The sequence below is a fragment of the Herpailurus yagouaroundi genome, unplaced genomic scaffold (genome assembly GCF_014898765.1).
Source record: "Herpailurus yagouaroundi ecotype Mexico unplaced genomic scaffold, PumYag 29, whole genome shotgun sequence".
Classification (NCBI taxonomy): domain Eukaryota; kingdom Metazoa; phylum Chordata; class Mammalia; order Carnivora; family Felidae; genus Herpailurus; species Herpailurus yagouaroundi.
The window spans coordinates 72469701-72541789 of record NW_024412377.1 but is presented as its reverse complement, the minus strand read 5'-3'; positions in this window follow the sequence as shown (position 1 = coordinate 72541789).

The following is a 72089-nucleotide window of genomic DNA, read 5'->3' as shown; positions in this document are numbered from 1 at the left end:
CAGGACTGGAGAGCAAAGATCACTCCCCAATGGCCCAGAAAGCTGACATCTAATCTGTGAGGGAAAGAGAGATATGATATAGCTTTATATGGTTTGACTAGTAAATTACCTATAAAGCACTAAGGAGCCTCACCAGAACCCTTTTCTACAGAAGGAAAAGCCCTGATCATAATCTCAAACTTTGTTAAGTCATTGGTGAACTAAATCTGCAACAAGGCCTATAAACAGTTTAACTACATTTCAGATTGACTTACCCTCCAGTTCTAGCAGCCTGAAAGAAAATGCCATACAATATTTCCTGGAGGTCAATACTGTATAATTCAGTCCCTATTATTATTTAATACAAAATGTCTGGCAGAAAAAAAAATTGCAAGTCACATGAAATAGTAACAACAACAATAACAGCAAAAATTGACTAATAGTCAAAAAAAGAAATAGTTGATAGAAGAAACATAAATGGCTTGATGATACAATTCTAGATGATATCAAGTTATATGATAAAGAAACTAACATATTGTCTTAGTCCACTTGGGCTTCTACAAGAAAAATACCATAAACTGATACCTTACAAACAACAGAAATCTAATTCTCATAGTTCTGAATTCTGGAAAATCTAAGATAAAAGCACCAGAAGATTCAGTGTCTGGTGCAAGCCCACTTCCTAGTTCATAGTTGGCAGCTTCTTGCTGTCACCTCAGACAAGGCAGAGGGAACAGACAAGGGAGGCCTGTTGGAGTCTCTTTTATAAGGGCACTATTCATGAGGGCTATGACCTCTCTCCCCCCAAAGCCTACACTTCCAAATACCCTTATATTGACATAGGTTTCAAGTTAGGAATTTTAGGAGATACACACATTCATACCATAGCTAGTATCTATTGGAAATGGTGAATAACATCCAAGGCAAAATATTGAGAATATACAAAAGGGTCAAATGGAATTATATAAATTAAAAAAAAAATCAGTGGTCAAAAATGAATTCACCTGTTGGATTTAACAACAGATTGAGTACGGCAGAATAATGAATCAATACACTTCAATATTGATCAATAGAATATATCCAAAATTAAAAAAAAAGAATAAAAACAAGAGATAAGAGAATATGTGATCTGTGGAGAAATATCAAATGGAGAGGAGAGAGAAAATGGATTAGAAGAAATATGTCAGAATAAATGGCTGATGACTTTTAAAAAGTAATTGAAATAAATCAACCCACAAATCCAAGAATCTCATTAAACACCTCAAGTTGGATAAATTAAAAAAAAAAATACTAGGCACATCATCACATCAGATTGCTAAAAACTAAAGATGAAATGCAAATCTTAAAAACAGTTAGAGGGAAAGAAGGCACATTAAAGATAGCAGAAGGGATCCTTCTCAGACACATCAATACAGTAATACAATACAATAATACAATAAAATCTTCATAGTGGTGAAAGAAAATAAAATATGAACCTAGGAGTCTATACTTGGTGAAAATATCTCCCCATATAAAGGTAAAATAAAGACATTTTGAAACTAACAAAAAAAATAACATAATTTGTCCCCAGGAAACCTGTACTATTATAAGTTCTCTGGCCTAAAGGAAAAAGATAGTAAGTGAAATTCTGGATATCCTTAAGAAAGGATCTTTATTCCTTAAGAAAGGAATGAAGATCAGTAGAAAGGGTAAATATATAGTAATATACACATACATGTAAAACACATATATGTAATATTATATATATATATACATATAAAGATATTTAAATTTCTTTGAAAGACTATGAACTATTACAACTAAAAAATAATACTTTATAATAATGTATTGTGGGTTTTGCAGCATATGTAACAAAGGAAGGGTTTATACTGTTGTAAAATCCCTACATTGTGAAATAGTATAATAGTATTTGGAGGGAAGCTTAAAACTACATCACTAGAGAAACACTAATAACACAAAGTGGAAAAACTAAAAAGTCAATAGAGGAGATAAAATTGAAAACCAAGAAAATAATAGCTTCATGTGAAAAGGTCAAGAAAGGAAACACAAGGACAGAAGATCATGTGGGAGAAACATAAAATACATAGCATGTCAAAAAAAAAAACCAATAGTGATTAATGTAATGGACTAAACACAAATCAGAAATTCTCATACTGGTAAAAAAGACCCAATGGACTCCTACGTGGCTCAGTCTGTTGCACCTCCATCTCTTGATATCAGCTCAAGTCATGATCTCATGGTCATGAGATCAAGCCCCATCTTGGGCTCCATGCTCAGCGTGGAGCCTGCTTGAACTTCTCTCTCCTGCTTTCTCTGCCCCTCCCCCACTCCTGTGTTCGTGTGTGTGCACGCACGCGTGTGTGTGCACGTGTGTTCTCTAAATAAATAAATAAATAAATAAATAAATGACAAATAACAAAACCCAACACACTTTAAATATAAAGACAGAGTATAATGAACAATCAGAAGAAAGATACACCAATTTCCAGTTTCAGTTCTAAAAAAGAAAGAGCTCAGAAATTTTCACTCCCATTCTTACCAAAAAAAAGCTAGACAAACTGAAAATCAGTTGTTTTTCTTGGACTCCTCAGTGCACTAAGATCACAGGGCAAAATATGGAGACTCAAGATCTGCTTACCTGGACAGAAATGCTAGAGCCATAATACACTATGGGAACTTTTAGATGGTAATTTTGAATAATTGCTAGAGATTATGTGTGGGGGATTAAAGTAGTATAAAATAAATACCCAGGAGTTCGTACCAATATAAATGAATGACTGACTAAATGTTTAAACAAGAGAGAAGAGATAAATCTTCCATCCAGGAAATTCTACATCATTTATACTGTGCTGTTACAGGAGGTGTGAGTGCTAAGTGTGGGCTACACATAACGACTTACCTCCAAAACGCACAGATGGAAAGCATGGAGAGTGGAGAAAAAGAGGAACTTTGTGAGTGGAGAAACCTGATAATACCTCATCATACAGGTGATAAAGGTCAAAATCAATAGGATAAATTATGTTGATAGCATGTATTTTTGATATAACATAATAAAAATGACACATTTCACCTTAGTTTTCATGCCAAAAACCTAAAACCACAGCCTAATCTTGAGAAAATCTTCAGGCAAATATCAGCTGAGGAACAGTCTAAAAAATACTAACCAGTAATCCTCAGAACCACCAATGTCATTAAAACAAGAAAAGTCTGAGAAACTGTCAACAACCAAGAAGAGCCTCAGCAGACATGACCACTAAATCCAATGTGGTTTCTTGACCAGCATTCAGTAACAGAAAAGGGATATTAAGGAAAAACTTTAAAAAAAAAAACTGAAAAAAGTAGGGGCATCTGGGTGGCTCAGTCAATTTAAGAGTCCAGCCCTTGATTTCGGCTCAGGTCTTGGTCAGGGTTCATGAGATGGAGCCCAGCCTGGGGCTCTGCGCTGACAGCACAGAGCCTGTTTGAGATACTCTCTCGGTCTCCCTCTGTTTCTGCCTCTCTCCATCTCACTCTCTCTCTAAAAATAAACGTTTTTTAAAAATTGAAAAAATATGGACTTTAGTTAATAGTAATGTATCAATATGGATTCATTAACTATAATAGATGTACTCCTACTTGTAAAAGATGATAATAGGGGAAACTAGATAAGGGTTATATAGTAACGCTCTATACTGTCTTCCCAATTTGTACGTCCAAAACTATTCTAAAATAAAAATTGTATTTAAACAAAGCAAACAAAAAAACTGAGGAGACGAAACCGTGGCTTGTAATGTTCTGACCAAGTTGAAGGAGGCATGGCTGTTGGGAGAAAGAGGATTAAATTCACAAACCAAAATAATAAAGAAAATGGTTGGGGTGAAGCCCATAGAAACATTTTCCTTCAGTTTCCCAAAATAAAGGTGATGTAAGAACTATCTTTAGTTTTATATTAGAGGTTTTAATCAAGAGTGAAGTCAGGAGAAGAATGGTTGGCATTTACACTGTATATGAAAGGTTGTCAAATCAAACTAAAACATGAAAAATTTCTTCCCATGAGTTGTCTAAACTTCAGAAAGCTGGGACTCTCGACGGTGCCTAGCAAACCAGCTAAGATGTCTGTGGAGGGCGGGTGGCCTGCACAGGAATACACATCATGAGTGGGGAGGGGCTATTGCAGAGTGCGGAAGTACCTGGTGGGAAGGATCATTAACCCAAGAGGCCAGCCTCAGGAGGAGAATATCCTAAGCCTTTTGGCACGTTGCGAAGAGAAGTCTTTCTTAAACTGAATTATCTTCTTTTTTCAAACAGGGGACGTATTCTTTGTATCCTCACTGAGGGTACATAAGCACCCCAAGATCAAACTCTATTGCAAGGATAAACCACAACCAAAATGTAGGAAAAGCAAAGCCACTTTCAGTACTCCAGTATAATAAAATAGAATTTTAAAAAAAGAAGATATACCATGAACACTCTGAACTCACGAAAAATGGCATGAGATCATTCCCAAAAGTATCCTCACAACAAAGAGTATGTTAGAAATAAAGTGGAATGTTTCCTAATGGTAAAAGAATAAAAAAAAAAAAAAGATCAGTTCACTAAGAGGACATTAAAATTCTAGATTGTATGCCCCTAATATTTGAGAAAATTATATTTTCTAGAAAATACAATATATACAGAACTTTAGAATAAATATTTGAAAAAAGTTTAAAAATATAGGAAGAAATAGACAAATCCACAAACATATTGATATTCCTCTTTCAGTATTTGGTAGAATAAGAGACAGAAAACATTAGTAAAGACGATGAGGGTTTGAGCAACACTATCACCCAACTTACAATCTACATTTAAAGAACATGACATCCAGCAAGTACAAAATATGCTTTCTTTTCAAGTGCAAGTAGAAGAGGATATATATCCTCTCTCTATATATCCTCTCAAACTGGTCTATAAAATAAGTCTCAATAAATATCAAAGAACTGAAATAAAACTGAGTATGTTATTTGACTACAATAAGTTGAATTAGAAATTAATAAGAATAGTTTGTTTAAGAAAAAAAAAACACCAAATGTAAGAGAGAAAGAGAGAGAGAGAAGGGAAGCAGGGGAGAGAGGGAGGAAAAGACTACAAGGCAAATTAGAAAGTTTCTCTAGATGGATGATAATAAAACAAATATTATCAAAACCTCTTGTATGGAGCTAAAGCAGTGCTCAGAGGGAAATATATGGATTTAGATACTCATAATTTTATTTTCTTCTTTTAACATCTTTCTAAAATACAAAGAGGAAAAGAGGAAAGAGAAGAGAAAGGAGTTATCTTTCTTTTCAGTAAGTGATGAATCACTAGACTCTATTCCTGAAATCATTATTATACTATATATTAACTAACTTGGATTTAAATTTTAAAATAATAATAATAATAAAAATAATAATAATAAGGAGATATCTTTTTTCTCAGCAAAATTATTAGATTTTGCTGGGCGTGTGTGTATCTTCCTCCTTTTTGTGTCAGTAAATGGGATATGGTCATAACTGATGTTATATTTAGTATTTTATAAAAAATTGCAAACAATTATAAAAATAAGAAACTAATGAACATCCAGTGTTTATTTTACCCATGTACTCACAAACTACCTTTAGAAAAATCTTAACACAAGTCCATATTCATTTATTTTATTTTTCAAAGATATAAAAAGTACAACTATCATCAAAGAATGTTGTGTAAGCCTCTCCAATTTCTGCCCCAGGCAGATTTAATTAGTATTGGCCTTTATTATGTTCATTCGTATTTGCTTTTTATTGCATATATATATATATATATATATATATATATATATATGTCCATTAGTATTTCAAAATTTGGGGTTTTAAACTTCCTTGAACTGGTCTTAGTATGTCACTTTGGAGTTTGACCCTTTTTTGCTCAAAATACTGTTTTTGAGATGTAGCATATTCACAAATATAGATACATATATGTTTCTTTCAAGAATATACCTGGGTCATAAATTATGTTAATATTCATCTTTATTTAAACTTGCCAAAGAATAATCCTTTGTTTCTTTACTACTGTTCAGAAGGCATGAATGTCTCAAATACCTATTTCTGATCTCGAGACTGCTCTCACCAGAACATTTCCATTTTGATGGATTTGAAATAATTATTTTATTGTGGCATTAATTTGCAATTTCGTGATTACTAATGTGTTTGGCATTTTCCATTTTGTTGGCCATTCTCATTTCCTTTTCTGTAAATACGTTATGCATATCTCTTGTCATTTTTTTCCTATTAGATACTGTGCATTCTTTTATTGATTTGCTGACATTTGTATATTCTCCAAACACTTCCTGATTATATAGCTTGGGATTATTTTCTTCTAGTGTGAAGCTTACCTTTTTTGTGTATTTTTTAAAATATAAATGTTTGATGTCAATAAATATTCCTATGTCTGGAGGGCTTTGGCTTCTTTCTAAGAAGTATATTCCTAAACTAAGGTCTTAATGATATATTTTCTTCTCAAAGTCTTAAGGATTTGCTTTTGACATTTACTTTATTCCACCAGACATTTTATCTTTTTGTTTAAGGAAGGGATCCAAATTATGTTCTTCTTATGTTAATAATCAGTTTTTCCACCACCACTTACTAAATAGTCCATCTTTTTTACTCATTTGCAGTACTATTTCTGTAATACAGTAATATATGTGCAAATTTTTTCTCCACCCTATTGATCTATTTATCAACCCCTGTCTCTATCACTTCACCCTATATTAATTACTAAGCCTGAAAGTGAAGCTTGATTTCTGATAAGAATTATCTTTCATACAATGTTCTTCAAAATTGTCTTATTTGTTTTTTGCCTTCCAGAGAACTTTTAGGATCAGTTTGAAAGGTTCTAAAAAGCAGTTTTGGTTTTGAACAGAAATAAAATTTATGGATTAATTGTGGGAAGAATGTATATTTTCAGGCTATTGATTGGCCTTCCTGTATATTTTTAAAATTTTTTTTGGTATTTATTTTTGAGAGAGAGAAGGAGAGAGAAACGGAACATGAGTGGGGGAGGGGCAGAGAGAGAGACACACACATAGAATTCAAAGCTCGCTCCAGGCTCCGAGCTGTCAACACAGAGACCAACGTGGGACTCGAACCCACAAACTGACATCATGACCTGAGCCCAAGTTGGAAGCTTAACTGACTGAGCCACCCAGGCACCGCTCCTTTATAATTGTTTTATATTTAGATCTCCCTATATATTCTTAACTAGTTTCAAACAGTTGGTTACATCATTTTAGGTTTATTTCTTCATATCTTACAATTTGTTGTTATATGGAGTATTTTCTATTATATTTTAGATAGATTATTTGTTTTGTATAAAAATGCTATCGATTTTTTACATTGACCCTTGTGTTCAACAACCTTGCTAAATTGTCTTTTTGGTTCTAATATTTTCTATGTAGAATTGAGGAAGGGTTTGGTGTACATATTTTCTCCAAAAATAAGAACAATTTGGTTGGTTATTTTCCAATCTCTATGTCTTTTATCTATGATTTATCCAAAAATGCCCTGAGTTGTAGTAGAGGGTGTGTCAAAATTATGAGGTCATTGTGCTATCTTAATTATAACTTCCTTGATGTTTGGTCCAAGTAAAGAAGAGGGCCCAGTGTGGCAGGCTGTACATCAAAAGAATAATGGAATGCTTTAGGAACAAATTTACAAATTTCTTCTTTTTTAAGTTTATTTATTTATTTTGAGAGAGAGAGCAGGAGGAGCAGGGAGACAGAGAGAATCCCAAGCAGTCTCTGCACTGTCAGTATGGAGCCTGATGCAAGGCTTGACCTTGAAACTATGAGATCATGACCTGAGCTGAAATCAAAAGTCAGACATTTATTCACCTAAACCATCAGAGCGCCCCACAAATTTCTTATTTTTTTAATGTTGATTTATTTTTGACAGAGAGTGTTATGTGAGCAGGGTCAGGGCAGAGGTAGAGAGAGACAGAGGATCTGAAGCAGGCTCTGCACTGACAGCAGTGAGCCAGGTGTGGGGCTTGAACTCATGAACTGTGAGATAAAATGACCTGAGCCAAAGCTGGATGCTTAACTGACTGAGCTACCCAGGTGCCCCATAAATTTCTTATTTTTAATTTAGACCTTAGTTATCTTTGAAAATTTTCTCAAGATAAGAGGAGAATGCTGAAAATGGGTTTCTGTACTTCTTGGTGTTCTCCCTTAAGAGATGAAATTATCATAGGAGGACTTAACTCATTAAGAAGTGATTTTATCGATCTTAAGAATCTATATAATAATACATCATAATATATAGCAGAAGATAATAGAGGACCCAAATCTAAATGACATTTCTTTAGACTTACATAATCAGCCCACTTGGTTAGTTTTCTTCTTTAATTAGTGTCCAATTTTAAAATTCATACTTTCACCTTCTCTTGAAAATCAGAGATGAGGCAACATTCCAGATGGCAATATTCTAGTGGATTTAAATACTGCTTCCTCTCGAAATAGGGCATACATTCTCCTGTGTGCCATAATCCAAAGTACTGCTTTTGGCTTCTTTTATGCTGAGACAAAATGTCACTTGCCAATTTTCATCCCAGTTTCTGCTTTTATTTTTCCTCTCTTTTCACTGTAAGAGTTAAGATCTTCCCACATTTGTGCTACTCCCTATCTGCTATAGGCATTTGAGTGTTCTAACCTTCTTGTGGGCTTTTCTTATGTAAAGTATTTTCCAACTACCAAACCTCCCCCTTCATGAACATGGAGAGTCTAATTCATTGGCAATAAATTCCTTTTTGGAATCCACCCGGTTCTGATGAAACATAACCTCCATCTCTCCAACAATATACATTTCCCCCAGATTCCCTCCTTCCTATATTCTTAGCCTCTACTTAACTCTGGTTTAATCAGTTTCTCGTGTAACTACGTCTTTAGTGAGTTCTGCTTCTATGCAGCTGACCTTTCCAGAAATACTGAATATGCTTTTGCCTGTCTGCCCTGGTTATTAGTGGTGACCTGGCAGATTCAGTTCATTCAAACAGCAGCTACAGTGTAACACTAAGCTGCCTAAGGGCTTATGGACCTGCTCCTCTGGACCTGGAATCTCTGCTGTTCCTCCCAGGTTGTCTTGTAGAATGTGAAGCCATGGGGACTGCACCCATGAGGTAGCTTTTCTCTTGAGGTTATGCAGTCTGACTGTTATATATTTCATACAAGGGAATTTTCTCATACATTCCACATTCACCTGAAATTTCATTTCATTTCATTATTCCTTTCAAAAGTATTCAGTATTTACTGTCTCCATTTGTTATTTATATTTAGACTATTATCGTTTTCTTACTTTGTTGTTCCTCAGAACTTACAAAAAATCTTCAGCACCTTTAATCTTCCTTTATAAATTGTTTCTTCTATCCTTTTTGTCATGTTCTTATCAATCTTACCCATTGCTTCTCTCAGAAGTTCTTATATGCGCACACAGCTCTTAGATAATGAGGTGCCAAAGCTGATCATAGTGACCCAGCATCATTCTGGACAGCCATTCAGAGAGGGCCCTTCTCATCCCAACTCTGGGATGTGGGGCCCTTCACATTCCCTTCCAAGTAATAATGGGAGTGTTTCTCCTCTGTGTCTCTACATTATTTTACTTTAAATCATTTACTAAACATGTCTCATATTAGATAGCTTTCTTCCTTCCTTTTTCATTCAATTATATCTTCTGACATTTATTAGTCAATAGTAAAAATGTTTTTATTCTGTCTTTTCATATCTCCTCACATGCTGACTAAGATTTATGTATTTTATGTCATTCACTTACTATAAATGCATTTGCTGGTATTATATGGTCTTGTGTGGCATGTCAAGCAACTAACAAATCATATTTTGTTAAGTTTTTAGCTCAAGATCAGACTATGACAAATAATCTTTCTATAAGATCATAAACATTATAAAGAAAAAGATTCAGGAGGACCTAAAATGTCGGTGCACCCAAGTAGCTCAGTCAGCTGAGCATCCTACTTTTGATTTTGGCTCAGCTTGGGATCCTAGAGTCATGGGATCGAGGCCCACACTCAGCATGCTTGAGATTTTCTCTCTCCCTCTCCCCTCTCCTCTGCTAGAGCTCTTTCTTTCCCTCTCTAAAATTTAAAAACAAAAACAAAAAACCTAAACTGTGAATGTATATATCCTTAAATACTTTTTTACATGTTAAATGGTCAGTTTCAGTTTTGCATCTCTTGGGACTTATTCAAACATTTTAAAAACTGAAATGAATAGTAACTAACTTTAAAAAAAAAAGTTTGGGTAATTAAATCTTAAATGTATAACATATTGGTATAATTTAAATCACATATTCTGTTCTTAAATAACATTCTAGTTAAAAACATCTCCTCCATTATAAATATTCTATAACAGTATATGAGAATTTGTGAGCTCCTCTTAGGTTTATCACACCTTAATACAATCTTTAAAATATTCCTTTTGAATTCTGAAATATTTTAACACCAAATAAAGCTAAAGCAATGTTGACAAGTTTGCAATAACTAAATGGATTATAACTGATTTTCCTATTAAAAATCTAAATCAGTCTACTTAGATTATTTTCATCTGTAATGTAAATACTTTTTAACTTATTATCGTGATTAGCGGTTATCTCAGAGGTCATCTCTGCCTCTGTGATATGCTCCATTATTCAGTTTTTGGTGCTGATCCAGCTGTATTACAGGGACAAAAGCAGAGAATTTCCATGCTGCCCCACCATCTTGGCCCCTCCTAAACTAATTATCCATTATTCGGGTTTTAATATGTAATTTCCCCTTCCTGAGACCTAGAAAATATTTTCAAGGAATCCACAAAAATATTATAGTTAATTTTAATAAATTATTGAGCAGGTCAAATTATTTCATATAAAATCATGTTAAGAAGAAAGGACATCTGTGAAGAAGGATAATGGTGGCTTGGTTTAGGTAGGAGACCAGATCTGAAATACATAATGGAAGAAATGCAGAAGTAATAAGTACAATCTCTCTGTTACTCCTTTCTTCCCAGGTTAAATGGCAAAGGGCACTGTCACCAACACATAAAGTAATTTTGTAGGACAAGAAGAAGGGACCAAACCAGCATGTGTCTTTTTCTATACCTGTTATTTGCTGTCTCGGACTATTCCATGTTTTCCCAGACACAAACTTCCTACTTCCTCAACCCCAGTGTGACAGGCCCATTTGTTATCGGTGACCTGAGTGAACATCCAGTCTGGGTCAGAGATTTTCCACTTAAGGAACTATACACATTCTACAGGCGCATCAGATGAAACGTTTTTCTTTTCTGCAAGAGAATGGGGAAGTGTTTGTTACCAAGGATCACAACCGAATTAATAGAAAACTATTCTTCTTTTCCTTTGAAAAGAGCATGAAATTCAAACTGTATAACGTGATAAGATTAATTGGTTATTTTATTGGCTAATATTAAATTTAAGTGGCTAATAAAAAAGTTTACATTATCAATTGGTAAATAACATTTTTTGAAGTCAACTTGGAATTATTTCCACACTCCACCATATAATCTTCTGTGTTTAAGTCCCTTCATCTGAAAATGGAAATAGTTACATTTAATACCCTAAGGTTGTTTTGAAAATTAAAGGTGACAATGCTTATAAAGTGCTTAACACAGTGTCTACAGCACTGTAATCTTTCAATACATGTTAACTCATTATTTTTGTTATTATTATCTCAGAGTTGTTTTTATATAATCACCAAAGGGCATTTTAGGGTTGCACTGTGATATGTTAGCTATTTGGTTTTTTCCTGGGTAGATTATTTCATGTATAATAGTGGTGAGTGTTAACTAACCGTAGGTAAAGATTAGTTACAAATAGGAAAACAAGGTAGTCATATTTCACAATTATTAGTGCCATACCAAAATAGAGCTCACCATGAACATAGAGGTTCTTAATAAATGTTGCAGGCTTCCTGGATCAAAAGGAATCAAAATAATAGTTAGAGACTATTGGGTAGCTAACTCTGAAATCAAAAACAGTAAGAAGTATCCATGATCCACATTCCAAGAATGCTTCAAGCAAAGTAAACATTGAATGAAATTAAAAGAATTAATGAATTTTGTAAAATGGGACTACATATACTAACCAAGGAAGATGTTAGAAAATGACATCGTTACATCGTGTGAGCATACTGAAGTTCTCCAAACAATGACTAATGGTAATGTGTTTACCAAGCATTAGTCACTTTGGATGAAAAAAGTCTGTTAAATTCTCATAGTTACAATGTTTTAAATGTAATTACTGTTTTTTAGTGAACTATTTTAGAACTTTATTGCAATTTTCAATGTCACAAGAAGAAATTGCGTGGACTGTGGCTTTTAGACCGATAGTGCAAAAGGATAGAATATTCTCAATTTATTAATTTTTAAAGGAACTATAGTTTACTTGAGGTCTGGATAAAAAGAAGACATTCTGCCTAATAGCAATATATCCCATGATCATAAAGAGAGACCTCACATTTATTATGCTAATTTGTAACAATTGATGAAGGGATCGGATGTAATATACTTGTCTCTTGAGACAAGTATAACAATAGGAAATTTGATCATGCCATATTTGCAGGAAGAACAGAAAGTTAGGATAGGTAAAAAGGTAATATGAGAGGTAATTTGATTTGGTGAACTCCAAATGACTTTGGAGACTGCTCATGAAATTTTGATGAGTGGACACAGCTAGATTGGAAGAGCCAAAGATCAAACTTCATACTTCTGGCTGTGTCTGTTTCTTTGTCCTTTCCTTTTGCCATCCAAGGATGCATTCAGTCTCTGAGAAAGAAAATTCTCATTGAAGGGAAATAATATATTAAATAGCATAATGCCACTGTTTGTAAGCTCACATGTAACAATTTTAATTTGTTATTAATCTATGTGTAGAAAAGAGATACTCATTATCTCTTTATATTATACTAAACAAATCATAATTTCTATGAAGTCTAAAAGTTGGGTGAGGATAAATAATATGAAGTATAGAGATACTTCTTTAAAAAACAAATTAAAAGGTTAAATGAATGATAACTGGAGAACATAATATGATGGCAGACAAAGATGAGCCTTTTCAAAACTCATAGAAGCAAAGTACTTCAATTATTTGAGAAAGAAGTTCATGCTTAAAGAAGTAATACATAAAATATTACTTTATGCAATCAAAATATTCAATCATTCCCATCTGCCTCCAGGACTAAATCCAAATTCTTTACATTGATCTAAATTTACCTATTTCTTAACATTTCCCTACTCAAACAGTTTATTCAAGGAAAACTGTTTAATGTATTATCCCTGAAAATATTCTTGTGTGTGTCCTGAGTTTAGTATTTGCTCACACTTTATGTCTTTTTTTAAATGCCCTTCATTTTTTTCCATGATCAGCTAAAATCTGTCTGTCTTCACGATACAGGTCAAGACTCATTTCATCTTTAAAGCTTCTCCTATCACTTCATCCCGTGGAAGGCTATCCCTCTTTTAGTTTCCCCTGGCATTTGTCAAGATCTATATTATTAGCCTGGAACTCGCTCTAGGATTAGAACCCTGGAGATCTTGCCTTTGAAACCCTTATATTAAGTACTAGGCTTTGCAGAGATGAATGTGCGATAATCACTTTTTTAGGTAAGGATGCTGCTGATGAAATGAAATGTGATCAAATTTTACATCCAGATATACTGTTTGCAGGGCATTCTACAAGGAATTGTTCCTTGACAAGCCTAGAGTTACCTATATAGGAGTTATCTTTCTATCACTCTAAATCCTACTGTAAGAGGTAGGCTATGGTTCTTCAGAAGATTGAAAGATACAATCTTAGAAAATGTTAAATATTGTAGATCTACTTATAAAGCAGCTAAGAAGTGATTATTATGTACTAGGCATCAAGATAGGTACCATTTGGGAAAAAACAATCAGTGACTGTAGAATATTTCTCTATGCTATGTCTTCAAAATGGCTTTGTCCTTATTTACTTTTGTCCTATTTTTTATGTTAATAATCCTACAAATAGAGAATAAACAGACTAAAAGAATACATTAGGTTTTCTGACAATGATTTAATCTATGTCCTTTAGTGGCTGCATCTACCTTTATCTCTAAAGGGATATATATTAAATATTACATTAATATCATTAATATTATTATATAATTATATATTATATTATTATATAATAATATTATTAATAAAGAGAAGGGTTAAATAATCAGCATACTTTGTATTATACATGAAGTGAATAATTTCCCATCAAGTCAGTTAAGAAACCAACAAAATAATAGGCATGAAATCATTAAATAAGAACTGAACCGGCTGCAGTGGGCGTAGGGGTAAATAAATGACCAAAGAAAATATTTAAATGGTATTCAATGAAAAGATTTTTTGTTTATTTATTTGTTTTATAGCCAACAGCAAGTGCCATTTTCAGATGACAGGAAGAAGGCCACTTGTTTTGCCACATGGAATTTTAAATCCTTCCATCACTGAGCCCAGGTCTGCAGCATAAAATAGCACACAAATGCAAGGGGAACAGAACAGACAAAAAAAGTCTTATGAAAAAAGAAAAAAGGACTCCCCTAGTTGGCCAGAATGCATTTAGTCACAGGGCTTTGAAAGTCAAATGTCCAAAATAAAAATCAAATTCTGTGTGAAATAAGGTACAGTTATTCCCATGCAATTAAAAACAAATACCTTAAATAATTATGCTTTTGGAGTTAGGGTTACAAGAGATTATGACAAGAAAACAACCCAAAGCTTCCAGCTCAGAATTTTTTCAATGTTTAAGTGGACACATTTTAAATGAAGTAAGCCTTCTGATTATTCAAGTTACATATATACTAAAAATACGTTGTCTGAACAAAGCATTTATTATTAGCATAAACTTATGAAGTCACTGTAGCTACCATTCAGCAAAAGGGTAATTTTTCGGATGATTGTTCAGCAGTTCATGAATTCCTGGAAAGGCAAGAGAATTAGATTAGCAGCTATGCAGCCAGGAATAAAACCCAGATCACACTAGGATAACTCCAGTACCTACTGCCCCCTCATAGCACACCCTCTGATGCAGGGCAGTGTTCACCTCATTTATAACCCACCACCAATTCCTTTTTTCAGAATTTATAGGTATGTGTGCGTGCAATGTGTGCTGTGTAGATACCTTTATATACCTATATATAATCTGTACATCCACATATACTATCAAGTTCATGTAGATCTCCTTCAATAGGGTGGGTTTAGTTGTTCCTCAGTACAGCCTTTGATGGTTTGCATAAAGTCCTGAAGTAGGAGAACACTCCAGATATCATATATCTATATATAGAAATAGAGATAGATGATAGATGATAGAGATAGATGATAGATTGATACATCTCTCTCTATCTCTGTATCTATATATATTGATATATAGATATATCGATATATCCATCTCTACATCTCTCCCTATCTCTGCCTCTATCTCTGTCTCTATCTGTATCTATCTATAGTGGGTAAAATGGGGAGAGCAAGTTTATTTGTGGTTTATTTACATCGTATGAGAAGCACTTTGGAATCTTTCATTGCACCACACCCAGAAGGTATTGGATAGAAGTTGGCAGGAGGCCAGTCGGGCACACGCAGATGTACAGGGCCTGTGGAGGCAGTCCTCTTCTTTCCCTTCATTCTACCAACTTGGACAAAAACCATCTTGCCATATGTAGAAGAATATTTTCAGAGGTTAAAAGGAGAGGGAAAAAAACTGAATTAAGGATATCACATGCCAGCAATCACAAAACTTGAATTCTCAAAAGGATTAAAGGACCCAGGAGAGCTAACGTTCTTTAACATTCATGAAACATACCCCTGAGATTAAATGTTGATTTCTCAGGAAAAAAGCATTAACTAAATTCTGATTCAACAAAATGTTTTCCTCCAATTTAAATTTAATTCTATACAGAAAAGCTTTCTTGTTTTGCACCCAAAAAAGATTTATTTATAGACATTCTCTTTTGCAACTATGCAAGTGCTAGAAATTATAAGTGATGGTATGCCTTTCTCCATTCTTATTCCTTTCTAGTATTCCTTTGTCTCCAGTAATTCTTCCTTCCTGTGATATTACTCTCTCAAAAGAAAAAAGATGGGGAACCTGGGTGGTTGAGTCAGTTAAGCGTGAGACTTCTGCTCAGGTCATGATCTTGCAGTTCACGAGTTCCAGCCCCCATGTCAGGCTCTGTGCTGACAGCTCAGACCCTGGAGCCTGCTTCGGGTTTCGTGTCTCCCTCTCTCTCTGCCTCTCCCTCACTCGTGCTGTCTCTCCCTCTCTCTCAAAAATAAACAATGGAAAAAAAAAAAAGGAAACAAAGAATTTACTAGGATAGAAAACTGTTATTTCATTCTTTTTTATTTTTGCTTTTATTATCAAAACCTGTTTAAATTTACTGTTAAATTTAAATCTACCTATTTAAATTTCTTCCTGTAAGAAGAAAGATGATTGTAACATTTTTCAGATTAAGTTGGCTATTATATTATAAACATCAAAAAATCTGCAGTTTAACAAATCCAGTCAATGAGCTATCGAAGTCTTAAGTTTTTCTGGTGACATTAGACACTGACAATATTCAACTGAGACAGCTCTCTGGTACATCAAAGAATAAGGGTGGTCTCCATTATTTCAAGTACTACACAACATATTTGTTTCAAAATGTTTTTCAGAGGGGCGCCTGGGTGGCGCAGTCGGTTAAGCGTCCGACTTCAGCCAGGTCACGATCTCGCGGTCCGTGAGTTCGAGCCCCGCGTCAGGCTCTGGGCTGAGGGCTCGGCGCCTGGAGCCTGTTTCCGATTCTGTGTCTCCCTCTCTCTCTGCCCCTCCCCCGTTCATGCTCTGTCTCTCTGTCCCAAAAATAAATAAACGTTGAAAAAAAAATTTAAAAAAAAAAAAAAATGTTTTTCAGAGATTACAGTTTTATTAAATGGAGATGATCATTTGGATAATGAAAAACATCTTAAGTAAAGAAATTATAATGAAAGATGTACATCTGTTATTAACTTCTTGGCCTCAGTGTGATTTTTAATCTGGTCTGAAAAACAGAGGCTATTCGACTTACAGATATTGATGAAGGAACAAAACCTCCCTCTCAGCTAAAGTTTTGTTCATATGGATATTGATATCTTTGAGGTAAAAAGATCTGGTGAATTCCTCCTGGTCTTTCTTGGCCAACAATAACAATACCTAGTAAGTAACAAGATACAGCTGGCCCCCAGGTATGTCTGACTCAGGTTTCCACCATAGAACATGATGGTTGTTACCCAATTGTGCTATTTTATTATAAGCACTTTCTCTTCTCAAAAAAAAAAAAATGTCAAAAATATGGCAATCATAATATGCCCTTCTGTCATTTAGGCAGGGGAAGAATTGTTTCCTTATGAATTCTTGATTTGAATATTTTGTCTGTGAGCCTCCAGAGGGCTCTCTGAGTTACAAGGTGGTCTGGCAGTCTTCTCAGATATGACCGTTTTCTTCCTGGGTGCTATTTTCTCTTCTTCCAAACACTGATACGGGGCAACAGGGTTAACCATAAGTGTAGAAAACCAGTCCATCAGCCCCCAGCCAAATTCAGATTAAGGTGGTGACATAGAGAAGAATATACTATTTTTAAGACAACATAATTCTTTTCTCTACAAGTTTAAGGTCACAAACATAGTATGTCTTATTTCTAAAGAAATGAGAAAACCGGGGCGCCTAGGTGGCTCAGTCGGTTGGGCGTCCGACTTCGGCTCAGGTCATGATCTCGCGGTCCGGGAGTTCGAGCCCCGCGTCGGGCTCTGGGCTGACAGCTCAGAGCCTGGAGCCTGTTTCGGATTCTGTGTCTCCCTCTCTCTCAGACCCTCTCCCACTCATGCTCTGTCTCTCTCTGTCCCAAAAATAAATAAACGTTGAAAAAAAATTTTTTTAAAAAATGATGATAAGCAAGTGCCAGTGGGATGAAGTAACTATCAGAGACCACCTACAGAGTACAAGTGAGCCCCCACCCAATAGATAAGGACTTAAATCTAAGTGACCTGCCCAAAAAGAGCAAGTAGATTTCTAGTCAGGCACAAATTTAACATATACATATTCTACGTATTATATATACAGCAACATACATAAGAAAAACTTCATATGATTGAACTAGAGGATATGACAGAAAGTAAGGTAAATTTAGGATGAAAGCCTGAGCAAGTAGAGCAAATGAAAAAGATGAATTCCCCTAAAGTCTCTCAAGCCCCAGGTTCCAAAACAATTCTCATGTAAGAACTTAATGTAAAAATTTTCTACATGCCAGTAACACAATAATGCATTTGTAGTAAGTTCCAAAAAAGGGGGGGTGGAGGAAACAAAAAAAAAGATAATGCCCAGTTGCCCACCAAGGATCTGAAGTCATACTTAATTAGGATGGGCCCTAATCCTGTAAGATTGGTGTACTATATAAAGACACAAGGCTCAGACACACAGAGAGAATCCATGTGACAGAGGAGACGAGGGTTGGAGTCATGGACCTACAAGCCAAGTATTACCAAGGATTGCCAGCCACACAAAAAGCCAAGAGAAAGGCATGGAACATATTCTCTCCTAGAGCCCTCAAAGAGAACATAGCCCTGCTGACCTCTTGACTTCTGATTTGATGGGTTGCTTCCAGAAAAGTGAGAAAATAAATTTCTGTTTTAAATAAACCGGATATACCAAAATAAATTTCTGATTTAAAGCCACCCAATTTGTGGTACCTTATTACAACAGCTCTGGGAAACTAATGCAGGGAAGATACTCCCAGTGATTCCATCCAGAAAGTATCTTCTCTTCAGAAATGTTTGCATAGTTCTGAAATTCTCTAATGGAAATAGAAGGAAATAAAATGTAACATCTGTGAGTGGCACAATCTTACATCAGGGGAAAGCTAACATGTGTTCACTTTGAATATCAGAAGAGAAATGGCTAGTGCAGAAGAAACACTAGTGATAACCGTGAAAGCATTTTAATTAACATATCATTTGATGCAAACAAAAGAACATATGTGTTATTCCAAAGCATAAAACTATAACAAATATGCTTGAACCACCACAGAACCCAGGAAGAGTGGTAGGAGATGAGGAAGGGAGCACAATAGCCAGATTATGCGGGATTTTGTAGCCCCACATTGAGGACATAATCTTTCACTTGAGAAAAAAAGAGGAGCCATCCTAGGATTTGATGTAACTTAGATTTTAAAGCTGAACACTATGCAAGGGCCATGACATAAATATCTCTTCTATACCCAAAGCTCGGGTGCAGTTCTGTGTTTCCACGTTGAATGGCCAAATGATAGATGAGCCCTTTTATGCGACATTGTTGCCTTCACAAAAATGTTCAGGATAAGAGAGCTGAAAGGCCAGCCTGCCACTCACTTAAGTAAAGTATAATCCTTATAGGAAGGCAGCATTATATACTGACTGAGACCACAGACTCTGGAAGCAAGCTGCCTGGATATAAAACCCTGTTCGCCATATACAAGTTTCAAATCATCAGTTTCCTCATTTAAAAATTCCTACTCCCGGGGCGCCTGGGTGGCGCAGTCGGTTAAGCGTCCGACTTCAGCCAGGTCACGATCTCGCGGTCCGTGAGCTCGAGCCCCGCGTCGGGCTCTGGGCTGATGGCTCAGAGCCTGGAGCCTGTTTCCGATTCTGTGTCTCCCTCTCTCTCTGCCCCTCCCCCGTTCATGCTCTGTCTCTCTCTGTCCCCAAAAAATAAATAAACGTTAAAAAAAAAAAATCCCTACTCCCTAGGACAGGGGGAGGTGATGTAAATACTAAATGTGAAATTGTATCAAAAGCCATGGTATCATCTTGGAACAGAATAAGAATTCACTTGTAGTCATATGATATATCATAGGATAGTTGTAAGGATTTAATGAGATAATCCAAGTAAGCACACATAGTAAGCACTCCATAATATATGTATCTGTGTGTCATTATTATTGCTGTTGGCAAAACCAACTTTCAAAATACATTATTAAACATTGTGCATTTTCAGGCAATAATTTAATAGACTCCATTGTAGTTAGCATGCAGAATGAAAATGACAATTACAACAATTACAATTTCCATTTTAATCCAACGCAGTTCAACAGAAGATTAGATACTTGTATGAACACTAATAATGTTTGCAGAAAATTCATGACAAAAGAAATTGCAGGCATCTAGAAAAAGGGTCAGAGGAAGAACATAAGACGGAACCTTTCACAGTTATTGATATCATTCTTTTAAAATGTACACAAAATGTTTTCTTTGAGTCATCAGACATTTTTCCTGCGACACACTGTTTACATCATATTTATGGATGAAGATATTTTACGAAGATCATATAAAAGGAGATAAAATTGTCCTTTTGATCCCTACCCCACCTTAATCATACCTCATGCTCAAGAATCAAATAAACCCCAAATGGAATATTAGCCATAGTCATTTTGCAAGTCAACTAACAAATATTTAATTGGTTTCTTGAAAAGATATATAGTAGGCTTTAGTGGAGTTTTATCACATTATGACAAATTCTGAAATAGATTGGCATCTGGGTAAATTGAAATTTCAATATAGATAATATTTTTCCCTATAATCACTTTGCAATGAGCAACCTACCATTTTATCTTTCTTTACCTAGAAGTTCTAGAGATTTTGCCCTTTAATTTAATGTCTAAATTGATTCCATTCTCTTCCCACAACTAATGACCACATTTGGTTCATTTTCAATAAAACTTAATGACTAAATTAAAAAGGTTAATCAGGTTTAAATAAAGATGAGGGTGACATTTCTTCCATATTTGTCTGGCTCCCAACCTGCTTTCTGCTAACTTTGAATTCTGCCTTCTGTGAAAATTATGCCCTCTAAAAACACGTGTTGTGAAAAAGGCCATATGGGGCAAAATTGAGTTTTGGCATCCAAAATGTAAGAATATTTTAAAATAAAAACATTATAACAAATGAGGTAGCCATTTAATTAACATTTTAGGTAGGGGTCATTGCTTTTCATTTGGATGAAGAGAAACCAAAAAGAAAACCCCAGGAGAAAATATAACATCAGAATACTTTACTAAACACTAAAAAAATGGGCATGAGACAGTAACATGAGGTCTAAACTGAATCCCATTGAAGGCTGTAATTAGCCCATGCTTTCGTATTTTGTACAATACAATGAAGCACTATTTTACCCAATATATCTTAATTAAAAGCAAAAACACAATACAACACAAAGCTACCATCAAAGAGGCGTTATTGGCACTCACATAATACAGAAGATGGGGAAGGATTTTGTTTTCTTTGTTTGGCAAGAAAATTGGAACTAGGCATTCTATTTTCCACACAGCTCTCAATATAGAAGCGTTTGTGTACCAAAAATTGCATTTGCACTGTAAATTATATGGATGAAAGCCACAGAGAAAGAGATAGTTTGTTGTTTTATAATTCAATAGTAGTAATGCTTGGATTTCTTTTCTTTCTTTTTCACAAAGAAAATAATTATTGAAAGCTTGGTTTCTACCACAATGTGTTAGTTGAATATTCTAATGTACATGTTTTATATTCCCTTTTCACTAGGATGCATTAATTATGCCGTGGCATTAAAATATACACACAAAATAATTTTCTTGTCACCTCAATTTTAAATTTTCAATATCAAAGAAACCAGAACTATCCACTGTGGTCTGTTCTTTATAATTTGCTAAGATGAGGGAAGAAAAACAATGAAGTAAATTCTAGCCTTTAACAATTATGAATAAATTCTCTCCCAGAACCCAGTTATCTCTATACCGAATATAAGCACGAATGTAAGCAATGAATATAAGTTGATTTATATGGCATAAAATACCCGTGATGTGACCATTTATGAAGAGATTTTAACGAACGTAAGTGAACCAGTTGAAGATTAAAAATGAAAACAGAATTCTCAATATTCTCTATGGAGAAAGATAACCCAAATACCAGTCAACCATAAGACAGACCATATGGAGTATTTGAAGTTCAAACATCTTTTATTTTACATGTGATATCTAAGATGTTATTTCTATCAAATTCCTCAAGGGTTTATAAACTGCAATGCCTTACCAACTGGGGAACAAAATGCACAATGATATACCAGCTGACTATTTCCACACAGTGCTGAATGAATTTCTCTGACTTACCATAAACCTTAAACTCAAATATGAGAGCTGGTCATTCTAACTGCCCTTGAAAAGTGAGAAGCAGGAGAAAGGTCAAGAAAGTACAGCCTATCATTAATATAATCTAGATGTATTAATTACAGATGAAGAATCAGTTGAACTTACTTTCTCCAAGCCAAATAGATAATACGAAAGGGAAGACCAGAACCCAGAACACCTATTTCCCAAGCTCTTTTCTTTGATACCAACGTTACAAAGATTAAATGCTATTTTTCTATTTATTTATTTATTTATTTATTTATTTATTTATGTTTACTTTAGAGAGAGAGAGAGAGAGCTTGGGGGTCAGGGGGAGTGGCAGAGAGAGAGAAAGAAAGAGAGAAAATCTTAAGCAGGCTCCATGCTCAATGCAGAGCTGGACACCAGGCTTGATCCAACCACCCTGGGATCATGATCTGAGCGAAAATCAACCAACAGAGCTATCCAACTCTACACAAAATAAGCCAAATGACCAAAACAATCTGGAAGTTGTGAAGTAGGATTCAAGTGCCTATCCCGAACTTCTATACCATCCTTGTGATAAATGTACCATGTGTTGCCCCATGGCATAGTGGAAGAAAAAATCCTACAAATGTGCCAAGGAGAACAGAAAGTAATGGTCTTCAGTGAACAGTTCAGAACTTCATCTGTGTCTACTGGAAGAATTGTGGCAACTAACCTAAAACTGTGGAAAGTGAAGGTCTTTAATGAGATGGAATAAGAAGTTTAGATGGATTAAGAAGTTTAGGAAAACTATGAAACTAAGGTTTGCTGGAGAGTGCCTGAATCTAGGTCATATGTAAATCTTGATTTTAGCAATAATAGATTAAATCGTCAAAGTGTTGGGTCTGATAAATGTGGCTGAAATAACAGGATGGATATTCACATATAAATCCATTAGTACAACGCTTAGTTATGTCATAAATACCTAATCAGTGAATATTAGATATCTTTATCACAGTGTAGCAGAATGCATTTGTGAAGATACATTCTTCATTAGATTCAAATGTTGATGAGAAAAACTGTATCCACGGCAGAGCAGCGCCTGCTAAAGATCAGTGGGAAATAAGTTGGGTTGAAAAAGTTAAAGGAGAAACAAAATGGGGAGATAAGTCAAAGGCTCAAGTCTAAAGACATGGTACATAAAACTACGTAACACCGTGAAGTAGTCTCCAGCGGTGTGCTTACGTAAACAAATGTCCCCCTAATCTGTAGGAGGAAAAGAAAAGAGAGTGGTGGAGAGGAGAAAGACTGTTCTGCTTCTCCATCCCTTCTAGCTCCCCTGTGTGTTTAGACTTATTAATGAATCCATCAGGAAAAGGTCATCTGTAGAGGCAGAAAAGTGGAAACGTTCTGCTCTAATGATTTATACTGCATAGTTTCCTTACTGGAGTTTTTAAGGGCAAAGTCTTCCCGAGTCAGTGTTAAGTTTGTTTCACTTTGAAGCCATTAATAACCTATTACATATTATTTTTTTCAATTAAATGAAGCATCTGCTTTTTGGTTTTCATAACAGGAAATATATTTAAAGAACTCAATTGTGCAAACTACAACTGAATGAATTTCATAGCAATATGTTTGTGGCCCTCTTAAATCCAAATTTCCAGTTTACCAAATTTCAGAATTATTGGCCAATTTTTGTATAGGAAATCTTAAAGATAGGGATGTGCCATCTTTGTATTCTTTTGCTGCCCGAAGTCTAACAAGGTGACTGGTATATAGTAGGTACTTCAAATATATAAGGAATAAATATATGTGTAAACATGGAAATAAATGTTAACATGACAGAACCTTAAAGGATTAGATTTTATCTCAAAATGATTTTATTTTTTTATGTCGTGATTTAAAAGCCAGTGGTTCCTCTTTTATCATATACTTCACATACTTTTTCTCTCTCCATTTGCTCTGGTATCTAGGATTGCCTAAAAATAGTAATAGTTGGCCTGTGGAGGGCATGAGAGACTTCGCCAATGCGAACCTGCCCAGCACTGGTGCCCAGGTCACCGCTTTTTGGATGGGGAGTCTTGACTGGTGACTTTTACTTCAGCCCTCCCAGTGTGGCAACAACTGGCGTTGCTCTGCTGTGCTCCATCATGTTCTCCTCAAGATGCATCCCGACTTATCTCAACCCTGGCCCACTGAAGAATACAGTGTCTTCATTAACTGGCTTAGGAAGTGTCACAAAAATTATAGCATTTAGGAAATTTTTGGTCATTGCAATGATCCTGATCAGGAGAGGAGACAATGCTTGAATAGTGAAGACACAGAAAAGAAGACCAAGAGCAGGGAGTATAACAATGCATGCGAAAAAGACGTGTGTTTTGTTTTGTTTTGTTGTAAGTGAACTCCACACCCAAAATGAGGCTGGAACATACCACCCTGAGATGCAGAGTCGCATGCTCTTGGGACTGAGTCAACCAGGTGCCTCTGAAAAGGAGTTTTCATACTGCAGAGGAATCTGAAAAACAAATTACAGGCATACCTTGGGAAAAAAATAGTGATAGTTGGCTTTGTTATGAATGCTATGATACCTCCAAAATTCAGTCTGGAGAATAAAAATATATCCACCCTAAGTGATCTAGTCACCTTTATATGTATTTGGAAAAAACTTGGTAGGTAGTAACTTTTTCCCCCAAATTCTAACTCAGAGAAATCCCTGCCTTTTTCCTATATACATACGGGACTCCTCCAGATCCCAGACATAGTAAAACAGACATTCTGGGACTTGAGTTCTAACTTGAGTAACTAGAGAATTTGAATTCTGTAGAATAAAATACAAAAAAAGTCTTGCATCTGTATATGTTGTGCCTCACATTCCTTAAGTAACTTGATTTGATTCCAGTTGAGATTGTGGAGGGTTCAAACAGGGCTTTCATGTTTGCTTGTTTTTAACCGCAGAACACCCCTGTATTCTAAGAAATTTGACAAATGAGTGCAGGACAGCAAGTCAATGCAGACTGGACACTGTCTTTAGAAAACCTCTGTGCAGATCTGTCACCACCTTGGCTGCTAAAACATTCAAGCACTGTAGAAACAGTGAGGAACCTAAATGAAATGGTAAATAATTGTCCTGTCATCTGAGCACAGATACGTGTTTGGAATCAGTATGCTTCCTGTCTTAGTCTGGTGAGATTGCTGTAACAAATTACCATAGACCAGGTGGTTTAAGCAACAAAAAATTATTTTCCTACAGCCCTAGAGTCTGGAAAGTCAAAGAACAGGGTGCCAGCCTGGTCAGATGGTGGTGCACGCTCTCTTCTTGGCTTGCAGACAGCCATCTTCTCATTGTGTTCTCACATGGGAGAGGAGAGATCTCTCTCTTTTCCTCTTCTTATAAGGCCACCAACCTCATCTGATTATGACCTGGCCCTTAATTACCACCTAAAGATTCTCACTCTAAATGTAGTCATATTAGGGGCTGGGATTCAACATAAGAATTTCAGGGAACATAATTCAATCCAAAGCACTTCCCTTAACCAATTTCAGTTGCAAAGACCATGTGGGATAAATGAATGAATATAGACTGAAAAACGGCAAGGCCAGAGTCCGTTTGAGAATTAGCAAAGTCACTTAAATTGAAATTGTGTTGTACCTTGAGCCATTGTTTTTGCAATATTACAGATCTGACAATGGCAGATATTGGAAAAATGTGACCTAGTAGATGTTCTTGGTTTGATACAAAATTGTTGAAATAAATCAACAGGTATTTTCCCCGATTTTAAGTAAGCTTTAATGTAATTTTCAAGTTACCCCTTCTGGGCGATTCTGAGCGTCTGAAAATAGCCATGATATTTTTCCCATTATAATTTCCTTGTCCTACATGTGAGTGTGCCCCAATCCCTTTCTTCAACATGCTGATTGCTGCCCTTAATGCTGCTATTCTATAGCACTAATATGATGCTCACTTCAGTTAGAAGCTTTCTGCATATCTTGCTTTCATTTCCTGTTCTATTTGCTATAAACATAGTTATTTCCATTCTGTTGCTTTCAGTCACATATGGCATTTTGAAACAGTTAAATAAAGAGATTATCAATATTAGATCTATCTCAGCTGTAAAACCTACATTTATAGAGAAATATGATCTATTCAATTTCATTTCTGAAAGCCCAGCATCCAAGCGATGGTCATAAATTCACATGATTACCCTAAGCATTAGATTTTGCATTTGGATCACTATTTAACTGGAAAAAGAAATCAAACATTCATGCAAGCAAGGAAGCAGCTCTCTATTAATGACATGTGCAAGGAAACTGAAAAATATAAATGATTCTGACCAAGATCATCAATAAAACTTGACACTCAAACAAAATGACTCCATAGTATCTCCTTTGGGGACAGAGAGCATGAGAAGAATATTAATATTTTGCCAAATTCAACATTTTTCAGGAAATCACTTTCTGTGTTATGAATTTGTCAGGAAAATTGTAAAATAGTAAAAATGATATATACTATTATCTGTAAAAATGCAAAGTACATATTGACCAATATTTAATTGAAGACTTCCTGAAAGAGCTTCAATAACATCAATTATTTTAAGCACAATATTATTATAATCAAGTCCGATTCAGAGCCTAAGGAATGATGTACGTAAAACAGTCACTTTAACAAATAAAACTTTTTAAAAAATCATAATCTTAATGGTTGCAGATTATAAACAAGTTCATTTAGAACATTCCTGCAGTGAAAAGGAATGATGCTTGCAGATCTGAAAAAATACATATGACAAATTAACATGGCATTTACTTTTTGTTATGATCTGGAAAGAATTCTGAAAATTATTATTTCACTGAAAAACAAATGCATTTGTTTTTCTTCCTTCAGCCCCTCTCCTGAAAATAATAGTCCAACTTAAACATGAAAGCAAAAGGGAGTCATCGAAGGGAGTTCCTTTCCTGACACTCCAACTTCTCCATGGTTGTTCCGATAGTATATCCCTTAGAATTGTTTGGGGACTAAGACATATAGATGTTATAATTGAAAACCAAACAGGGGCTAATGTCCACCATGGGGGAGATAATTAGAAAAATCATGTATTGGGCTACTGTTGTGAATGATAATCAAGTAGAGCTCTATCATTTGATTACAAGCCTCATTCAGTAGAGCCCACGTGTTCTTGGGCATGAAGTGATTAAGCAATAAGCATGCTGAGCTGCTGCTGGGGGGTAGAGGGATGGCAGAGATAGGAGGGATGGCAAGGAGTTGTTTATTAGCATAGCAAGGGAGTGTCACGGTGCTGAACAGTAGACAAGAGAACCAAACTGAAGAACAGTGTTCAGAGGAACTCAGAAAGGACACCATGATGTTGCATAGTCATTGCTGGTATGAAGCAGTAAAATGGGAAGCCCGTATTTTACAGATCATTTTCTTGCCATTGGAAATAATAGATTTGATAAAGACTGATCTTTGAGGTAGCGTAAGCATTAAGTTATGGTTATCGTAACTAGTAGGTGTGCCATTTTCAAATGCATGCCCATTTTCAAATGAGAAACTCCTTGATTGCGGTCTTGGCACTGTTAAAATGTTGCCTGATAAATTCTGATCTACCAGGTTTGAGAGCCTCAGGCACATGTAAACATAAACACCTTTGAAAAATCAGCACTATCTTCTCTGAAGCAAAAACAGATATCTGAGCAGAACACTGAGGGATAAGAGTAACCTGGGATGCATAAAATAAAGTCCAGAGCAGATCCAACAAAAGCAGAACATTTTGTTGGCTCCACCCTTAAGCGGGCCAAAATTGATATTAAAATCCACTATATATTCTTTATAGCGCATTTAACTGTTGACAAAATTTCTGGCTCATGGATCTGAATCGAAGGAACATCTTGAGGAATTTGTTTCTGTTTTTTTTCCAAATGGAAACTCTCTCATAATTTATTTAAGGACTTTCACAAGATTCCTCTGGTATGAGTTGAGAAGAAAATAAAAGACTAGAAAATCTTTGGCCAAATCTCACATAGTATACAACAAAGATCTCTTTGATATTTGTTCCAGCATATTACAAATCTTAGTCTAATATCTGAATTTTTATCTAATCATCCATAGGATAATTTATTTTTATTTCCTCATTTCCTCCATTTCGTCTTTTTATAGGATGTCCTTTTGGTGTGGGTGAAGCGTGGTCCATACAGTGTAATGTCATCTATGCGGTAAGTGCGTTTGGTTCTTAATGTTTTACAACATACTATCAAGTAGGAAAGCTATAGCTAAGAATCTTCCACATTTACATATGTTCATCTTCAGAAACCTCACGTTCAAATTCCCTAACTATCAATTATTAAATTAGGGGGACAAATACATTCTTCGTGGCCAGAAGGAATTTTATGAATAAATATAATGAAAATGTAAGGCAACCTAACACTATGCAAATGATTTGGCCTTTAATAATAATAAAACATGGGACATATTCAAGAAAATGAAACTTCCTAAAGCCGTGTGCTGTATGGAAACATGTAAGAAAGTGTTTTTACTTTCAGGGAACAAGACAGTGGGGTAATTCTGAAAAATGTCTGGTAATTCTGATTGCACAGATCTTCAGAAAATCTTTCATATTTCCTATGAATGAATGTGTTCCAGTAGGGTTAACTGTACATTAAATCCTGTATCTCACATTAGAGTTTAAGGATATAATTCTCTAAATTTTACTTATTCAAGTTATATGTGTTTGAAAAGCTACTGTTTGTCATTTTATATGTTATACATATTTAGAATACTGCCATAGCCAACATTCATAACACAAGTATAAAATCACATGAAATAATGACAATAAAAAAAGATGTATATACTCGATTATGTTTTTAATGATTAAGGTTTAGATATTTTTTCCATGACCCTTTTTCTTTTCTGAAGCTAGATTTAAATTTTAAGTCTCACCTTTCAGCTCTAAAGACCCTAACAGGAATGCTCAAGAAATATTTTTTAAAAAGAGAACTTGGGGCGCCTGGGTGGCGCAGTCGGTTAAGCGTCCGACTTCAGCCAGGTCATGATCTCACGGTTCGTGAGTTCGAGCCCCGCGTCAGGCTCTGGGGTGATGGCTCGGAGCCTGGAGCCTGTTTCCGATTCTGTGTCTCCCTCTCTCTCTGCCCCTCCCCCGTTCATGCTCTGTCTCTCTCTGTCCCAAAAATAAATAAAAAATGTTGAAAAAAAAAATTAAAAAAAAAAAAAAGAACTAGAATATATGACATCACTTTGTATCTGTCATATTTAGTGTTATAAATTTTAAACTATATCTCTTGGATTCATTTTTGGCTACAAATGCATATTATAGTTGAAGAATGCCTTACAAAATAATAGGTATGTTCAAAGATAGGAAAGAGCCTTAGAATGTTCCTCTCTCAGAGATGACATGAACTCCATCTTCAGGCTGTAATCTACCGACCCAGTCATTGATGTCTAACAGACATAATTTCCCACTTAATAACCCCTTAAACTTTATCTCTTTGACCCTCTGCTTTAATACCACACTTTCCAAACACTGCAGGATATCAAAAGAAAAATACAGAATTACTTGGCATGTTAAATTACTATTCCCAAAAAATGTCCTGTGGAATTTTTTGTGAGATAATCAATATATCTTTGAAAGCCTTAAACTTACATAAATGCTGAATATATAATGTATTAAATTAAGTTTCTTTACAAAATTTTCCCAATAGTTGCATCAAATTAGTTCTTGAATTTTCACTACCAATACAGTAACCTGTATTAGTCAGGGTTCTCCAGAGAAATAGAATGAATAGAGTGTGCATACATATATAGAGTGAGATCTGTTTTAAGGAGTTGGTTCACAGAAGAGTAGGGAATGGTAAGTTCAAAACTTGTAAGGAAGTCCAGCAGGTTAGAAATTTCAGCAGGAATTGACTTGCAGTCTTGAGTCTGAAGACAATATGAATGCAAAATTCCTTCTTCTTCAGAGAACCTCAGTCTTTCTCTTAAGGCTTCAGATGATTGGATGAGGCCCACCCACATCCAGTAGATTAAAGAATAATCTACTTTATTTAAAGTCTACTGATTTCAATTCACAGCTGAACATTTTTTTTCATGGCAACATGTCTAGGCTGGTATTTGACCAAACAACTAGGCACCATAGGCTAGCCAAGTTGACATTTAAAGTTAACCTTCATACTAGCTAAGTCATCATACTAGCTAAGAAACTATGCTTTCTTCCCTTGTCTTCCTGAAAATCACACCAAAGCAACAAAGAAAGGAACACCACCCTGTAACTTCAATTTTTTAGGGAAATTAGGAGGCAGCTATAATAAGCTGCCTTCATCTTACATGTGTGGGCTGCCAACAGAAGCTTAGATGGACACAAGCCATGAAGGAAGAAATCCTAAGAAAGCAGAGAGTTCAAGAGGCCCTACCAGGGCAGTCCTCTGACTGCATCAACAAAGATGAGGGGCTCACTCAGAAGTGCAAAATCTACATCTCTTGAACAGGAGAGAACATGATCTCTGGACCAGATATGATAAAGAGAAACAGAAGTTGCGGGATGTTGTAGGAGTGCACAAAGACACACACAGAAGCCACATTGGTAGGAAGCAGTCTGTCTCTATGGCAGCAGGAGGAGAGCTTTTAAGTTGTGAAGGCTGGAATGCTGCCTAGGATCCTTTCAAGCTACTTTCATAAGAACCATCTACAAATATCTAGTTTAGGAAAATGTAACTTATTCAGTGGTAGGTACTAAAAAAAGATATGGCACAGAATCAGTATATAAATACTGTAAAAATGTGGTAAAGATCACCAGATTAACCAACAGATTAAAAATACACAGAATTCTTTCATCTTCCACTTCATATATTTGTAGGGCTCCCTCTCCATCTCACTCGGCAAAAGCTAGACTTGAGAAGAACCTGTGAAGCTCAAGATGATATCCCTTCCCATTACCTCTGACTTCTAAACCTTTCTGTCCCCTAGCCATCTTTCTTTTCCAAGAACATAGAAGCATAGTCATCCCTTCAAGACTTTTCTTGTTCTTTCCTCTGCCTGGCATATTCTCCCCAAGACAGCAATATCACTCACTCCCTTAGCCCCTTCAAATTTTAATCAACTGTCACCTTCCAAGGGTGATTGTCACAGGTCACATTATTTAAAATTGTGACAAACGCATCAACATTCCTTATTCCTCCACTGTGAATGGTATTTCCCTGCATAATACAAGTCACAATCTGATATAGTATTTTCACAAAACTTTTATTTTATTCTGTATTATCTACTGCTATATCCTCAGTGCCTGCTACAGTGTAGGAATTCAAAATACATTTTTTAAATAAATTAGTGAATGTACACTCTTCAGACAAATGTTTCCACAGAACAGATAAAGGGTATGCCTAAGCCTATTCTTAAAAATTAAAAAAAAAAAACAAAACACTTAATTCTTCACTTCCGTGAAGGAAATTCAAAAAGAACAAATTTAAGAATGTAGGACAGAAAGAGGGGGCTAAGGAAAATATGCAATAAGATTACTGGGTGCAGACAGGCACAGTAAGAAAAAAACAAACACATATAGAAAAATGAAATTTGAAATTTGATGAAAGAGACACCTCAGAAAATCCAATAAAGAACATATGAAATAGAAACAAGCAAAGCAAGCCAAAAAGTAATAGAAAATAACTGTGTATACAGATTAAAATAAACAAAATGTACCATATCCATATAGTGAAATGCCACCGACTCATAATAAAGGAAAAAACCATACTCAAGATACAGATGAAAGAAGCCAGATAGAAGGCCTACATATTGTATGATTTCATTTGTGTGAAATCTGGAAACGGTAAAACTATAGTAACAGCGACATGGATCAGAGACTGCCTAAGGCAAAGGGGGGGGGGGCCAAGAATTGACTGCACCCAACATGAGAGAGGTTTTGGGGGTCATCAAAGCGTTCTAAAATTTGACTGTAATGGTTATTGTACAACTATATACATTTGCCAAAACCCACAGGACTCTACGCTTACACTAAAAAAAAATCCCAATAATTCTTTTTGGTTTTGCTATTGGTTAAGGATTAGAGAGAAAATAATGTATTAAGAAGACAGGCAAATAATACCTAATACACATATAATTCTTCTCTAAGAACAAGGTTCAAATAACATTTAAATACATAAAATCAAGAAAACTTTTCTGAAAGAAATTTATTCTGGTTTATTTATTAACTTATTAATTAAAGAATATCATTTACTATATATCAGGCACAGTATTAAACATTTTTAAAATGATAACTTAATATCATAACAACCTTCTTTGGCAAATCCAATTATTTTCCCTGTTATACAGATGAGGAGACTTAAATACAGAGAAGTTAAGTAATTTTATCAAGTTTCAGCTAATAAGTAGCAATGCCCTTTGTACTTACATATTAATAGCCACATTATTTGGCAAAGCAAACTGAGTAGGATGCTCATCGCCAGACATATGTTAGTAAAATTACTAGAGTTTAACTATTAAGTAGCCAAGGGAAAATAACCAGATATCTAGAAGGGTAAAAACTAAGGCTGGCTACAGTAAAAGTCAATGCCAGAAGGCAGTGGAAAACATTATAAAATAAAAAGATAACAAAAACAAAAAAGAAAGGCTGTTTATAAATTTCATAATAAGTGCAGGTGTCATGAAGTCATTAAAATTTAAAAATGAACAGATTCTGAAAATACTGTTCACATGAGCTCCTCTTAAAACTAAAACAATTGAGCAAAATGATAAAAGGGCAATTTAGACTAAAAGGCTAGGTGGTGATTAGGGTTCTTCAGAGAAACGGAAGCCATAGGATGTTTGTGTGGAGAGACAGAGAGACAGAGAGATTGTACGACCTTGATTCTTGTGATTTTGGAGGCTGGTGAGTCCAAAATCTGCAGGGTAGTTAGATAGGCTGAAGACCCAAGAGAGCCAGTATTCCAGTTCAAGTCCTAAGGCAGTCTGCCTTAGAGCAGATGACTCAGATGAAATCTTAAGGTAGTCCTCTTCTTTGGAAGAGGCCAATGTTTTTGTTGTATTTTTCAACAGATTCAATGATTGAATGAGATCAACACACATTGTACAGAACAATCTACTTTACTCCTAGTCCACTGATTTAAATGTTAATTTCACCCAAAACATTGTCACAGAAACATTGAGAATGATGTTCGATGAGGTATCTGGACAGGCCAAAGCCCAGTCAAGTTTATACATAAAATTAACCATCACAGGTGGTAGAGACAATATTGTCTAATAAAAATGCAACAAAATTAGAAATTAACAAAATAAGTAAATGTATGTATCTATAAATCTGGAAATAGAAAAAAATCTCTCTTAACTCAAACACTAATCAAAACTGCAAAACTTCTAAAAAAAAAAGCAGTCCATATTTGAACATTTGGAATTTAGATAATCAGTGCTCAGAGAAAAATGCACAGCCTTTAATACTTAAACTGGTTAAAAAGAAAAAAAACAAAGTAAGGAACTGATTCAGTTAGAAGTACAGAAATAAATTGAAAGCAAGCATAAAGAAAAAATAGCAATAAAAGTAGTATTTAATGAGATAAAAATATGCAAACAACAAAAATAATTTTAAAAAACCCTAAAACTGCTACTTGGAAGAAAAAATAAGCAATAGAACATACAAACCACTTGTTAATAAAAATTGATTAGAATAAAGCATATAGGGACCCCCGAGTGGCTCAGTCAGGTAAGCATCCTACTCTTGGTTTCAGCTCAGGTCGTGATCTCACCGTTCTTCAGTTCGAGCCCCACATTGGGCTCCACCCTGAAAACATGGAGCCTGCTGGGGATTCTCTCTTCCTCTCTCTCTTCTCTTCTCCTGCTCATCTTCTCTCTCTCTCAAAATAAATAAATACACTTAAGATTTTTTTAAAAAGAAGAAGAAAGCATATAATTGGAAGTTATTATGAAGAAAAATTCATAGAAATAGAGGAAATTGGATGACTAATAAAAGTGCTATTTCAATAATATAAAAATAAATTTGAAACCTGGATAACTGATATTTTTTCCTAAGAAAAACAATTTGTCAAACTTATATTCAAACTCTGGAAATCAGAAAAGGTTAATTTCCATAAAACAATTGAGAGAAAAATAGTCAAAGATTAAAGGGCTTCACAGGAGAATTCCAACATGTATTTAACAATCAGACCATTGAAATGCTATTAAACGGCTTCAGGCATAAAAAAGAAAGCAAGCTTATAAAAAGAATATGACATTGATACTAAAGCCTTAAGACTTTGAAAACAAACTTTAGAATAATCTCACATAAATATTAATACAAAAATAGTAAATAAAATGCTGAAAAAGAAAATACAGCAAAATTAGAAGATAATTGTACCATGACTCAGTTTTGTTACATAAACGTAATGATGATTCAACATTAGGAATTCTATTAATATAAGTAGTATAAATCACCAACATCCATGATAAAAAAACATTTGAAAGAATTTAGCAACCACCCCTAATAAACATTTAGTTGAATTATATGGAAGGTTATTTTTGTAGGTGAAAAAATAAATCAAATATTGTTCAGCCTAATAATACTAAGTGAAATAGAAGCCAATGAATTCATAATAAAAAGAAATCTATCTCAGCTCACAAGCCAACGAATTCAGTTAGAGTAAGAAACTGTAGGTAAAACATTTTGGAAGGGGGTTGTAAAATTACTACTATTTGCTGAGGTATGATTGCTTACCTGCAGAACCAAAGAGAATGAACTAGAAAATTATTACAAAAAATTCAGTAAGCTAAAGGGATATTAAATTAATATTCAGAAACCAATAGCTTTCATATATGCAAATAACATCCAGTAAGGTAATACAAGGAAAGAAAAAAAACCCATTTACAATACCAAGGTTAAATAGGGAAGAATAGCAATATTAAAGATGAAAAAAATCTCTTTTAAGAAAGCTTTAAAGCAGCTTTGAAGGACAGGACTAGACATGAACAAATGTAACAGCATACTGTATCATTCAATAGGAATACTCAATATCATAAAGACTTTACTTCTCTGTAAGTTACTCTATAAATGTGATACAGTCTAAATAAACAGTGCTAATTATGCAAACTATAATAACTAATCATAATTATAACCAAACATAATGTTTAAGTAGAAAAATAAAAGTCCCTGGCAAAACTCTGGAAAAGAATAAGGTAAACAGCAAGGAGGACCCTCATTATGACATAAAAATGTGTTTATAATGATGTATAATAAAGATTAGTAAAGTTTCAACATTAAAACAGTGAGGTGTTGGTTCATAAACAAGCAGAGCAATGGCCCAGAATAAAACATTCCAAAGTCCATACAAATATATATATATATATATATATGAGGATAAAGTTAGCATATCAAATCAGTGGGGAAAAGATGAATTATTCAAAAATGGCATTAGAATTACTAGAGATAAGTAAGCTATATCCATACCTCACACCAGACACCAAGATAAATTCCAAAAATAGCAAATATTTAAAAAGTACATAAATGTGTCAGAAGAAAACAGGAATAATAACTTCATAAAACTGGAGAGACAAAAGCCTTTCTCATTTTAACTCAAAATCCAGAAGTCATTAAAGAAAAGATAGATTTAACTACACAAACATAAAGAAAGACTGCAAGGCCAAAGAAAAAATATTATAAATATAGTCAAAGGGCAAATAAAAAGTGAAGACACAATATTTTTCAAAATCAGTTAAAATATCTCAATATATAAATTCCACAAATATTAGTATTAAGGGGTATCAATAAGGAAAAGAACAATAATCCAATGGATCTTTGGTAAAAGGATATGATCATACAGTTCATAGGAAGGCAAATACTTTTTTTTGTAATGTTTATTTGTTTATTTTGCAAGAGAAAGAGAGAGATAACACAAGTAGGGAAGGCATAGCAAGAGAGAGAAAGAGAGAGGAAGAGAAAGTGAGAGAGAGAGAAAGTCCCAAGCAGGCAGGCACCACACTGTCAGCACAGAGCCCAAGGAGGGACTCAATCTCATGAGCCATGAGATCATGACCTGAGCCAAAATCAGGAGTCAGATGCTTAACCAACTGAGCCAACCAGGTGCCCCAGCAAATGTCCTTTAAATTATGAAAAGTAAAGCATAAACTCAATGAGAATAAAAGAATACACATGAATGATACAGAAATGTCATTTTTTTAACCTATTTGGAAATAAATGATAATATTCTATTATATGCTATAGGTCAGACTGTGTGGGAAGCCAATTTCATATATTTCTAGAGTAAATACATATTTACAGCTTTTATGATGAACAATTTGGTAATATCTATGAAAATTATAAATGCATATATATTTTGACCCAGTAATTTCACTTCTGGGAAGTTTTCCATGAATATATTTGTGTTTTAAAGAATATAAGCAATTTATTACTAATTACATTTAAAAAGTTTTCTTTAAAAGCAAATGTTCATCAATAGGGAGCTGTTTAAACTATGGTGCATCCATATAATGCGATACTATGCAACTATGAAAAAATGAGAAAGCACTTAATGTGTGCATATAGATTTATTGTTAAGTGAAAAAATCAGGGTATACAATAGCATGTGTAGAAAACAGGGAAATAGGGGCGCCTGGGTGGCGCAGTCGGTTGAGCGTCCGTCTTCAGCCAGGTCACGATCTCGCGGTCCGTGAGTTCGAGCCCCGCGTCAGGCTCTGGGCTGATGGCTCAGAGCCTGGAGCCTGTTTCCGATTCTGTGTCTCCCTCTCTCTCTGCCCCTCCCCCGTTCATGCTCTGTCTCTCTCTGTCCCAAAAATAAATAAACGTTGAGAAAACAGGGAAATAAAAATACATATTCATATTTGTTTAAGTATAAAGAAACTGCTAATACTGTTTCTCTGTGGGACAGAGGTGATAGGGACAAGGAGAAAAGAAAGACTTTTTTGATAACTTATATTTAATATGTTTTATCATTTGGGTCCTCAAAAATGTTATCTAGTAAAATAATTAAATTTTTAAAAATATATTATAAATTCTAATGCTTAATATTGCATGACTATCTCTGAAACTTATCTTTCAGTTAAATATTTATGATAGATTTGGAAACGTTGTCTTCATTCTATGTTTAAGTATTCAGTCAACAGTTCCAATTCTGTTTATTTTTGCATCGTTCTCATCTAGTTTAAAACTATAGACATCTCATATTACACAGTTGCCCAATGTTTTATAGGTAGCATAAAGCATGAAATTTGAGTTCATATTGATTAAGAGAATTTTGGGGAATGTTTTAACATAGTAAAAAAAATTAAAACTTCAATAGAAGCATATCTACGTTTTAATGTAGAAATACGTTATTTAAGTCGTGGATTTTATAGCCCTCCCATCCTTCCCCTCGCTCCCAAATAAACAAGCAAACAATAGCACATAATATTGGAAACTAATGGGAAAGTCTCTTCAAAAGAAGCCCTTCTCTTCTTTCCACCACCATAACCATACAAACCCACTTGGAAACGGAATCATAGGATTAGAGCAATCCAAGAAAACTATACTTACATTTGATGTTTTCCCAGACAGCGAACCAAAATTAAAATGTTGCCATGCTGTCCAAAAACATTTGTTGAGACTTGTATGTTTGATATGTGGAAAATGTTTATAGTTTTGACACCCTGTAGAAATTAGGACAAGATGTATCTTCAAGATCAGCAGTCTCTGAATGGCTAGCATTCATCAACTCCAGTGGCAGTCAATCACTACGTGCTGCCTCGGCGTCAATGGAAGGACCAAATATGGCCCAATGGATAGGCCCTGAAACTCCAAGAAGAAAGAGAGGCAGCAAGGCCAAAACGTCTATTCATCCCACTGTCTTGTACTCCCTAGAGTAGACCAGCCACCAACCAAATACAACCAACTGATTCAGGTCAACACAATGTGGGCCAGAGGAATTACCTAGCCAGGCCCTACCCAAATTTCTGATCCCTCACATTTTGAGATATAATAAAGAGTTTTCTATTTTAAGACACTAAATTCAGAGGTGTTTGTTACATAGCAATATATAACAGGAACAATCAGACAGGAAAAACTATTAACTGACAATATAATTTGGCATATTTTTTTAAACGAAAAATGTTTCATTTGACTTTCCATCTTCAAACAAGCAAAAAACCCTTTCCTTACAAAGTACTCTTTAACTAAGGTCAATGATCATCTCCCTATGAGTGTTTTGTCACTATTCAACCTCCATGCAATTAGGGTACTATGTCTCATATTAAGTAAATACTGCATTTCATAATGCAAAGTAAACTAGAAATTTCAAAAATTAAGAAATTATTTCCCCAATATTTGAGTAGATATTCATATAACGATAATATCAAAGATTCGCCATGATGATATTTTATTAGATATCAACCACCTCAAAATAATGATAATTTTTCGATTATTTTAGTCCTTTTTCATTTTTCAACCCATAAATCCAATATTTCTAAAACTGAAGATTTGACAGGTCTCTGACGGCCTGACAAGCCTCCTTTAATAACTCCTTCTTGGGAGGAACAGCACTGCCGACATGGGTCTGCGTAGAGAAGGCCTGTTTAATATTAGCTTTCCATCAGTCCAGTTGTGTGACTGAGACTCTGAGCTACATTGCTTTAGGCCTGCTGGCAAGAGAAAACCTGTTTAATTACCTGCCCCAGCTGTACTTACTAAGTGGAATGATTATTAAATCTGTCTCTCTATTTCACAGTTTCAGTATACAATTCAAATCTGTGCCAAAAGGAATGGGGGACACAGATTCTGTAGGAGTAGGCAGGATTAAAACCCTCATCGCGACAGGTGTCTTAAGAGTATTGTTGCCTAGGGCTCAGCCGACCCTCTGTCCTCTAATATAAAAATGGAAGGTTCTTAGATGCTCTGCCAACTTTGAAACTGAATATAACCTCTCATCATTTACCCACATTATTGTCCAGTTCACGTTCAAAGGCAGATAATAATAATTCTTGGCCTTTTTCTACTTTTTTTACCTGCTGAAGGATAATTTGAGCCCTTTACTCTTAAGTCCTAAGACATGATAAAACCACAAACTTGTATTGTTCTCATTTGCAAACTCCCATCATCTGTTTCTCAGAGTTCATTGCTCTCCTACCATTTGTGACAGAGGGAACAAACACCCACCCTTAGAGCAAACTAAGTGACCTGCTTCCATTGTAATTCCTGCTATGTTGAAAAAATCATGCAAGGTTTGACTCTACCCCATAATATATTCGTGTTCAGAATTTACAAAAATAATGGTTAAATCATTAAAATGTTTATTAAAATAGGGCCTCCAAGAAAATGAAATGTGTTTATTTTGTAGTCTAACCTATAACTTTAAAGAGCCTGTGCACACTTTGCAGAGGTAAGCACCAAAATTTGGGAGTGTATACTAATTTGTACTCACGCTTTTCTAAAAACAGCTCTTCATTCATAAAATCCTTTTGTTGTCTAATCTTGTAACTTACCTTTCTTTCTTTGGTATTTACTTTGCTTTATAAATCAGTGGCAAATTAAATCTCATTTTTTGTCTGTAAACTTTAAGATAGTTTTTGCTAAATTCTGCAACCAGAAAGTAAACTAGCTTTTGCACTAACTCCACTTGTGTCATGGATGATGTATCTAAGTGCCAGTTTAAATAATACAGTCTCCCTTTTAGTGTTTCGCGGTTAGAATTCATTTCTGTTTTGCAATTTTGTTTGGAATTTTATTTTTTTTTTTTCTTTTTTTTTATTTTTTATTTTTTTTTATATATGAAATTTATTGTCAAATTGGTTTCCATACAACACCCAGTGCTCATCCCAAAAGGTGCCCTCCTCAATACCCATCACCCACCCTCTCCTCCCTCCCACCCCCCATCAACCCTCAGTTTGCTCTCAGTTCTCAACAGTCTCTTATGCTTTGGCTCTCTCCCACTCTAACCTCTTTTTTTTTTTTTTTCCTTCCCCTCCCCCATGGGTTCCTGTTAAGTTTCTCAGGATCCACATAAGAGTGAAACCATATGGTATCTGTCTTTCTCTGTATGGCTTATTTCACTTAGCATCACACTCTCCAGTTCCATCCACGTTGCTACAAAAGGCCATATTTCATTTTTTCTCATTGCCACGTAGTATTCCATAGTGTATATAAACCACAATTTCTTTATCCATTCATCAGTTGATGGACATTTAGGCTCTTTCCATAATTTGGCTATTGTTGAGAGTGCTGCTATGAACATTGGGGTACAAGTGCCCCTATGCATCAGTACTCCTGTGTCCCTTGGATATAAAATCTATAAAGAGCTCACCAAACTCCACACCCGAAAAGCAAATAACCCAGTGTAGAAATGGGCAGAAAACATGAATAGACACTTCTCTAAAGAAGACATCCGGATGGCCAACAGGCACATGAAAAGATGTTCAGCGTCGCTCCTTATCAGGGAAATACAAATCAAAACCACACTCAGATATCACCTCACGCCAGTCAGAGTGGCCAAAATGAACAAATCAGGAGACTATAGATGCTGGAGAGGATGTGGAGAAATGGGAACCCTCTTGCACTGTTGGTGGGAATGCAAATTGGTGCAGCCACTCTGGAAAGCAGTGTGGAGGTTCCTCAGAAAATTAAAAATAGACCTACCCTATGACCCAGCAATAGCACTGTTTGGAATTTTAAATCAGGGTGTTGTTAGTGCCATGATTTAACAACGCGTAGGTTAAATAAATACAGTAGGCCATGAGAATTGGTCAGAGGAATACTGTATTTCCCTCTTGTCATTTATGCTAGACAGAAATTTGGTGTGACAAACAGGATCAAATATGAATGCAAATCATACAGAGTTCATCGATAAGCATTTATGGAATTAGTAAGGGAAAAACGGCACCCTTTTCTCACTCCATCAAACCATAACATTTTTGGTATAAACAATGCATTGTCATTTGGGGTATCTACGCATCCTGTATGACCAGCCATGTCTTCTTGAGTAAGTCACAGAGATGATATCAATATCAAATAAAATTCAACAAGTTAAGCATCTCTTTATGCTCATTCTTTACGAGGATTCCACCAATAATTTTGCCCAGCTGTATGAAATGTCACAGAGCCTTCGTGTAATCTTTGAGATCCAAATCATGGACATGAAGAATAATGTGGTGGAGGAAAAAACACTCTCAACTTTCCATTCTGAGTCCAATCTGAGTTTGACTCTTAACCCTGCAACTCATTTTTTATGTTATCTGAGACTCATCATTTTTTTTCCTTTTTAACTTACTTATTTTTTTCCTTTTTTTGTATGAGTGTCTGTGATAAATAAAAATGCCTGGGTCTCCTGATCATAGGATGGTCATTTTTGTTTGCCAGTCTGTCAACATCTTTTGAGGTTTTTTTGAGGAGGAGGGGTCTTCTTGTTTACTTGTCTTTTATTAAGGTATAATCGACATATTACATTATATTTGTTTCAGGTGTACAACATACTGATTCTATCTTTGTATACATTGCAAAATGATCACCATGATAAATCTAGTTAACCTTGAGTTACAAATGTTTTTTTTCCTTGTGACAAGAATTTCTAAGATCTACTCTCTCAGCAGCTTTCAAATACGTAATGTGATATTATTAACTATGGTCACCATATTGTACATTATATCCCCACAAATTATTTATTTTATAACTGGAAGTTTTTACCTTTTCATTTCACTCTTCTTGATATCAGTTTTTCAGCTGCAAAATAAAGGCTTTGTTCTAACATGACCATTCGAAAGTTCTCTTCCAAGTTTGAAATTCAAAAGTTACTAAGTTTATTGTGTTATTGGATGGTTGTGAGTGTTAAATTACTGAATTATTTTAATATATGCAGTTTTAGCACAGGTCTGGCACAGAGTGATCTAGTACAAAGTGAGTGTTCAAAATGTTTTCCTGTGGCCAAGCTTAGCCTGTCTTATGCTATGTAACTTCACATTCACATTAGAACAGATTAGCATCACCTCAAGTTCCATCATAATTCACTAGTCATCATCAGTATTTGGTTCTCCTTTCCCCCTGGGCATACTGAAGGTTACATTTATCAGGTTTCTGTGTAAATTGTAAGTTGGATGAGAACGCATGACTCGTTCTGACCAAAGAAATGTAAGCAGAAAAAAAAGTGTGTTACTCCTTGGCTGAGGTGAGAAATGCCTATGTACAGTTCTTCTGACTATCCCTCCTCTGCTGCTAGGATAGGACTCCATCGCTACAGGTACGAAATGGTGGCACTGTGGCAACCTGGTCCCTGAGTGTTTGTATGGAGCAGATGTCCCTGACAGACCACACGGGATAGATACCATGAGCAAGAAATAAACCTGCTGTTAATCAACAGAAAGTTTTGTTCTTTTTGCTGCAGCATAACAGCCTATCCTGAGTAACATCCTTCATGCCATTAAAATGAATTTACACAGTTTCCGAGCGGTATATTTAGCTGTGCCTTCCTCAGTGCCATTCAGATACAGTTATTTATTTCCTTCCCCTCAACTTCATAATTAAACCACAAGCCAATTTGGTTAATAATTAATATCTTTATCCTGTGGGGGAGGAAAAAATAAATTTCCCTTTACTTTTCTAAGTTCTTGGTTGGGATTTGCCCCCCTCCCCACTGTGATAACAGGAGAAAAACAAACAAGTTTAATATCATGTATATACATGAGATAGATAGATAGATAGATAGATAGATAGATAGATAGATATACACACACACACACACACACACACACACACACACACACACACACATGGGAGAGACCCAGGAAAACTGAGTAACTCCACCAAGTGGCACAGTCACCTCCTTAAATATCATCTCCATGTAAAGACAAAAGAAAGATGTTGTGGGATAGGTGAGGTAGTTACCAGTCAAAGCACATTAAACAAGGCTATGGTTGTTATGCAGATTTAAGTCTGTGCCTTCTCCTTCGGTAAGAGTTTCTAGGGAGTAGGTCATCTTTGTCTTCCTGGTACACAGAGGGAGACACCCTTACAAAGGGAGATTTCCCTTGTAAATGTAAATATCTATTACAAAAAGGTAACTTCTACTTGGTTTTCACAGCTTCTCCTAGGTCTGGAGTTTCTTATAAATAAACAGTCTAAAAGAATGTTTACTCCAAAGAGGGATATTTGGGGGCAATAAATTCTGCTCCCCTTCATCTCCTAAATCTCTCCCACAGGTAGCCCTTCCCTTCTAGTCCTACCATTACTCCCCCAGTCCAGGCCTTCAGCTGTTCTCACAAGGTTACATCTGTAGCCTCCTGACAGGGTCTCACTGCCTCCAGATTACCTCACTCAGATCTCTTTACCCTTGATTAAATTTAAAATGCAATTTTGCCTTACTGGTCTCCTTTAAAAAAAAAAAAAAAAAAAGTTTCCAATATCAGGAGTCCAAGCCTGGCAGTGTGACATAAAAAGCCCTTCCATGAATTTGCCTGTTAATCTCTCCATTTCCTACTTTTCTTTGCCTGGAAAACTAATATCTAGGAAATCATGAGTTGCCTATACTTCTAGATACACCATGGTGATTCACACCTTCTGACATTGCTCATGCTATTCTATCTATCTAGAATGACCTCCCACTCTTTCTTCATCTGACTCCTTTCTACTCATTCATCATGATTCAGTCAGTCTAGAATCCCAGATCCTGTTGTACTCTGCTGTGTGGCTACACCTACTCTGTGTGTACTTCTAAGCTTGTTATAATGTAACTGTTTGTGTCTTTTTTGCCTACTAGATCCAGAGCACCTAAGGCAAGGATATGCCTGTCATGTATCTTTGTATTTCTCGCCTGCCCTCTCTAATGCCTGCTAGTGCTCTGTAAATGTTGGTGAAAAATTCTTACCCCTAAGGGTCACTGTTCTTAATGCCTGGAAAATCCCACGCTCTTGTCTCTGATTCAGCTTTTACTTGCCCCCATTTTGCCATCATATTGCCTCCTCACACAGCAGTCCTTCTGATTGACCTTCTGTTTCAGTTTTCCTGCTGAGACAGAAGCTATGCCATAGACCAACCCCCTTCAACGTGGACTAGCCCTGCTGTGCTGTTGTCATTTCTTTTTTTTTTTCAGAGCTAAAGTCTGTTTCACATGCACCTTGCTAAGAGTCGTTATCTTGCCAGGAACAAACTGATCACTTTGTGATTCATGATGTAGCCGTCTCCTTGACGTCAAGTATCACCTCTTTTCTTAGAACCTTCCTTCCTGATTCTACCTATTGGAATAAACTGCTCATATAGAGCTGTAACCCAAGTCAGGCCCAAAGGACCACAGTTCTACCTTCCACTTTTCAAAGATAATCACTCTCCTGCAATAGAAAGAACCATTTATGAACATCTGCCAGTGCCTCCATACTTTCCAGAAAACGTTAGAACGTGTCAGCCCAGTTCTAAAAGATCTTTCCACTTTTTTTGGAGGGAGGAGCAAGTAGAGAAAAAAAAAATAGGTAGTTCATATTGAAGTGGTAGGTGACATGGTGATATGGTCCCGAAGAAAAGAAATGTAGTTTGAAGCAATAAGACACCAGTGCATAGAGAAGCTGAGATCACCTGCATTAGCACCTGCATTGTACCTTTTCAATCTAAAGTCTTTTTAATCCGGACAATGCCACAATTTTCAGTTATTTCATGTTAAAACTATTACAAAGGGGAAATGGAATTTTATAATTAATATAATTGTATAATTCAAATACATGTATAATTCATTTTATAATTAGGTTCATTTCACAGACATTACACCAGGTAACAGTCACAGTTGCGTCTACCACAAAGGCCTGGCATGTTCTCGAGGATCACTGAGTGTGTTGTTGGTGATCAGTGAAAGTCCATGTTTTAGGGTTAACTTGGAACCCTTTTGAGAAACAAATCCATTCCTCATCTGCACTTCATCGGCATCTCTTCACAAAAGAAGCAGCACAGATTAACCTCCCTGGAGACAAGGTAGGGATTGGAAGAGCAGGTGTACAAGCCCCATTATGTGACTGAGCAGCTTGTGGCATTCAAAAGGGCCCCACTTTGTTGAACGCTTTATTGTCAATCTGTCAAGCTCTCAATATTTTTGAATAAGAGACCCACATTTTCACTGTCCACTTGGTCCCACAACTTAACTAGCTGATCCTGGCTGAACCAGTAGATATGTGTTTCTCACAAAACCTTTCATTAAGGTGCCATTGACCATTCAGAGTCTGTAACATATGAATCAGGGGGTGCATGTGAAAGTGAGAGTTAATTCTTCCTTAGCTATAGTCCTTATCATTTCTAAAAGTCCTAGAAAATGTAGAAAAAAACACATGACCCAGAAATACAGCTGTGATCATCAATATAATCTCTACCAAATATTTAGCTTTATGTGTTTGGGGAAGGAGAAAGAATTTTCCCTTTACTCTCCTAGGTTTTCGGCTGAGAATCCTTGTAATAAAAGACGGATTAACAGGAGAACGACAACAACAAAAACAACAAACCCAGAAGTGTAATAATATATATACCTCTTGTATACAAGACAGATACCCAGGAAAACTGAGTAACACCCCAACATGGCCCAAGCTGCCACCTTGAATTCCATCTCCAGCTAACTACAAAAGGTGTTGAGGGAGGGGGCAGTTATAGGATGTTATCAGGTAAAATACTATAAACAAGACTATGGTTGTTATGACGCTTTAAGTCAATGCCTTCCCCACACATAAGATTTTCTAGGGTTTTAGTCCTCCTTCTCTTCCTGGGACAGAGAGAGCCACCCTTGCAAATGCAGACATCCCTTATGGGTATTAATGTCTCTTACCAAAGGGTAACTTTTACTCTGTTTTCAGAGCTTTTCCTATGTTGTGCTATTTATTAAAAATGATCAGCCTAGAATAATCCTTATGCCAAAGAGACATATTTTGGAGGCAAATTCTGCTTTCCTTCATGTGCCATTAACAGAAAATTTGGTTAGAAAAAAGGTCATTTTTAAGCTCAAAGTCTCCTGCGAGGAAAATGTATAGATAAAAGACTAAACAATTATCTTGCCAACAGTTAATGTGTTCCTCTCCCTTTGTAATCCAAATTGTAAGAAGAGTCGTTAAAACTTCAGTTATTATATCAGTATAAAATTAAACTATTTTCTTTATAGTTCATCACACTGCAACCCAGTTAAGAGTTGTTGCATTGTAAAGAGCTGTACTTTGTTTACAATTAATTCATTGAGCTTTCCTTTTAGTAGTCTTGATCAGAACAATTTCATTTGTTATTCATGCTGATTTACATAAATACTCCACAGCATTTTCCTATTAAAGGACACTTAAAATGAAGGGCAACATTTGCTTCTCTCCTCTTCTATGCAATTTATTTCATGTTTTCTTTGAAGAGGGTTGTTATGATCAGCAGACAGGAGCGAGTGAAAACATAATTTTAAGTCTTGAATGGTGATCATTTTCAGTCTTTTAAAGACTGCTAGCCTTAATTGATTTGTCTCCATGTGAACTGAACTGTTATGTCTGAAGAGAAGCTTCCTTTAATCTCTCGTATACTCTGAGGACCTAAGCATAATGAATAACTTGCTTTAAAAAATGATATTTCTAACTCATTCATTCATTCATTCGTATAGTACTCAAAAAGTACTAGTTAGGTATCTGCTATGTGCAAAGCACTGTCCTTAGGCATAGGAGATATAAAAACAGGAAAAAAACAAACATGATCTGTAACCTAGAACATAAAGTCTAGTAGAAGAGATAACATTTAACAAGTAATCGTGAAAACAAAGGCAAATGGCCTCTGCGGCAAATATATGAAAGAGAAGTACTCAGAGCTAGGAGACATACGGAGGAAGTCAGATGGGTTCTAAAGCAACATATTTGAGTGAAGATCTGAAAAATAAGTAGTGTGCAAAGAGTAATTACAGTAATTATTTACATCAGAAACAAACATTTAGAAAATACATTTTAAAAGAAGATATTTCTTCAATTACAGTTAAAATTATGACATACTTGGAAATGTTTCTTTATAAAACATGTTCAAGAAATTCATGGAGAAAAAAAGTCCATTTGAAGATGTAAAACAAAACTTTTAAAATGTCTATGCACTAAAAACTCATTATCAAAATTATGTCACTTTTCAACAAATTAGTCTCTAAATTCAATGCACTTTTCACCAAAATTCAAATACAGTCTTTCATTGAGTTTGATAACCTAACTAAAGAGAATGCATGTGAAAGAATAAAGAGCTAAAAATAGCAAAACCGAGGGCACCTGGGTTGTATCCAAATCCGGATTTCGGCTCAGGTCATGTTCTCACTGTTTGTGAGAGTAAGACCCCAAGTGGGCTCCAGGCTATCAAGTGCAGAATCCTGCTTGGGATTCTCTCTCTCCCTCTCTCTCTGCCCCTCCCTTACTCTCTCTCTCAAAATAAATAAATGTAAAACAAAAAACAAAACAAAAAACAAAAAAAACGAATAGCAAAAACATTACTGAAAACACTGACACTACAAAATATCAAAACTTCCTTTATACAGTAAGTTTTAGTATATTCATTATTGATACAAGAATTTTAAAAGTGTACCAAATGGAGAATTCATGATATAGGACAAATTTGATATTGTAAATCAGTGGGGGAAGTATGGACTACTTAGTACACGTAGGCATTCGGTTATATATGATCATAAAAACAAAATATGTCTCATATAACACACAATTGTAAATTTTAAGTCTAACTATAACATTAAAGCACAATAAATATGGACTGCTTTAAAACTCTGAGAAGAGAATGTAAGATAGTACTCTTACAATCTTAGGATACAGAGATTTCTGGATATGAAGCACCAAAAGCAATTTGTAAGTAAAAAACTGAAAAATTTAATTACATTAAAATTTAAAATCTGTTCAATAAAAGACATCATAAACTAAGTTAAAAGAGAAGACACATAGGTGTGCCTGAATGGCTCAGTTGGTTGAGCGTCCGTCCGACTTTGGCTCAGGCCATGATCTCATGGTTCGTGAGTTCAAGCCCCACATCGGGCTCTGTGCTGACAGCTCAGTCTGGAGCCTACTTCGGATTCTGTGTCTCCCTCTCTCCCTCTGCCCCTCCCCACTCATGTTCTGTCTCTCTCTGCCTCTCAAACATAATAAAAAAAAATTTAATAAAAATTAAAAAAATAGAGGACACATATAAGGAGAAGCTATTTGAAACACATGTGATAAGAATATTTTAATGTCTAGATGTAAAGCATTTTTATAAATCAATAAGAAAAAGACGATGACCCTATATAACATTGGATAAATTAGGTGAATAAGCAATTTATAAAAAAGGAAATTGCCAATAAAGTTATGAAAAATATTGAATGTTATTAGTAATCAGGAAAATGGAAATGAAAACAGCATAGTTGACATGACCAAATTTTAGGAAGCAAGTCAAGAAATGGATGTTTCGATATGAGGATGAATTGGTAAATCTGTATTAGAGAACAATTTAACAACATTTTATAAAATTGAAAATGTCCAAGCCTTAACCCAGCAATTGTACTCATAAGTATATATATATTAGAAAAACTCTTACATTTAGGCATAAGTAAAATGTGGAAAAATATTCATTGAACCATTACTTATAATAAAATAAGATAATAAGAGGAGGCATAAATTACCACATGATTACACAGTTAAATATAAACATTAAAGTGAATAAATTAAGTCAACATGGATACATTTACAAAAAGCAATATTGCTTAGGTAGCAGGAACTGTGTAAACCATGTGAATCCATTATATGCATTTTTTAAGCTGCAAAAAAACTATACATACACACACGTTCAGAGATCCCTATCCGAACTCTTGCTCTTCAAACATAGGAATCGATAGATTCAGGTAAATTTTCATATAAATCTCCTCCTCCCCATCCATCTAAATTCTCACTACTTGCTATTTGAAATTCCAGAAACTAAGAGATTCAGATAATTTGCTATTCTTTGCTCCCTAATCCTGTACCCAAACTCTTATTATCCAAATTCAGATAAAGATTATAACTGTACAGAGAGGGTAACTTTGAGTATAAAATAATTACTGGGGATGCACCAGATTCCCAATAGTGTTGATTTAGGATTAGGAAGGACGACAATGAAATAATAGCTACACAAGTTACTTTCAATGTTTCTGTAAAACATTTAGTGTTTAAAAAAATTCTGAAACAAATGTGAAAAAATATTTAACTCAATAAATAATGTGTAGACAATAATGTTTGCTGTTATTCTATGTATGTTTCCTAACATTCAAAATAATGCTGCAGGCTTTGAAAACTGTAAAGAATTCATTAGGATATGAGGTGAGTTAATATTCCAGATAGAGTAGCATATGTGAAGATTTGTGGCAGGATGGAACATGATGCACTCAAGAAAGTTAACCAATTCTTGTGTTCTAGGGTAGAGAGGCCAAGAGAGGCAGGGATGTAAAGGGATAGTGTAGGCTCTCTAGGGACTGTTAGGATCCAGTGACTTTATTCTGAGAGCAAAGAGAATTCATAGAGAATTTCAGATATTTGTGCAAGGGTAAGGAGGCTTTGGGTGGTAATAAGATTGATCTTTTAAAAAGGATTTAATTTAGTTGCAGTATGAGAAATGATTTGGAGTGAATCCAGTGGATGTGAGTGGGTATTAGGAAGGCATTGCAGTACTCCAGGTGATTAAGAAAAATTGAAGGAAATATTACAACTTTAGCAGAAAAAAACTGAGTTAGGTATAGACATCAAGGTTGACACTTAACACTAATATACTCATTGGAAGATGGAGAGGACTACACAAAAATAAGAATATGATCCAACTTGATGATTCTTGCATCTAAAATTGAAAATTATTACCAAGAATGGCTTCTGAAGCACTCTTATGGTCCCTTAAGCCTAAATGAAAAGATAATAATAGGGGCGCCTGGGTGGCTCAGTCAGTGAAGCGTCTGACTCTTGGTTTCGGCTCAGGTCATGATTTCACGGTTCTGTGAGTTTGAGCCCCATGTCGGGCTCTGTGCTAACACTGTGGAGTCTGCTTGGGACTCTCTCTCTCCCCCTCTCTCTCTCAGCCCCTCCCTTGCTCATGCTGTGTCTGTCTCTCTCAAAAATAAATAAATAGACATTTAAAAAAAATTTTTAAGATAATAATAATATAGGATAATGCCTCCACATACAGAATTTAAGCCAAAAAATGTCTGCTAATAGTTACTACACTGTTTTATTTAGATCTCCATGGGCTCCAATATATATATGTATATATTTTAATATATATTTATAAATTAATATATATGTTAATATGATTTTTACAGGGACTAGAATCATTTAAGATTCAATTCAGATATCACTTTCCCTAAGAGATCTTCTCTGATCACTACTCATATCACATTAACTTCATAGGATTTATTACTCCATGAAATCATATGTTATCTTGTTATTGTCTCTAGCAGAGTATAAGTTCCCTGAGAGCAGGAAAATTATCTGTTTTATTTTTATTTTTTAAATGTATTTATTTTGAGAGAAAGAGAGCACAAGCAGGGGAGGGGCAGAGAGAGAGAGGGAGAGAGAGAGAATCCCAAGCAGGCTCCACACGGTCAGTTCAGAGCCCAATGCGGGGCTGGGACCCACAAACCGATCCTGACTTGAGTAGAAACCAAGAGTCAGTCACTTCACTGACTGAGCCACCCAGGTGCCCATGTCTGTTTTTTAAATGTTCTGCTTCACCGTCTACAGCAGCACTGGCACAAAGTAGGTACTCAACAAATAGTTGTTAAATGTATAAGTGAATAATTTCATAGGCACACGGGAAGAGAGCACAATAGAAAGACGGTTTTAATTTCTTGATCCCATCAAATTTTGAGCAAAAAAGGAAAATAAAACAGAAAAAAAAAGGCTAAGTAATGTCTTTCAATATATTTATAGATTCCTTCCTCAAAAGACCTTACAGTCATTTTCAGAGATGTCAGCCTTATTATCCATTACACATATACTGGCATTCGGTATGGAAATTCCATATGCGTGCAGTCCATCTCATAAATTCTGGTGTCATGCTTTACAATTAATAAATATTTACTACCACAATTGTCTACTTCAAATGCTGAGGAGCATATTTAAGGCTCCTCGGGAGACATAAATATTTCATGTTAAGCATTCTATGTGACAAGTACAAAATATAACAACAAAATCCAACGGGTGGAGCACATTTCACATAATCAATCACATCCTAAGACAAGTGTTACAAATAAAATGGATGAGTTCAACATTTCTGGGTCAAATATAATTGCCACAATGCACTTACATATTTGATAACAGTGAAGTGAATGGGAACATTAGATATGAAGCATATTTTACTTAAATATAATAATGCATATGAATATAAAATTGTTAAATTATATTATTTATATTGAGAAGGAATTGTTTTTAAGCAGGCTGAATTTTAAAAGTATCTGAATGGTTCTAAGTGTAAGCATACACTCATAAACTGCCCACTGGTAATAAGAGACCCAAGTTGGCAGATTTCTTGATGTATTTGTCACAAGGGACCAGGCTGCAATAACAAATACCCCAAATCTCAAGAGTTTAGGATGACAAAAATTTCTTCCTTATCCATGCAAAGTCCACATGGTTCTAGGCCACTACCTAGGCCATCTGTCTACCATTCAGTGACTCGGGTATTCAGGCTGCTTTAATCATTTGATTCTGACATCTCAGCTAATGAAGACTACAACCACCACAGACAAGGAAGGGAAGACACTAGCAGGTCACTAAGTGGCTTTTAATTTCATTACCCTAGTGTAGCACACATCATTTCAACACACATTTTATTTGCCTGGAACTAACTACATGGCCCCATGTAATTGCAAGGTGTTGGAAAGTGTAATTTTTTTGTGTGCCCAGGAAGAAGTAACAACCACACTTGATTTTTTTTAAACTCTAAAACTCTTCAAAATTAGCATGATAACATATCACAAATCCATCACAGATTAAGCAAAATAGATTCCCCATCTAAAAAATATATTCTGTATAATCATGGTAAATTATCATTCAAGAGTTTACAGAATACAGATGGCAAGAAATAGTCCTAACATCTAATTTGATGTATGATAGAATTTAGTTGGCAGATGTTGGAATTACTTTTCAAAAGAACATTTGGTCAGCATCAAATTGTAACCAAATAAGCAAGCTTTTACTTTGTGGTACAACTAAATCAATCTTTCAACAAAAATTTTTAACGTCACTCACTGGGACTAGAAGGAAATTACTAGTAAAATGTAGAAAGACAGTCAAGAAAAGGATCTTTTAGCTCAGAGATATAGTTTGAACTGTCATCTCATTATTCTAAAATACTAAAGATTAGGCATATTTCCATTTTCAATATTATTCTCCTTAAAACGTTATTCTCTCTTCAAATATGCCCTGAAATTTTTGGAAATTGGTAATAATTTGTCATTCCTTATCAGAAAAAAAAAGAATCCTCAGCAAATATTTAACATAAATTTTGAGCCAAAAATTAAAATTGTAGAAATATATCTAGAAGATAATTCAAATATTTATTTGACTTTTACATTTGAATTTGGACTTTTGAGTTTACTTAATTCCCAAAAATACATACCATTTTAACAATCCACTAACAAACAAATTATTTTTTATGGCAGAGGAAAATGTTATTAATTGTGTTGTTTTTCACTTTTATATGCTCTTTTATCTTTATAATTCTTTCAAAACACTATCTTTTTCTGAACATTTTTACTAATTGAATTTATCTCACATTTTAAAGTTGATGGTGTTAATTACAATTTATCATGGCTTCCCTGCCTTTTCCAACAATTATTGTCTGAGCTTTGTTGTATATGACATTCCCAATAGACATATATATGAGAATAATCTATTCTCTTAGAAGTAGGTGGTTTGAATACTATTACTTAAAAGGAACTACATAAGAAAAAAAAGCAGGAAAAAAGCAAGTATAGTGCTTTTTAAACCCACATAATTAGTCAAATAAAGAAGGCAAAATATGTAAAAAAAAAATACAAAAAATCAAATGAAATAATATAGACAGTAAAGTTTAATTGATAATACATGCATGTATACATCCTATAAATAGAGAATACACAATTTTTTAGTAACATGAAACAATTTTTAGGATTTATGACTTATTGATCATAAAGAATAAAGTCAGTGAATCTAAAGATTGCAAAACATGTGACTACATTTTTATACCATAATACACTAAGTCAAGATGTTAATAACATAATTATAAGTGAACAATAAGAAAATAAAACTATAAAATTATTTAAACAACTTAATATAAGCAACTAATTAGTAATATAAATGAAGGTGTTTTATAAATGAAAATAAAACATATTTTAATGTGTTTTCTTAAAATAAGAAATGGTAAAGAACAATTGGAGAAGACTTTGAAAGTTATGAGATGTTGTGTTATGGTAATATATTTTATATCTTACTCTAGTGGATTTTCTGACAAAATTAGAATCCCCACAATTATCATAAATAAAAATGCCAAATAAAACACCAAAATTGAATTTAATAATTTATTAAAAATTAGTTCACCACATGCAAATAAGGTTTTTCCCTAAACAAATGTTTCCTTATACAAATGTTTTTGTATAATTTATAACACCAATAAAATTTAGATGAAAAGCTATATGATCATTTCAAAACATACTCAAAAGATATTTGATGAAACTTGACCATAATCCCAAGAAATATTCTTAGTAAAATAGGAATAGATGAGCACTCCCTAAAAAATGCTATGGAATATCTATCTTAAATGAACAAACAACACATTAATGAACAAACATTAGAGGCTTTTCTAATAATATTTTAAGTTTCATAATAAGGATGCCTGTCATGCTAATTACTATTTAACCCCCTTCTATCCAACGAATAAGAAAAGAAATAGAAATAATAGATGCAAACTTTATAAAGTCAAATTTGTTATTATGTTTAATATTTATGGTGTATCAAGAAAGCCTAAAATAAAATACTAAGCTACAATTAGATTTAAAAAGCAAGTTTATTGAGATAATAGACCAAAAAACCCTAATATTACAAATCTAAAATATATCTAATAAATTTGCAATAACAATTCACAAAGTACCCTTAAGAAGATAACTTAAAAATATAAAATAAATAAAAATATGTGAATAATGTATAGAGAAAAGTATCAAATTTTGCTAAAAAATATAAAACAGGTTTGACTATATAAGAGATACAGAAAATTCTTGACGGGAATAATGAGTGTTATGAATATGGTAATTCCCTCCAATTTAACATAATTCCAATTAACATCCTCATTAAATCAGTTTGAATTTGATAAAATTACATTTTAAAAAAATGATTATGTAAAACAGAAGAATTTTGAAAAAGAAAGTCGTAAAGGGAAATAAGAACCAAATTAGATTCCCATGAATTCATCCACATATCTCCTAAAAAGAATGTTGTTAAAGCTTTTAATTAAAATGGGTCTGGCAAGAAAACCAAAAATGTTCTAGGTCTTCTCTCAATTCATCCATTTTGCAGCAACTTGGTTTACTTCAGGGAAATGTAAGTTGCTTAAAAAGAAGCATTGACAAAATAGCACGCACTGACTAGAAACAGGTCCAGAATTTCATTAATGTCTACAGGGATTTTAAGAGACTGCCCACAGAAATAAAAATTTAAAACAAACATAAACAGCAGTTTTAAAATAAAAGAAATTGTGTGTCCTTTTATCAAGAGAATATTTTTCCTCTTGAAATGAGATTCTTTCTAAAGACAATTACCGATTTGTCATAAATCTAATGATTTTAAGCTTTTATTTCTCATTTGAAGTAAGCTTAACACAAATTTTTATGAAATGTTCATAATCTTAATTATTTTTTGTGAAATCTATATATTTTTTTTAATTTTTTTTTCAACGTTTTTTTATTTATTTTGGGGACAGAGAGAGACAGAGCATGAACGTGAGAGGGGCAGAGAGAGAGGGAGACACAGAATCGGAAACAGGCTCCAGTCTCCGAGCCATCAGCCCAGAGCCTGACGCGGGCTCGATCTCACGGACCGCGAGATCGTGACCTGGCTGAAGTCGGACGCTTAACCGACTGCGCCACCCAGGCGCCCCTGTGAAATCTATATGTTTATTTGCAAGTAAGAGTGAATGAAGAAAAAGTTAATAAATTAATCTACTCAGAGGGAAACAAATTAAAATACTCACTTTCCAGAAAATATACAGCATTATCATAGGCAATAGCCTCCTATATTTCTCCCTTCATTCAGAGAAATGAATATTCCACAGACATGGATTTAAATTAATATTTAGGTATATCACGGGCACCTGGGTGGCTCAGTTGGTTAAGCATCTAACTTTGATTCAGGTCAGGATCTCATGGTTCATGGGTTCGAGCCCTGCGTCGGATTCTGTATTTTCAGATCCTCTGATCTCCCTCTCTCTCTGCCCCTCCCCTGACTGCTCACTCACTCTCTTTCAAAAATAAATAAACACTGAAAAAAAAAAAGAATTAAAAATTAAGTTTATCAAATATATTACTATAATTTGAAAAAATAAAATGGTACTTAAAAGCTACATAATTGAAAAGCTACATAATTGAAGTTCCCTGCAGTTTTTGCATATATCCCACTACTTCTTAGGAGTTTTAATGTGTATATTGTCCCTCTAAATCTTCTTTAATGATTTTAATTGTAAATTCCAACTTGTAAAATAACTTTACCATTTTTAAATTTCTTTTGCTTTCAAATACCTTGTACCTCTTTGTCCATCTCTCTGCTTTTTCTTTCCTCACCTCCTCCTCCTCTTCTTCCTGATATTGATGATGATGATGATGATGATGATGATGATGATGATTCTTCTTCTTATCAATATTATTATCGTTATTATTATTATTATTGTTTTAAGCATTTTCCTTGCAAACACACACATCTAGATTTTGCTTTGAGTTGTAATCTGTGTCTGTTTTTTTAATGGATAGTTTTCAGTCTATTCATATTTAGTGTAATTAAACATATATTTGACTTTATTTTAATTTACTCTTAATTATTTTAGATTTTATTTTATTTTATTCTTGGCCTACTTTTTGCTGGCTGTTTTACTGATTTCTGTTCTAGGTTTCTCCTCCCAATTAGTTTGAAGATTTTTTTCCTTTCTACAGCAATGTTTTGTATCATTACTTTCTTAAACACACATGATTCTACTATTATTCATTCTATTACTATTACATTAACCAATTTTCCTCATGTGTACTCACTGCCTCTCTCACAATGATGTTTCAGTTCCCATCTTGCTTTGCTTTATTTCTTCCTTCCATAGAATAAAACCTTTAAAGTAGGGTTTCTTCTCTTTTTCCCCCTTGTATTTATTTATTTTGAGAGACAGAGTGAGCATGTGTGCAAGCAGGGAGAGAAGCAGAGAGGGAGAGGGGGAGAGAGAATCCCAAGCAGGCTCCATACTATCAGCATGGAGCATGACGCAGGGCTCGATCTCACAACCATTAGATCATGACCTGAACCAAAATCAAGAGTGGAAAGCTTAACTGAGTGAGCCACCCAGGTGCCCCTTTATTTTCCTCCTCATGATGAATGAAACATTTGGCATGTTTTTATCTCCTTCCTGCCAAACTTCAAGTGGTAGTGTTCACAGTTAGTCTGGATTAGAATTTCTCTCACAGAATGTCTTGTCTGTTTTAAACAATCTTATTGTGTTACATATTTCCAGGAAGTCTATCCTTAATCGTTATATTTCTATCTCTATATTGCAGTGTACATCTATATCTTATGTCATTATTATTTCACTAATATTTCCTTTACGGAGAGGGGGGGGTTGTTCATGTTCATTTTAGTTAGAATCTTTCCTCTGACCACAGGTGCATTGGCCACTCTCATTGTTCACTCATGGGATCTTTACCCTTCTCTCCAGGCACTTGACAGGATCTACACTTTCCATCCCTTGCAGTGGGACCCTGACACTGGTCTAGTCAATGTTGAGAAGCAGAAATAGTGTTTGTCACTTGTTTCTGTGTAATTCCAGAGCTCTCTTATCAAGGACATTAATTTGAGTCTTAGCAATGATCAAAAACTGATTGGACTGAGACTAATATTTTTAAATTACATATCTTGTTTATAAGTTCCAGAAAGTTTTACTTTTGGTATGTTTGGCTTTTCCAAATTACCGTATTCATTCAGGTATCCAGATATCTCCTCAGGCATTTTATTTCGCTGGTCTTGTAGCTGGGTGTTTCAACCTGATTGTTCTCTCTTTGCTAGACCTCTCAGATGGTGGCTTCTTTGGGTTGGGTGGCAGCTCAGTGGGGGTACAACTCATTGGTATGATATCCTAAATGGTGGGACTCCTATAGGTGTATAGTATGAAAGGTAAAATGTCATTCATCACTTTATCCCATTTCAAAGCCACAGACAGATATAAGTAATCACTGGTTTGGCAGTCTTTCTACACTCTTAGAGCTTCATGAGTAGTGGAGGCTCAGCTCACTGACTCAACTCTCTACCAGTTATCTGGGAATCTGCGATACCCATACACTAGTATAGCTCAACATCCAACTGTCCCTTGGGTCCACAGTTGGCTTGAAAAAGCTTTTCTTATAATCAGCTGCCCTCAGGGCCTCATCTCTGGTTTCTAACGCAGAAAGTCCAAAGTACCGTTTGGCTCAAAGACAATAGAGTGCACGACACTTCAAGACCTCAGGAAAGTGAGAGACCTCACACATATGGAGTTCCCTACTGGTCCCAGGCAGGCAACTAACTTGGAACTGGGGAGCAGGGGAAGAGAAGGAGGGATGGAAAAAGCCAGTCCCAGGATTCTCTCACCTAAAGGCTCTCAACTCTTTTGTTTCTTTTAGTGTTCATCACCATTGTCCTAAGTAAGATATTTAATACTTGTAGGTCTTTATTTGGCTTTGGCAGCAACTATTGACTTCCTGTTGATGTTTAAACTCTCTTATTTCACCATCACCACTCCCAATTCCTCTCCCACAACATTCCAATATTGTAATATCATAATGTTTGGTGAAATCATTAGTCAATTTTTATATAATTACAGTCTTGTAAAGCCTTTATTTATTGCTATGTCAAGTGATTTATGTTTTCTTCTCAATACAAGCTTTTTTTCTTAGAGTACATTACTGCCTTTTAAGATTTTCTTTGTTTTCTGTGTCTATTGCTGATATTTGTCCAAATGTTCCATCAAAGCTGTCAAATGCCTAGTAATAATTTTCCATAATACCCAAATACTTCAGAAAACTTGAACTTCTTCCACACAGCCCTCTAACCACCTGCTCTAATATGAAGGATTACTTCTCCCTGTGTCTGAAACACAGCTGTCACTTTGGAATTTCAATTCCTCATTGTATTAGGGAGACTTTTTCCTAGATAGCACGTTTTTTTTAACATCTGTGGGTTTATCATTTATATTTCTTAGATACATTCTCTAGAACCTTTCTAAGGCAGATTGCATGAGGACTAAATTATTAAGTCCATACATTTTTAAGATTATGTTTCTTCTTCTCTCACAGCTGATTGATAGCCTGACTTTAGTATTACAGGATGAAAACCATCTTTTCTTAGAATATTAGAGACATTATTTCAAGAACTTCTTGGAAACAGGTTAGCATTGAGAGAAAAATGAATGACATTTTGATATCCTATCATTTGTATTAGACCAGTTTCACACAATGTTTTGAATCTTTTGGAAATGCCTCTTTACTCTTAGTGGTTCAAATTACACAATGATATGTATGCATTGGTATGAGTTTGTTTTTTGTTTTCTTCATTTTATTGGACACTCAATGGAAAGTTGATCTGAGAACTGGTATCTTTAAGATATGAGGAATTTCTGGCATTATTTATTTGATACCATTTCCTTATTTTTATAGTTCTCCTTTCAATTTAACTTCTATTATTTGCAAGTATATAAAGTTTCTTTTCCACCTCCCAGAATGTTAAATGCCCAATTCAATGAATGTCGAAAAGGATTTAAACTGTAAATTAAAACTTTGATTATAGGAAATGATTCGTTATAAAGTATAAGAAAATAATCAAAGCATAAAATTATTAGGCTATGAATGAAATGTAAGATAGTTGTACCAATGCTAATTAATTAACTTTAGAATTTAGAAAAATAAGTATATTATGCATACATATTATCATAATTAGTCCTTAAGGAAACATGAAATGGGAAGAATGATTAATAATAAGAGGTAGCTGTGACATAATAAGAAATATGCATTTGTGCTCTGTCCCAAGTTCCTGAAACAGTGCTCTTAAAACCCTTAAAATTTCCTGAGTGATGGAAGTGATAGGAGTGTCTCACACAGAGTTCCTAAATGCTTTGGATTTTTCTGGGTGTTAGGAACATCTTTTGTTCTAATGAGGCAATTCTTGCTAGGCTCCTGGATGGGGGCTGGTAACCACAAAGGCCAAGCATGATTAGAAGCTTGGAACTTTCACCTGCAAACTTCATCCTCGAGAGAGAGGAGAGGCATTGGAAATTGGAAGTTGATCATGCTTACATGATGAAGCCTCCATAAAAATTTTCTATGCTACAGTGGGCAGAGAGCTTTCAAGTTGGTGAACATATCCGTACACTGTGAGGCTGGTGCACCCCAAATCCGTAAGGACAGAAGTTCCTGAATTCAGGACCCTTGCACATCTCATCCTATGTACCTCTTCTTCTGACTGCTCATCTGTATCCTTCATTATATTTTTTTATAATAAACCATTAAACATAAATAAATATTCCTTTGAAGTATCTGAGCCATTATAACATATCATTAAAACCAAGGGCAAGGTTAAGGGAACTCTCGATTTATAGCCTATTGGTCAGAAGTACAATTGACAACCTTTGACTTATGACTGGCATCTGAAATGCAAGGCAGTCATGTGGTACTGACCCCTTACCCTGTGAAGTCTGCACTAACTCCTAGTAGTTAATGTCATAACTAAATCAGAGGACACCCAGGTTATGTCAAGGGAGTTGGAGAATTCATTGCTGTGGGGGAAAAAAACCCGCACATTTGGTGTCAGAAGTGTTGTGAGTAGAGGAAAACAAGATTTCCCATTCGCAGCAAATAAGACATTTATTATGTCCAGGGACCATGCTAAGTTTCTTACATTTATCACTTATTTGAATGCATATAGCCATTTTATTTTTTTTTTAATTTTTTTTCAACGTTTATTTATTTTTGCGACAGAGAGAGACAGAGTATGAACGGGGGAGGGGCAGAGAGAGAGGGAGACACAGAATCGGAAACAGGCTCCAGGCTCTGAGCCATCAGCCCAGAGCCCGACGCGGGGCTCGAACTCACGGACCGCGAGATCGTGACCTGGCTGAAGTCGGACGCTTAACCGACTGCGCCACCCAGGCGCCCCATAGCCATTTTAAAGATGAGAACATTAAAGGGGAAAGTGTTCAGAGAAGAGTTGCACGTGCACACTTAGTAAGCAATGGAGCAGGGACTGTCACCTAGGTCTGATGGCATAAAATGTCCATGCCCCATGCGTTGCTGCCTCTCAAGTTTCTGTGTTTGCTGTAGTTCAGTAGTTTCTGTCATCTGGGGATAGCCTTATGAATAAAGTAATATTTCACATGTCACTACATGACAGAAAGACAGAAACCTAGTGATACTTTAAGCTTACTCTAGTCATGAAATATAGCGTAAAAAGAAGTATACCTTCAAAATGAGATGATTAAAGGAATTAATTTGAATAGCTTGGTGACTCCCCATCAACCTGAACCTTCAGACAGGAAAGGTGAAAACCTATTTCTTTGCTCACACAGTTGCTATTTCTTCTCTCCTTTCTTACTTTCTACTAACACATCTTCTTGGAATCCACATCCTATGCATTATGGGGGATGTAAAATGAATCGGATAATGAATTCTGCCCTCAAAGAACTTAAAAGGCTATAAAGTATCAACTCTCATTATGAGAGTTCAGGGAAGGTGAAATGACTCCTGGCTGAGATTAGTTTGAGAAAGTGTGTAGAGCTGGGCACGGAGAAGAGTGAGCAACTCCTTCAGAGTAGCAAAAGCACACAGAGCATGAAGGAAGAATAAAGGAAAATTATGACTGAAAAGCAGATTGGGCTCAGATGCCAGAAATCCTAGTATGAAAAGCAAGGTTTTTTTACCTCATTCTGAATCAACAGCCTATCTACTTTTTTTTAAATTAAATACCCTCTATCAGTTAAAAACAAGAATAAAATCAGTAGCAAAATAAAACTTTAGAAATCGGTAAAAAATAAAACAGTAGTGGTGTGTGGTGTGGATAATAAACATAGTTCCAGATAGGGCTATAGCTATCGTTAACTACCATCTCTGGGCAAATATCCACTTAGAGTGAGGGTTAGCACTAAAAATAGTATGCGTAAATCTTCCTGATTATTTTAAATACTATTTGGCAACTTCCCATAGTGTCATTTTAGAACACACTTGTTTTCTCTTCTAACAAGGCTGGCAAAATGCCCACGAACCAAGTGGAAAGCAGCAACACCACTATTTTCACCTGTATCTACATTATTTATGATTCCTTCAACCTGCAATTTCTTTATAGGAGTATCTTAAATCCCTTATTTTGTGAAAGTTCGTGTAGTTAAAACTAGATAATACAGCCTATAACTCCACTTAGTCTGGCACAAAAAAATTGAATAACAACACACGGACAAAACAAGGAAGAAAAAGAGGCTCTACTGTCCCTTCTGTCTACTGTGTCATTTTTATGAGACAAATAATAATATAAATCAACTTTGTATCTGAAGGTCATGATAATTCTCCAGATGGATGTTATGAGCGAAGTGATAAGACCTTAAACTATTTGTGTTCACTAAACACTAAGTTATTTCTAATTGCAGGAATAGGGTGTTGCCAAAATATAACTTTAAGAGAAAATATGATCTTTTAAAAGTCGTATTTTAAAGTGTCCCAATCTTGGGGCGCCTGGGTGGCTCAGTAGGTTGAGCGTCCGACTGCAGCTCAGGCCATGATCTCACCGTTCGTGGGTTCAAGCCAAACATTGGGCTCTGTGCTGACTGACATCTCAGAACCTGGAGCCTACTTCAGATTCTGTGTCTCCCTCTCTCTCTGTCCCTCCCCCCTTCACACTCTGTCTCTGTCTCTCAAAAATAAGTAAACATGTAAAAACAATTTTTAAATAAGTAAATAAAGTGTCCCAGTTTCTTATAATATAGTTGGGATTGTTTGAATTACGATGAACAGAATAGCTGACAAAATGCAACTTAACGCAGTAGTTCTTAAACTTGAGTATGCATCAGAATGACCAAGAGTGTTTGTTATAACACAGAATGCTTGGTCTCATCCCCAGTGTTTCTGTTTCAGTAATCTGAGGCAGGACCCAAGAATTCTCTTTCCTAACAAATTTCTCGGCAATGCCAACATTGCTGATCCAGGGACCACGCTTTGAGAACCACCTGCTTAAGTTTACAAATATTCTGAAGAGGTAGGTTGTTTCAGCCTTGCTTAATTCAGCAACAAAGTGGCTTCATCGATGTCCCATGCGCTTTCCACCTCTCCTCTCTTCCATTTTCATGGCTTTTCCCACATTATCACAAGATTCTGCTGTAACTCCATGCATCATGTGATCATACAACCATATCTAAAGACGAGCAATGTGGATAAGTTTCTCCTATCATAAAACAACAACAACAACAACAACAACAACAACAAAAACCCTTCCTCAAAGCCTCCAAAAGCCCTTTTCCCTCAGCTTCCATTAGCCAGGATTTGATAAATGTTATTGCCTAGCTTTAAGAGACGTTAGTGAAGGGAGTATCTGGCATTTGGGACCTTGAAGACTGACTTTTGCAGCCCATAAGGCAGAGAGATGGGTAAGAGCAGCTACCTTCCGTGAGATTACTGCAGCCTTGCCTCCTCAAGCCTCATCAGACTGACCGCAAGGAAGCGTTCAGATTTGTAAAAAGAAATTTAAAAAATACGACTCAGGTTTAAGGTAGTCTATATTAAGTAAAACCATGTCCTACAAGCCCTCATTATGAAAACCAGCTTCCTAGAAAAACACACAGGACAAACTCATAAGGGTTGGGGGAGGGGTGAGAAGTAGAAGTCTCGGTGTAATTAAATACATGCTAATTCTATAAATTAACCCCAATCTACGAAATGAACCATCCCTAGTGTCTGAAAAACAGAGCGATAGGACATAAGAGTCATTACTGCTACTAAGTGGCTTCACATAATATTTGCTACGTTACTTCACCCCTGGAAATAGGCGTAAGACCTTGGATTGGCAATACTTCACTGTATTTAACTCAAAATTTGGGCTAAATTAAAGAAAATGGAGTGTTTCTATCCAAAACTGGCTACATAATTTGCAGGTCCAGTGCTATATAAAAATGCAGTTCTGTTGTTCAAAAACTATTAAGAATTTCAAGATAGTGACAGCAGAACATTAAGCCAAGCGTGGAGCCCTTCTGGACACAGGGCCCTGGGTGGCTGCACAAGTCACTCACCTGGGAAGTGGCATTGCTGGTAGGTACCCCGTTCTTAGTTCCTGCAATGCCTTTGAGCTCCAGATTCTTCTCATTCTCTTATGCATTTTCTTCTTCTTTGCCTCACTCAGGTATGGGGAGGAGGGACTACGGCACTTTTGTAAACAAAAAATCTTCTCTCGGTTATAAATCATCCCACTCTCTAGTGGGTGGGAGCAAACGCAGGTGACTTTGGTTTAAATAGCAATATGTTTCCATTCCATTGCATAAGGACAGATAGATGAATAAGTAGCTGGATGGACTGAGTGACTCAGCAAGTAGGAAGATTTTGTCAATTTGAGATAACAGGGTGTGCATGTGTAGAAGGTGAAAATTTTAGACCTCGAATCGAAGAAAAAAATAACAGAGAAGATTTATCTGCATTTGAAATGTGAATATCAATGAGGGTCATCAGTTATTCTGAGAGTTACAGAGCAGACTTTTAAAAGTTAAAGCACTCCACCTCCATGTCAAGTTCAATGCAGGAGCAAATTTTATCAGTCTGGTGTCCTTGCAGCATCAAAGGAACATTCGTCTGTTCCCCGTTGTAGCACCCAGGAACAGGGCACGTTTTGCCTTTATAGGGAAGATGAAATGCTGGCCTGATAAATCACCTGCCAATTGAATCGATGTGGAAGGCTAATGTAGCTAAGTTGAGAGGGGAGAAGGGCTTGAAAGGGAGGGCTATGGAAGAGAGATTTTGCAACTGCACAAACAATGCTATTTTAGTAAATTACTTTTTGCTTTAGAGAAAGGATATAACCGTGAGCTCTCTGAAGTGGGTTTTCTCTTCCTTCTGTCTCTTCAGGGAACTACCTCCCTTTTGGTATCTTTTGTATAAATTACAATTTGCATATGTATTGGGCTTACTTGATGAGGTAGTTCCTCTACACCACAGGAGCTTTCCATTATGTGTCTCCTTTTGAAGAACCAATGAGACTACCCTATTTTGGTAACAACCTTATAGTACCCAACGAAACATTTACTATGCCATCTGAATAGTTATGATGTCCCTGAAGTGAATTATGATGCAATTAATTAAATAACTTGTAGAATCTAACTTCATGTAAAAAAAATGGATTTCCAATCATTCTGACTGAGTGAATGTTCTTATATTTCAAATATGGCTAATTATATCTGTTAAAATTTCTCTGGAGGACTGGCGTTATTGTATATGGCTCCAAATTGGTGGCAGTTGAATTAAAACAGAAGTCATTATATCTGCCATATAGGAAAGTCAACGCTCTCCAGACAACCAGTGAAACTGGAGAGGCTGTCATTTGATCAATCTGACCAGGATTAACATCCACAAACAATTGTTTGGATTTGCTGTTTCTGTCACTGGTGACAAGGAAACATGAGTTTAAAAATTGATTATCTTTTCCTGTACGAGCTTGTGACAATATTCTAGAATTGTGGATATGTACCAATGACACTGTTTCTAAAACTTATTTTAATGTTTGACATTAAAGTTTTAGATTACACCAAAATATTCAAGGGGGGTGGGAATCCAGGGTATTTCAAAGAGGGGCTGAGATTTTACAAATGTAAAAAACTGGAAAAAGTTTTTAAGGTAGATGATGATTTAAAATATTTTCTTAAGGAGACAGTTCCATTCAAATACATAATGTGTTCTTTGGAATTAATGCTATACCATTTTATGTGAGGAATACATGTGTTATTTTGCATCATGAAAACCCATTTTTCCCCATGTCTCCCTAGAAAATTCCTTCAAGCCTGAGATCAATCACTGCCTTCACTTGGAGGCTTTCCCAACTCCCAGAGACCAATGGGTGATCCTTCATTATGTTACCATAACACTAGTACCACTCCTAAGAGGTAATGGTGTGTGAATTTTTGGGATAATGTTGGAGATAGGGTTTGGAAAACTAAATCGATCATATTGTTGAGTTTAGTTTTTATCTTGTAACCAATAGCATGAGAGGGAGGAGAGTTATGTTTTATTTTTTTTGTTGTTGAAAATGGAGATTTTGGAAGATGTAATTTAGTGGTTTGAATAATTTGTTTTTTAGGAGATATCATTCAAGCAACATTGATTAAATGGCTATGAAATGCAACAAAATCATATTCGATTGTGTGGAAATGGAAAAAATAGTTCATATTCTTAAAAAAAAAAAGCTTATGATCTAGCAAGCAGGGAATAGAAACACAGAAAAAAGTAACCATAATGCAAGAAAAAGAATGGGAAGTACATCAACTTTGAAATTAACTGAATTTTACAAGTTGAGAGATGGTTCTAGTCTAGGACCAAATGGCAAAAATTATGAAGAATGTGCCAAAATTCTCTTTAGCTATAGAACACATATCAAAATTAGGGGAAAAATAGAGAAAAAAATGCTCTTTGGAATAAAAAAAGACCAAAGATAATTTATAAATGTATAAACTATAGATTGGAGAATGTTTTATTGTAGTTAAAATAGGATCCCATAAGTTTAAGCTATTGGCTGTCAAGTAAAGAAACATTAGTTAACCAGTTTATAAATGGGTTCAAAATTTCCAAATCAAAGAAAGGAAAATATATGTATGTAGTAGGCATTTAAGGCATAAAATAACTATGAACCAAATTAAAAAACAAAAATTTGAGAAACTTATTTCTACAAGCGCTCTTAAGAAACATGCCATCTAGAATCTTAGAGGCTTTTCTGTATACTAACCCTCTTGACTTCTCTAAACTTTATGAAAGGGCCAATGTGACTGTTGAGAGAATTGCTTGTTTCTTATTCTGTAGAATTAAACTGGATTTAATCATCACCTCATATATAGCACATCCCTTTTCCCTTCACCCCCCCCACCACCACACACACTCTAAATTTAATTAAAATAACTGAAATGAAACTAGAGATAATTTGTTTTTTAAATAGACTGCCACATGCTCCATTTACATAAAACCCATTAGTTTGCATTAAATACAAATTAGCTGCTGATATGAATTAAATCACGTATAAATAGTTCAGAATAGCCGCAGAACCAGGCATTTTAATTAATATAACTGTTAACCAGATTTATTTGTAAGGTAATCAAGACTCTTACTCATTTATTCTTCAGTACAATAGGCCAAGCGACACTGGCTGTCCTAGAACAGGCCATCATTTCTATAGGAATACAAATCCAGGAGGAAGATTGATTAGGTTCTTCAACTACAAAGTGTACAAATGATGAAAGCATGCCAGTTTAGAAATTATGGCATCTGGAGGATAAATGCAGAATCTCTTCAAGTAATTAACACATACAATTTCTTGATCACCTGAAATATCCAGCTTTTTTTCCCCCCTCTTTCCATAGCTTAGTCATGGTTTAATTTAAAACAAGATTTTTAAGACCTAGGAAATAATTTTCCTTTGCTGCTATTCTTATTTGGACTAATTTATGCATCACTAATAAGTATTTCATAGTTAATAATAACTTCCCAAACTAATTAGAATTTAGAGTTAGCAAGAGTGTCTGTTAGTCCACACTCATTTTGTTCCAGGTAACTGAACCTTAAAGTGACTTAATATACTTAGATTCACATGGTTAGGAGCACAGAAATGAAAACCCACATGCTGACTTCAGGCACAGCTAGATGCAACACTCTAATTAGGTCTCAAGAATGAAAATGGCTCTTACCCTGTCTGAGGAATGCTTTTCTCTGTAACTTCATTTCTTTGGCAGGCTCTGCTATCATGGTGGAAAGATGGCTGCCAACAGCTCCAGGCTTCATATAATCTCTCAACAACACCAATTTTTTTCTCAATAGTTCCAATGACTGTCTCTCAAAATGAGCCTTATTTGCTTCGATAATTTATGCCTCTCCCTATGACAACACAATGGAAAAGAGAACAGAATGCTCTGATTCACCTCAGTTATGTACTCACCACTCCTGAAACTGGGGAAGGGGCCAGCCCCAACTGAATCATTCATAGGAATTAAAAGGGGAGGATGTTTTAATAAAATAAAAGGTTGGTTGCTTTCCTAAAAAACTGATGGGGGCGGGGCACCTAGGTGGCTCAGTTGTTGAGCATCTGATTTCGGCTCAGGTCATGATCTCAGGGCTTGTAAATTCCATCCCCAAGTTGGGCTCTGTGCTGACAGCCTGGAGCCTGCTTTGGACTCTGTGTCTCCCTCTCTCTCTGCCCCTCATCCACTCTCTCTCTCTGTCTGTCTCTCTCTCAAAAATAAATAAACATTCAAACAATTTTTTTCTTAATTGATGGGGAAGGGGAATTGACACGGAGAATGCAAAGAGGAACAGATATCCATTAGAGTATTATAATCCTGTTTTGATGTTAAATTGTCAGTCTTCTTCAGTCACCTCATTTGGGCCCTGATTTATCAATCCGTAAAAAATCAAAGGTCCACAATCAATATTTACCTACAAAAATCCCTGATGCTAGCAACCACAGGACTTGTAAATGGCATCCATGGGTATTCAGCAAACAAAGTACCCATACAGAAAAGCCTTCATCAGCCTTAAATCATGCTGTTGGACACCCAGTGTTAAAATATGAATGCTACATTATGTGCGGATTCTGACTGAAGGTTAGAGAGGATAAATGAGACAGGTTTAATTGACTGTAACAAAAGTCCTGGGCATTTGTAAAAGAAAAATACCACTTAAGTCATAATATTTAAGATTTTGACATAAAAAAAGCAGCATCTCATAGTAGCTGATGAGCCTAAGTAATTGCTTATATTTTCTTCCCATTTCAGTAACAATATTTCATTCTATTGTATCCCATCCTCCTTAGTCTTAAGTGTTATATTTTGAATGGCAAATATTGAGACACCAAGGAACAGACATTCTTAACCTTTTATATGCTATGAATCCCTTTGGTAACTTAGTAAAGCCTAGGAACACAATAGGATCTTTCTAAAAATAATTTAAATTAAAAAAATAGAATACAAAGGAAACTCATTGTATTGAAATACAGTTATCTAAAAAATGAAATTGTAATATACGTTCTTCTGTAATAACTTTTAATAAAAAGTGATACCATTGGAGCATAATAGATGATATGTGAAATATTGTAACTCTAATGTGATATGAAAATATCCAATATTTCAATTGGGTAAAATGTCACAAGAACTACTAATACTAATGTGGTTTGTGGCCTACATTCACAATTGAAGGAAATGTAAATTTCAGTTCAAGGTTACTGAAAATAAAGATGTAAATTTTCCCATCCTCAAACATGGACTTCTGCCAAAGGACATTTGGTCATGACTTGAAGGGAAAAAATGTGCAAATCACTGTAATAAGGCATGCTATCCATCAGCTCTTGGACCCTTATTGCAATTTTCTTATTCATCTCTAGTTGATTCCCTGCCATATTTTCACAGTAGCAATTCCCAGTTTTATTACCCATTCCTATCCCAACCTTTCTCTGTGTGGTTAACTTTGCCTCCTACATTACTTACAGAAGGAAAGCAAACTGTCATTAGTTTCCTTTCTCTATACCCTAAAATGTGTTGAATCTTCATTTTCACTATTTCTCTTGAGTATAAGAGATTATAGAAAACCTATGCCTGCCTATTAATTGATGCTTAATGAGAGAAATCAAGGAATATAAAGAAAGGAAGAAACCATCCTAGCAATCCTATAGCCAAGTCTCATAAAGAAAGGTAGATGCTATCAAGGATAAAATAGGAGCTCTGGTGCTCTATTCCTTGCTTGTGAGTATTCAGGGCCTCACTTTCTCCCATTAAAGATAGTGAGGGTTGGGCTTGGGTGTGAAACTGTGACAATTCATTTATTGGAAGAGAGAAAGTGAGAAATGTGGCATAACCCAACTCTATTAGATGCCATACAAGCTGAAAAGGAGAAAAGCATTTGGATGGTGTACAGTGGGATCTCACAAAGGAAATCGGCCTCACCCTTTCAACATCCTGCTTCTCTTGTACACCCTTCAACAGAGTATACCCTCGGTGTATCTCTTCCCTCCTGATGTTGTCTTTAAGGAACATTGTTCCATAGTCAAGAAGTTTATTTCCTTTTTTTTTTTTTTTTTTTACAGAATATTGATTTTATCATGAAAGAGAATGGATTTGCTTTATAGATGTTTTCACTGAAATACATGCACTCACAAAGCAAAATGCCTAGAGACCTTTGGAGCCTTTCTTTCCCCTGTGGCAAAAAGGAGTTGAATGAAATGATTCCGCATTCAGAGTTATGATTACCACATGACCACATGGGTCCTGCATTACCCAATTTGTTTGCTTCTAAAGACAGGGACATTTAAGGAATCCTGACAACTTGTCAAAATTCTGGCCAGATTAATTTTACAAATAGACATTTTGCGGATGTAATTTATCATGGAGAAAAGTTTTACTCTTTAGGGGACCCATTTTCCCATGTGATTTATTCAAAGATCTGTTTCTCTTAGGTGTTTGGGCTTACTATGGGAGAAAGACTATCTGACGCTTTTATTTCTGTGGAAAGAGTGTGGTAATCATAGCTCATGCTTACTTCTTAATTAAAGTTTCCCCCCCTGGCTAGCCAAAGGACCCATGAGGCTCATCTTCAAAGCAGGCATTCATTGCTCACTACTCCGGAGTCCTGCAGTTAAGATGACTCAGCTATTTTCTGTCTCCACGTTAGCATGCCTGCCTCTGCCCAATAACACTAGTCTAATCTCCTTTTCTCTATTTCAGTTCTCTTGGCTTGCTTATTATTCTACCACCTCCCCATTTTATTCCCGTCTGTCTTCAAATCACATGGATTCCATAGGCTGGTGACTTCCCCATAATGCCTTCTTTCAGTGTAACTCTCAACTTCTTTCTATAGCCCTCTACTGTTGCCAGCTGCTGCCTGTATTTTTATACCTCCAGTTCAAACCCTCCAAGGGAAAAGGGGTTTGGGGTCAGTCAATCACCTTCAGTTTAGGGAGCAAGATGCCTAGGGACCTTTGGAGGCTTAACGTGCTTGTTAGGGCTCTAGGGACAGGCTCCCTTGCAATCTTCCATCTAAAATGGTTTTAGAGTCAAATTGCTGATCCAATCATCAGTTGCCAGAGCGGTGGCATTATGTGGCAGAAGTCATACCAACAAGAGCCCAAGAGGCTGCCAGGAATAGATAAGGGGTTAAGACAGACATTAGATATGTGTCCTTTCTTGCGATTTCAGGGGACAAACTATGCTCTATCCTCCAGAGTTCTCAGTTTTCCATGCCCTCACCCTGATAAGAAAATATAGGAGCTTTGGGAACTAATCAGATTTAGTACTAAACTGGCAGTTTGTTTTGATTGTTTGTTTATATTTGTTTTTAATGTCAGAACAGTTACTCCTATCTCCCATTTAAGTTCCCTAAACATTTCATCCTGGTGCTGTGCTGCTCTGTGTTTAGAACACGTGAAAAGGCTGAAGCCCATTAGAACCACAGACTATCTATTATTCATCATTTTTATCTCCAGTGTCTAGTATCATGCCTGATACAGAGAACATTCACAATAAATATTCCATGAATGAAAATAAGCCTATGCAACATGAATTACAACCAAAATCTGTTAGCAGAAAAATACAAATAACTTGATTGCCTGCAGTTTGGGATTATCCAACTAAGTAGGATACATCCACTTAGTTGCATATTCTCTGTCTTGCCAGAGATAGAACTGCAAATTCACCTGTGCAGACGTGTATGTTTGTATATATGTTGGTGCATATGTCATCAGTCCTTGAACATATACTTTCTCCATCTCTACTTACATGCAAAGTACATTGGAAATATATTTGGTGTAAAACAGATGCATTCTTTTTTAACTGGCTGAAATAAATTATACCTGTGTATTTTTTTTAGATACAGATAAGAAACATTTAAGTGTGTGTGTGTGTGTGTGTGTGTGTGTGTGTACAGAGACATGCATATATCAAAAAGGGAAAAGATTGGAAATACTAAAAAGCATGAAGGTAAGATTGGTTAAGGAAAATAAATTAGTTTATTCTCTTTAATGCTTACATAATATGCTATATAACGCTAGAATAACATATTTTCCACTGTGCATGAGTAATAGGTAGCAGGTACTGTATCCATAAGGAGATAGACACAGGCAGTAGTGCCTAGAAAACTCAATCGCTTCACAGGCAGCTGACCTTACGAGTCGGAAGGAAATCAGTCCAGTTACATAAAACATTGGCAGAGCATGTAATAACTGAAGTGGCACTAATAGTGAAATACAGCAAATGCTCCAAGTCCTTTTCATATAAAAAAGAGGTCAAGCTTCCAGATGTTTCCACTGATTCATAAATAATTGGCTACTGTTACAGTTGCACTGCATTTTAATGGAGTTAGGCCATGTGGCTAATATTAGTTTGAGTCGTGCAAATAGTTCAACCGATATTTAAGAAAAACTTAAAATCAGCTTAAATATCATTTATTGATAAGGATGGCCATAACATACTTTTTATACCAACTTGTCTTTCTGTCCAGTGTAGTATTTAGATCGTAAAGCCTGCCAAGTAATAAAGTTATTAAATAGGTACAAAACTACAAAGTCATTCTTGATCCCAGAGACTGTC